The sequence below is a fragment of the Ziziphus jujuba genome, chromosome 3 (assembly GCF_031755915.1).
Source record: "Ziziphus jujuba cultivar Dongzao chromosome 3, ASM3175591v1".
Lineage (NCBI taxonomy): Eukaryota > Viridiplantae > Streptophyta > Magnoliopsida > Rosales > Rhamnaceae > Ziziphus > Ziziphus jujuba.
The window spans coordinates 31,647,839-31,719,927 of NC_083381.1; the positions used below are offsets into that span (position 1 = coordinate 31,647,839).

At 32.6% G+C, this 72,089-nt stretch overlaps 3 protein-coding genes across 3 annotated transcripts; all 3 read right to left on the minus strand.

Annotated features, from left to right (window-relative positions):
* Positions 1–18,176: 18,176 nt before the first annotated feature.
* On the minus strand, positions 18,177–20,220 carry LOC112492264 (probable LRR receptor-like serine/threonine-protein kinase At3g47570). The gene is made up of 2 exons (XM_048476993.2): positions 19,071–20,220; positions 18,177–18,568 (listed from the first exon to the last, which is right to left on the minus strand). The coding sequence occupies exons 1-2, from the start codon at positions 20,218–20,220 to the stop codon at positions 18,177–18,179; spliced, it is 1,542 nt and encodes a 513-aa protein (XP_048332950.2).
* A 437-nt stretch (positions 20,221–20,657) lies between these two features.
* LOC112492265 (receptor kinase-like protein Xa21) lies at positions 20,658–40,652 on the minus strand. Its single transcript, XM_048476994.2, has 3 exons — positions 40,244–40,652; positions 21,296–21,535; positions 20,658–21,244 (listed from the first exon to the last, which is right to left on the minus strand). The coding sequence occupies exons 1-3, from the start codon at positions 40,650–40,652 to the stop codon at positions 20,658–20,660; spliced, it is 1,236 nt and encodes a 411-aa protein (XP_048332951.2).
* Positions 40,653–40,688: 36 nt separating this feature from the next.
* LOC125423298 (probable LRR receptor-like serine/threonine-protein kinase At3g47570) lies at positions 40,689–41,537 on the minus strand. Its single transcript, XM_048476995.2, has one exon. It carries the CDS (start codon positions 41,535–41,537, stop codon positions 40,689–40,691), a length of 849 nt encoding a protein of 282 aa, XP_048332952.2.
* Between the last annotated feature and the right edge of the window lie 30,552 nt (positions 41,538–72,089).

Sequence of the window (72,089 nt, forward strand, 5' to 3'; positions counted from 1 at the left end):
TGAGGAAGCCATTTACACCGGTTGGTGTTTTGTGAGTTTTGAATCGATTTTTGTTGAGGGATTGATGAAACCTGGCTCTAATACCAACTTGAAAGAATGAGGGCAAGGTTAATCAAAAGAAAACAAGGTATGAAGGATTGAAATTGATTTGGAGTGAAGGTGTATCTCGGCTTTGATGTAATAAGCTGCTGAAAAATTTGTAACAAGGCCGATTTTAGTGTTCTCTTGTTTTCAAATGGAAACTAAGGTATATTTCTCCAAAATTCAATATATTCATTCGTGTAACTGTAATACATATTTATAGCATACAAAATAGGTGTGAAAGCACACCATGACCGATTTTAAGGACCAATACAAACAAGTCCTTCATGGTGAAGCAAAACAACATGTGTAAAGTAACTTTGTCACATGCATCATGGTTGGTTGACAAGTGTTGCTGCCTCATTAGTTGCTTCATGGTGAAGTAGTCCTCATGCATGATTACGCATGTCCTTCCATGCATTGGTTGAGAGAAAGGCCGAATGGTGAAGCTCCATGTCACCAAGTAGCTTCCATGTCACCATCCTTGTCACCAAGGTGCTTTCCATGTCATCTAGGTGCTTGGTTTTTCTTAAACCCTAATTTGGCTAGTATACTTTAAACAACATATTTTGGTGTATTTGTGCACCAACTTATCTAGCCTAGATTACACAATTTGCTAGATTAAACTACAAACCAAATATGAAACAAACTAGGTTAATGATTTCGGCCAAGGCATTTTAGCTTTTACCTTGCCTTGGTCTCGGTTTTGCATGTTTCATGGCTAACACTTGCCATGATTCTCTAACATTACCAGCAACACAATCTTACTCCGACAGAATATAGTTAAGCCATGATGCAAGAGATAGAAGAATTGGATGAAGTAAGATTGCCTACATTGGATTATCTCCAAGTACAGAAGAAAGCCATGGCAAGAGCGTATAACAAGAGAGTTCGATTCAAAGACTTCGGCGAAGGGGAGTTAGTGTGGAAAGCAATCCTACCAATTGGTTACAAAGATCCAAAATATGGCAGATGGTCTCCTACCTGGGAAGGACCATTCTCTATCACCAAAATATTAGGGAAGGGAGCGTATCAACGTCAGGACATTAATGGGACAAAGCATTCTAACCCAATCAATGGCTGCTTCTTAAATAAATTTTACCTAACTAGTTGAAGCCCATGAAGCATCAAAGTCAAAAGAGACGAGTTAGGTCAACGGAGATATTCAGTGCATGGTAATTGGGACTTATGGAATTTTACAAAGTTGCAGATCAAGACTAAGGAGCTAATTAAATATTGCTTTGCAATCTTTACATTCCACTACAAAATTACAAAGCAAGAGGGGCAATGTTTGGACCATTATTTAATTTGGACATTTTTAATATTTTTTATCCAAATATTATTTTAATTTTTGGATAAAAAAATGGTTAGATATTGGAAAAGAATGCATTGTCCCACATGGTTTAGAAGTGAAAAGTTTTGAAAAATCACAAATATAAAAGCAAAGTGAAAAGTCCCACATCGAAAATACAACAAGCATATGAAGAAGCTTCTTGCTTATATATTGAAGCTTCATTTGCTCATTGAAGGCTCTCTCCACACCTCTCTCTACATACAACTATAAGACACTAGACTATCTAGTTTATTCTTTTTTTTAGAATTTACTTTCAATTAGTCTATTGTTATTAGCTGTTCTTAGTTGAAATTTTATTTTTTAAAAATCCTTTAATCATTGAGGCAATTGGACCTTGTAGATTATTTTTGTTCTCCAATAATTAACACAATCGTCTAAGGAGTTTAGTTCAATTGGCACACATTTTCTTTTATTTTTTTTGAACTGTCACAAGTTTAAAGTGGTTCGTCCGTATATTTAGGAGACGACAGGTTGTTAGGAAGTTTCCAATATTATTCCAACAGAAGTACAATAAGAACAAAGATTTACTTTCTTTTTTTATATTTTCTAATGATTTTTATCAATTGGCTAGAAGCATTGTTGAAGAAGCTTGGACTAAGCTATTAGAAATTTATATATAACCAGCTGTGTCATGGACTTGAATTCAATGCTACTATTATGATTATTATTATTATGTCTATAATATCATTTAATCATATAGATTGACTGTGTTCCCACATCTTTTTTTTTAATAACCTGAACACTATTGGGTGGACATTATAATTTTCAAATTGAAGAAAATTTTGAGAGTAAAATATTTTTACTCTATGTTTGTTGTAAATGATGTAGAATTCACAAAGATAAATGTGGAAAACATAAAGATCAATATCTACTTACCATTATGATATAGCCTAAATATTTCTATATTCTACATAAAATAGAAGATGAAGTCAGTTTTCATTTCTATATATGTAGATCTTGAAATTGTTGAAATACCATTTATTCCAAAAGATTAAGCTAATGGAAGGTGGGCTTTTATTATCTTTATATTTTTCTTTAATACTCCTCCTTAAATATAGGCCCACTTCTCTGAGTCTTTACATTTATTTTTCCTTTTTTTTTTTAAGATGGATTTGTTGAGTTTTGAATCAAGGACCTCTGGATCTCTGGCTCTGATACCATGTTGAAATACCACTTATTTCAAAAGCTTAATCTAATGGAAGGTGGGCTTTCGTTATATTTATATTTTTCTCTAACAGAAATTCCTTTAAAAAAAGTGAAATACAAGATAAATTGAAATTTTTAGATATACCAAACTAAAACTAAATTCATATTTGACTAGTGCACTAAAAACGCATTTTAAGTTTTAAAAACAAAATATTTTTAGTTCATTTCTATTTTCTTAAACCATATTACAGTTTTTAAATAAATGACCAAACATATTAGGGTCAGACAAGACGAATAAGTTAACCAATTTTTTGCATTGCCATAGTCATCAATGTGTGTAACCATGCATTCGTCCAAAATAACATATAACATTGCTTGGCTTCAAATAGCAATGAACAATTGGCTATGGGCGTTTTAACCAAAAAAAATAAAAATAAAAAATACAATGGGCTATGAACATGCCGTATGGTGAAGATACTCCAATCCAATGGCACAATAATTATAATATCCATCCACTTTACAGCATCGAAGCGGTTTTGCTTGTTTTGATCTAATTTTGATCTAAGCCAATGCAGAAACGTGTGACAAAGGATAGCTTAATCTGATCCAAGCCCAATATGCCAAAGACTAATTTACCACTTAACTTTAAAAATTGAAAACGAGTGGGTGTTTCTATATGAGTAATGCCAGAGAAAATTGAAAACAAGTGGGTGGTTTTTTTTTTTAATGAGTAATACAAGAAGCACTAATTAGTCTATTAATATATTTATAATATATACACCATTATTTGATTGGTTAATATATTAATTTAATTTAAAAATGAATAAGTAAATTCTTAAAAGAGATGAGTCTTATTACAATCAATTAAATAATAATATATATATATATACTTAATAAATATGTTAGTAAATTACTTGGTGCTTGTAATATGTTCTTTTTTTATTCTTTTTACTTGGAACTAATGGTAAAGAGATCACTTGACTAAGAGAGATTGACTGAAATGTTAAGAGTAACAAGAACTTATAGGACATGTTTGATGATTTTGATGCATTAATCCATATTTTCTTTGATGTGTTCAACTTTGACGGAAATTATGAACAGATCTTCTAGAAGAAACACTGAAGTCTCGTGTGGAATCAATTTGTGGGACACTTAAAAGGATCTGGATTTTCTCCTAACTTAATCGATCCACCAATTTCTCTGGATGTTCTACTTCATAAAGTGCCCCACAAACTAAAGTTGTTTTTCTTTATTTTTTTTAACTTTTTTTTTTTTGGGGGGGGGGGGGGGGGGTATAAAACCAGCTTAGAGTATTTGATTGTTAATCACGACCATATAAATTTATCCTTGAAAGGCAAAGCAAGATTCAATTTGCTTATGAAAGTTATGACTAGGGGTGGGCAAAATCTAATGTAACCCATTTAACCTGTCCAATTCAATTTATTTTAATGGTTTAGATTAAAAATCAATTGAATTGGATTGGATTCAAAATATTATAAATTGTATAGATTTGATTGGTTATGGATTGGAAATATAAATCCAATCCAGTCCAATCTAATCCAAATAATATATTATATAATTAAAAAATTATATATTTTTTATTTTTTTCATTTTTATATATTAATTTTAATTTTTTTTTTCATTTTTATATTTTAATTTTTAACTTTTTTTCCATTTTATATATTAATTTTTAATATATATTTTTTTACATCTTCAAATCCGAAATCGAATTGTAAATTGTAACCCTAATTTGGGAGTGATATGATGATATTAATGCTTATTACTTGATAAGTGCATAATGTGTATCATTTGCTACCTTTTCTTCTTTATTTTCCATTTTAGATTATGTTGTTTTATTCTAATTGTATTTTATGTTTGGATAATTATAATTTATTATTTATATTTTATATTTGGAATTTTTTTTTTGTATTATATATTTATAAATTAGTAAGTTTCAAACCGATTAACCAATCCAAACCAAATCAATCATAAATAGTTTGATTTGGTTTGGATTTAATGCTTTAATGGTTTGGTTTGGATTCTATATTAGGTAAACTGATAAATATGGATTGAATTGTATTTCAGTTCAAAATCGAACCAATCCAATCCATGTCCACCCCTAGTTATGACATTTTGATTTTGCAGAAATACATATGTAGCCTTGTGCTATACATATAAAGAAAGTGCACTTTAGTAATCGGTATTTTGATTCAGTTTGCACAAAAGGTCTTTAAATTTAAAATATTTCACATTAAATTTTCAATTTTGTTTCACATTGATTCAATTTTCAAATTGATTTTCAAATTTATATGCTAAGATATGCTATAATACTATTGAACAAAAGAACTGCATTCGTAAATCCACTTACACTATTTTGTGCTCATTTACCAACTTTGTACCACTCAACTTCAGAATTGAAAATTTTCCGTGTTCTTTTTATTCTTTTTGCTTGAAATTACTTGTAAACAGATGAGTTGACTAAGGAAATTTGACTTATTCGACATGTTTGATGATTTTAATGTATTAATCTTATGATTATTATGGTGTTTTCGGTGAAGTTCAACTTTGACACAATTGATGAGACAGATCTTGTAGAAGAAACTATGAAGTCTCGTGTGGAATCAATTTTTGGGACACTTAAAAGGATCAGGACCTTCTCCTTCTCCCAGTCTAAACGATCCTCTAATTTCTTTGGACTTGTATTCTACTTCATAAATGATGCCAAACCAGCCTATTTTTTTTTATTTTTTTTTTTGGGTATTAAACAAGCTAAAGTAGTTCAATGTTAATCAAGACTATATAGTTCTTTGAGACAGTCTAAATAACAATGACCACTATTGATAACTCTTAAAACTTGGTGTTAAAATTCCTCATCTTTATTTTATCCTATATATATATATATATTTGAGTATTTGTATTCTGATCACTTTACATATTGGGTCTTTGAATTTAAAACCTTCAATATTAAGTTTTTAATTTACAGTGTATTTCATATTTGTCTAATTTTTAAAAATTGATCAGTTTCCTCCTTCATCAATTCTTTGACATTATTTTGGGGAGACAGGACGATCCATTCACAATGCTTGGAATCCACAGAGGAAATTTTATGCATGACTCTTAACTTCTACATTAGCCTCTCCGGCTCTTAAGGAAAGGGACTTCACTTGACTTGACTTGTTGGTTGACCATGAAAGTTACTTTGAATTATCTTTATGATACAACGAATTAATTGTTTCAATATTATACTCGAAGATGAAAATTATTTAATAGCATTCAACATGTATTATTCATCATTTGATATCCAGAAGAAAAGAAATAAAAATAATAATTTAGGGTCACCTCAAAGACATTTTTAAATTTTTTTCTTTTTGTTTATGTTATTTTTTAGGAATAAATGCATTTTATTACCTTCTAAAATGATTGAATTTCGTTTTAGAATCTCTAAATTAATTTCCTCACATTGAAACCTTCTATTTTCAAAATCTTTATAAATTGATCTAGTTCAACGAAACCTGTTAAATTGGAGACATGTGTAGCGCATGTGACCCTCATATCTGATTTTTCAATTTGTTTTTGATATTTGCACACTTAAAATATTTTTTAAGAAAATTAGGAACCCAAAAAAATAATATCGAATGTTTAAAAAAAATCCAAAAATCTAAAAAAAAATTAGATGGTAAAAAAATTTCAAGGGCACAATAAAAAAAATCAAATGTTCAAAAAAAAAAATCCCAAGGCCTGAAAAAAAATTCCAGATGGTTAACTAAAATTTTGAGAGCGTGAAAAAAAAAATCTAATATAAAAAAAAAATTGGAGAGCACCAAAAAAATACTAAATATTTAACAAAATCTAAGAGTTTGAAAAAAATTAGATGTTAAAAAAATTTTAAGAATACAATAAAAATACCAGATAGTTAAAAAAAAAATTTGATAGTCTCAAAAAAATACCAAATGTTAAAAAAAATATGAAAACATAAAAATTACTAGATGGTAAAAAAATTCGAAAACATGATGAAATATTAGAAATATTAGATGCTCAAATAAAGTCAAGAGCATGATAGAAATATTAGATGTTCAAATAATTTCAAAAGCCAAAAAATACCAGATCGTTAAAAAAAATCCGAGTACTCAAAAAGTATACCAAATATTCAAAAAAAATCCCAAGAGCCCAAAAAAAATAACAAATGTTAATAAAAAGAAAATCTAAAAGTCCAAAAAAATCATATGGTACAAAAAATTCTAAAACCCTAAAAAATGCCAGATGTTCCCAAAAAAAAAAAAAAATTGAAAGCCCAAAAAAATTCCAAAAGTCTGATGAAAGTATTAAGATGTTCAAAAAAAAAATTTGAAAGCCCAAAAAATTTCCAAAAGTCTGATGAAAGTATCAAATGTCCAAATGAATTAGATATTAAAAAAGTCTTAAAGGCCAAAAAAAAATTAGATGGTAAAAAAATTTGAAAAACACAATAAAAATACCATATAATAAAAAAAAATTTGAAAGCTTAAAAAAATACTAAATCATTAAAAAAATTTCAAGTGCCCAACAAAATAACAGATAGCACAAAAAAGTTCCAAGCTCTTAAAATAATTTTTTACTATATGATATTTTGTCGGGCATTTGGAATTTTTTCAACCATTGATATTTTTTTGAGCTCTTGAAATTTCTTTAAACATTTTAATTTTTTTCAAGCTCTCATAACATTTTTACCATCTAATATTTTTTTAGGCATTCAAAATTTTTTAACTATTTGATAATTTTTTTTTTAATAGCTCTGATAGTTTTTTTGAACAACTGGTATTGTTTTTGGGCTCTCTAATTTTTTTGGACATCTAGTAATTTTTTTGGGCTCTTAGAATAATTTTTTTTTTTTAGCATCTAGTATTTGTTTTGGGTCTTAGAAATTTCTTTAACCATATGATATTTTTTTTGAGCTTTTGCAATTTTTTTGAATATCTAGTATTTTTTATCATGCCCCTAGAATTTTTTTTTTACCATCTTGTTTTTATTGGATTCTTAAATTTTTTTTTTTTGAACATCTGGTATTTTCTTTGGATATTCAATTTTTTTTGAATTTTTTAAATAGGAAAATATCAAAAATTAATTAAAAAATTATATTTGAGGGTCATATTCATTGTGCATGTCCCCAGATTAACTGTTTCCATCAAATTTAACCGAATTAGACCAATTTGTAAAGATTTAATAGAACATACCAATATGAGAAAATTGATTTCAAAAACCCAAAACAAAATTCAGTGATTTTAGAAGGTACTAAAATTCATTTATCCCCTTTTTTTTTTTTTATTTCAATAATGACAGGATCTATCTCGGAAGCCCTCCCAGGTGGTCTCGCCTAGCGAAATGCCACTAGACAATCCCTAGAGGATATCCAATGGAACTTCACTTAAAACGTGAACATTCAAACACAAATATTATCAATAATACCTCAATATATATATATATATATATAAAATAAATCTACAACAGCACAAAAGTCCATAACCGACCTATCGTACCACAGACAATAACTACACATGTATATAATGTGATCTCTACTAAGTCCAATATCTAGATCAGAGCATTCTAAGAGTGTTGACAAAGTTTAGAAGTACAAATAAATAATAAATGAGTCTAGAAAGATAAAGGTCAAATAAAGAAATGATAAATACTGCTAGTGTCATGGAAAGAATGAAGTGACAAGCGGAGCACAAGGTAAATTGCTACTAACTGCCTGGACCTAGGGGAATGAATTTAAAACAAATAAAATATAAGATAAAGATGTCTCAGTGAGTCGCATAGTATAATAGAAAAAATAATTTTCGTAAAACTTTCTCTCAAGACATCTTGTTCCACACATTTGAAAAGTTCCCCGTTTAAAATCGTTTCATAAACCCAAACTTGTAACCCAATTTAATCTCATAAAAATCAATGCTCAAACGTATAAAATGAAAGATCAATATATTACTACAAAATATCTTAATCAAGATATAAATATTGAGCATAAAATATTATAAACACAGTTTCACGCAATAAATATGAAAGTGCAATAATAACCACAACATTTGAAAACCAACAATATACTCAAACGTATACAATGTACTATATGATATACTAACTTATAGACCATGGGATACACCCACCTCACAATCCTCAATATACAAAACGTATTGTGGAAATAATAAATCGTCGAGACATACTCAATCTCACGGCCCGTGGCAATAATAAATCACCAGATAAACCCAACCTCAGGTTCCATGACAATAATAAACCGTCCGGATAAACTCAACCTCACGGTACCCTGGCAAACCACTCGCACTATGATATAATACTGTCCGAGACACTGGTACTATATGGTACATCAATTAAAAATAACCAATACAGTATCCTTAAAACAATCTTGTAAGATCATATATACTTTTTCCAAACAATATTGTATCATAAATCATAACTTAATATTTAAATTCAACCGCTTATTTAAATATTTTAAAATTTTCAAAATATCATTTCAAGCTAAAACCAGAAATACCACAGTGAAATATATGCACCACAAACCAATTTTAAGCACATAAAATTATCAAGTATTTGAACATGCTTAAAATCAAATGATTTTCAATTTGCATTCTCAAACCAAATAATTTCAAAAATGATTTAAAACCTCAATTCAACTACCAATATATTTAAATACCACAAGCTCATTTATGAACTCATTAGAATTGAAAACCATTTAAAATATTGTCAAACATCACATAAAATGATGACACGTATATGTGAAAACTGATATTTATATATGCACAAAACAAACATTTCAATCAAAAGATATATACGTAAAATATTTAAACCACATATATACAATACTATATCCCAAAACATTTTAAAATGATATAACCACTCACAGTACTGAAGATATTCACTCCTGCTCTCTTGCAGGATCACCTCCAAACTTAACTCGAGTGCCTGTAATATAATAACATAATTCTCAGCCTCCAATAACTAAACCAAATACATTGATGTGTACCAAATGTCTTAAAATTATTTATATAACTATCAAATTACATAAATTGGACACCCATCGGTCTAATTATACATCGTACCCTTAGTATTCGGTATCCAAAATTGGGGCTTTTCACCCAAAGGCTAATCTTTCAAAATTGAACATTCTAATGGGTCCTAATAATATTTAATTTCACTAATCCAACTCCAATTTTAACCAATTTGACCAATTTTGTCCAAACACAGTCCTAATTTATTCAGTATATAACTAATTGACTCAAAAATGGAAAAAAATATCAAATGACATCCAACATTCACAAACTTTATATCTACAAAAAGCCCAAGAGATAAGAAACACAATGATGTGCTCACCTCGGTCCAAAAGTTCCTCCGGTGACTAGAAAACTTGATGGAAAGTCTCAGCTGAACTCCCCATTGTTGTATCTCTAAAACGATGAAGAATCTTGGAAAATGAACCATGGAAATGAGTTCAAAGGGTCCAAAAATGGTAGAATATACGTATGGATTGGCCTAGAATGGCCGAAAAACTCAAAAAACCTATGACCAACTACGTCAGCCGCTGTGAGTTCTGCTGGCTCGATTTCGGTGCGTCCGGCAGCCTTTCGCCCTGAAATTTCACAGCCGAGCTTGCTGCCATGTGGGCTTCCTCCTAGGGCTCATGTATATAGTGGATGGCAGGATTGGGCAAAAACGGCGATGACCCGGTTGAACGGTAAATGGGTTCAAAACCACCCGGTTCGAACCCACAAGTCTGGGGAGAAATTTCTCAGGGTTTGGGGGGTAAAATGGATATTTTGGAATTTCTTACCTGTTTGGCATGGTTCCCAAGGCTTATATAAAGCCTTGGACCACCAACAAACAAAAACTTGGGACTGGTCTGGACATTGATATAAAACCGATGCTTAAAATTTCTTAGAAGCATAACTTTTTATCAGTAACTCAGAATTTGGCGTGCCGCCAGTCTATGAACTCTTATCGACGAGCTCTATATAATGATACCTCAGTCAAACAAAAAATATTGACCATTAAAATAGTCAACCTAGAACCCACGTATAGTCCACTTGGTCAAACATTGTCAAACCTATACAATAGGGTACTTTGGTATGGGTTGTTACAACCTACCCTCAAAGAAATTTCGTCCACGAAATTCATAGCTTAGTTATTGAAAGAGGTGAGGATACTAACACTGCATTTGATCCTCTAGCTCTCAAGTCACCTCCTTGACTAGATTATTTCTCCAAAGAACCTTCACTAAGGGTATGGTCTCGTTGCGAAGCTTTTTCTCTTCCCTACTTAAAATTTGCATTGACTGCTTCTCATAAGACAAGTCGTCCCTCACCTCAATGTCTGGTGTCTACAACACATGCGATGGGTTTGAGATATACTGGTGGAGCATGGAGATGTGGAACACATTATGGACTCGAGCAAGCTCCTCTAGCAAGTCTAACTTGTAAGCCATTGGACCTATCCTCTCAACTATCTCATACGGTCCAATGTAGCGAGGATTTAGCTTCCCCCACTATCCAAAGCATACAATGCCCTTCTAGGGAGAGAGTTTCAGGAACACCTAATCACCAACCTCGAACTCTAGATCCTTCTTATGCACGTTCACATAACTCTTTTGTTTATCTTGTGTTGCTTTCAACCTGGCACGTATAATATTAACCTTGTCCACTGTTACTTGTACAATCTTGGAACCTAAAAGTTTTTTTCACCCATCTCATTCTAACATAATGGTGTTTGACATTGTTTCCTATACAATGCCTTGTAAGGTGACATCTCAATGCTCGAGTGATAACTATTGTTGTAGGTGAATTCTGCCAAAGGTGGATACTCATTCCAATTTCTCTTGAACTGTAGTACACAAGATCTCAACATATCCTCCAAGGTTTAAATAGTCCTCTCAGATTGTCTATCAGTCTGAGGGTGAAAAACAGTACTCAAATTTAACTTGACACCTAGTTTATTCATTAATCTTCGCCAAAACCTTGAAGTGAACCTTGGATCTCTATCAGATACAATCGATACTGGCACCCAATGCAAGCTCACTATATGATCCATAAAGAGTTCCGCTTACTTCTGAGGCGAAAACCTCTCACAAATGGGTAAGAAATGTGTGGACTTGGTGAGTCGATCCACTCTCACCCAAATATCATTATATCTCTGAACTATGAAAGGAAGCTTGAATATAAAACCCATTGTAATGCATTCCCATTTCCATTTTGGGATGGGTAAGGACTATAGAATTTTTATCTCTTTACCTTCACTTGTTGGCAAATGAAATACTTGGATACATATTTCAGCGACTTCTCTTTTCATCCCTACCCACCAATAATACTCTTTTAGGGTACGGTACTTCTTGATACTACCATGGTACATAGCATAGGTAGAATTATGGGTTTCTTCCAATATTTGCCTTTTTAGCTCTTCATTAGCTGGAAAATAGTGCCTAGGATCAACCACTAAGGCTCTATTGCCTCTAATAGTTAAATCTGACTTTTCCTCCTTGTTTTACTTTTCTTCTCATGCTCATCAAGTAAGGGTCTTCAAATTGAGCTTCAAACACACAATCCATAAGTATCGATCGTAGTTAGAAGCCAGCAAAAAGTGCTCCTAAAGTATACATCCACAAATTAACATCCAACTCTCATAACTCAACCATCAAAGGAAGCTGTACTATCTGCACATAAACCAATTAGCCTGTAGACTTCCTATTCAATGCATCATCCACCACATTTGCATTGCTTGAATTATAATCACTAATGCAATCATCATCTTTGAGCTACTCTATCCATCTCCTTTGCCTTAAGTTCAACTCCTTTTGAGTGAACAAATCCTTAAAGCTCTTATGATCGGTAAGGATTTAACAAGTAGCTCCATACAAGTAACGCCTCTAAGTCTTCAATACAAAGATCACTGCAGCAAGCTCTAAATTATAAGTCAGATAATTCAGCTCATGCTTCTTCAACTATTTAAAAGCAAAAGTAACAACTCATAATTTCCTAAAAGAAAAAATCCATCGATAAAATTAAAAAGAAAGTTTGGAACTTAAATCTAATTTCCTCAAATCAATACTAGTGTCACAAAGTTAAAACTGAGATTGCTTTTTTGCCTTCGATTACACTCCTAATACTTGCAATTATAAGATCCATGTTCCTCATTTATTAATGACTTTTATTAACCTCAACAAATATCTTTCTTTTAACCAAATTCATCAAAGTTATAAAACAAAAATTTTCATACTTATTCTAATGGAGAGCCTTATAATTCTTATAAAGCCTAACAAATCCTCAAGATAGTCAACACCAAGAAATATAAAACCAAAAGATCAAGTCTGAGTCCTCTCATCATCTTAAATATCATTTTTGATGAACCTTGAAATTCTAATATCATAACTAAGTACTAAAAACTAGTTACTAGATCCTTAAATCATAAGGAAACATTCATCACTTTCTTATATTCTAGCTATGCCCCAAAAAAATCATATTCCTTAGGAAATTAAGTTATCATCAAGAACATCAATCACCTTAAATCCATAAAACATGGTTGGCATAAAACCCTCAATCGCCAAGAAAACAAAATATCAAAACCAAGATTTAAAATCATCACCCAAAAGCAGATGCCACAAAACCAACTTATAAAATTTATAGCTTAGTTCTCGACAAGTTGTCCCACACAAGATTACCAAAATGCATCAACCAAACTTGGTCTATACCAAATTCTAATATAAGATCTTAATTTCCATGCAACGAAGATACCTACTCTTAAACATCTGACGAGGTCAAAAGAATCCTCCTGTGGATGTGGAAATTTTCAAGTAACACCCCAAAGGAACTGGAGTCATCCCGACTTGTGCAACATACTCATGTAAAACAAAAGAGCGTGTGATCCTTGAGCGAATAAAATATGTCCGTCACTACTAAGCATAGATAATGTATCTGTCACAACATCGGGATGATTTGTGCCTCTTAACTTATCATACCATATACCTTGCCTCTAGTAAATAGTAGTCCTCTTTGACCTCTGCCTCTAGCTGTTGGATGAAGACCGTTGTCCAGTGTTGGTAAACCCTCCTCAAGTCTGGCTTGTTTATTTATCATGTACTTTATATCTATCAGTCAGCTGAAATTGTGCTCCCAACCTTAAAGCTCTAGCATGACCATGTCCTTGATAGGGTCAATCCTTTTTAAAGTGTTTCGACTGCTTGTAATGAAAGCATAATCCATCCCACTGGCACTGTCTATCATGAAACTTGCCACATAAGCTACATCGGATTGTAGATCTCTGAAAATGGCTGCTATCATTGTTCACTGTCCACTGTCCTTAACCCTGAGTGGGTGTCTTAACTTTAATCTGTTAATCTTAATAAAGGTTGGAGGAAAAACTTGGTTTGAAATGTAGTCTAGAACTATGTCCAAGTGTGATATCTCCTAATTCTTTCAAATGTCCACCACTTCTTTGTGCTTCCCTCTAGCATAAAGCTAGCTAATGAGATCTTGTCGTCATCTAAACATTGCATAGGATCCGTGGAGCCATCATAACCCACTGCTCCAAGTTTATAAGCCTAATTAATAGAATAAATAGTAAACCCACTCTTCTCGAGTGATCGAGCCAGGTTCTCAACAAGATGCTTCTTATAAGTGGACATAGCTGTACTTCCAACGTAGCATGCTTGCAACCACGTCTACCTCCTCGCGACATCAAAAAAAGGTTTTGTATGATAGAATTGATCAAAATATAATGAACACCAACAAAAAGGTACGTATGGAATGCATAACCCCAAGAAATTTAGAACTTAAAGCTCTTATACCAAGCTGATAGGGCCTACCCCGGAAACCCTCCAAGGATCTCCTAGGTGGTCCTGCCTAGTGTTATCAATAGTACCTCAATATATTGATATAAAATAAATCCACAATAGCACAAAAGTCCATAACCAGCCTATTGTACCACAGACCACAACTACACATGTATATAATATGATCTTTACTGAGTCTAATATCTAGATAAAAGCATTCTAAGAGTGTTGACAAAGTTTAGAAGTACAAATAAATAATAAATGAATCCATAAAGATAAAATAAAGAAAGGATAAATACTGCAGCTATCGTGGAAAGAACGAAGTGACAAGCTGTGCGCAAGGTAGACTGCTACTAACAGCCTGGATATAGGGGAATGAATTTGAAACAAATAAACTGTGAGATAAAGATATCTCAATGAGTGGTATAGTATAATAGAAAAATAATAATTTATTTCCGTAAAACTTTCTCTTAAGATCTTTTATTCCACTAGTTTGAAAAGTTCCCCATTTAAAGTCGTTTCATAAAACCCAAACTTGTATCCCAATTTAATCTCATAAAAACCGATGCTCAAAGTTATAAAATGAGCGATCAATGTAATATTAAAAAATACCTTAATCAAGATATAAATATTGAGCATAAAATCTTATAAACACAATTTCATGAAATAAATATGAAAGTCCAGTAATAACCACAATATTTAAAAACCAACAATATACCCAAATGTATATAATGAACCATACGATATACCAATTTGTAGAACGTAGGATACACCCACTTCATGACTCTCAATATATGAAACATGTCATCGAAATAATAAACCATCAGGATGTACCCAACCTCACGGCCTGTGGCAATAATAAACTGTTGGGTGAAACCAAACTCACGGCATCGTGGTAATAATAAACTGTCGGATAAACCCGACCTCATGGTCCGTGTCAATGATAAACTTTCGGGATGAACCCAACCTCATGGTACCATGGCAAACCACGCGAGCTATACTATAATACTGATCCGAGACACTGGTACTATATTGTACATCAATTAAAAATAACCAATACAGTATCCTTAAAATAATCTTGTAAGATTATATATACTTTTCCAAACAATACTATATTATAAATCATAATTTAATATTTAAATTCAACTGCTTATTTAAATATTTCAAAATTTTCAAAACATTATTTCAGGCTAAAACCAGAAATACCACAGTGAAATATATTAACCATAAACCAATTTTAAGCTCATAAAATTATAAAGTATTTGAACATGCTTAAAATCATATGATTTTGAATATGCTTTCTCAAACTAAATAATTTCGAAAATGATTTAAAACCTCAATTCAATCACCAAGATATTTAAATACCACAAGTTCATTTATGAACTCATTAGAATTGAAAACCACTTAAAATATTGTCAAAAGTCATAAAATGATAACACTTATATGTGAAAACTGATATTTATATATGCATAAAACAAACATGTCAATCAAAAGATATATATGTAAAATATTTAAATCACATATATATTATACTATATACCCAAAATATTTTAAAATGATATAACCACTCACAGCACTGTAGATGCTCGCTCCTGGTCCTCTGCAAGATACCCTTCAGGCTCAACTCGAGTGCTTGTAATATAATAACATAAGTCTTAGGCTCTAACAACTAAACGAAAGACATTGGTATGTACCAAATGTCTTTAAATTATTTATATAACTACCAAATTACATAAATTGGACACCAATCGGTCCAATTATACAGCGAACCCTTAGGACCTGGTACCTAAAATTGGGGCTTTTCATCCAATGGCTAATCTTTCAAAATTGAACCTTCTAATGGGTCCTAATAATATCTAATTTCACTAATCCAACTCCAATTTTAACCAATTTGACCAATTTTGTCCAAACATAATCCCAATTTATCTGGTATTTAACTAATCGACTCAAAAATGGAAAAAAATATCAAATGACATCCAAAATTCACAAACTTTATATCTACAGAAAGCCCAAGAGATAGGAACACAATGGTGTGCTCATCTCGGTCCAAAAGTTCCTCCGGTGCCTGGAAAACTTAATGGAAGTCTCAGCTGAACTCTCTGTTGTCGTATCTCTCATACAGCCAAGAATCTTGTAAAATGGACCATGAAAATGAGTTTAGAGTGTCCAAAAATGATAGGATAGGTGTATGGGTCGACCTAGAATGGCCGAAAAACACGAAAAACCTGTGACCAACCTTGTCAGCCACAGTGAGCTTCGCTGGCCGATCTGGGAGCGTCCTGCAGCCTTTTGCCATGAAATTTCAGGGCCGAGCTCGCGGCCGTGTGGGCTTCCTCCTAGGGTGGCTCGTGTATATAGTGGATGGTCAGATTGGGCAAAAATGACGATGACCCAGTTGGACGGTAAACAGGTTCAAAACGATCCTGTTTGGACCCACGGATCTGGAGGGAAATTTCTCGGGGTTTGGGGAACAAAACGGGTATTTTGGAATTTCTCTCCTGTTTAGCATGCTTCTCAAGGATTATATAGAGCCTTGGACCACTAACAGATAAAAACTTGGGACTGGTCTGGACACTGATATAAAATTGATGCTTAAAATTTCTTAGAGCCATAACTTTTTTCCATAACTCAGAATTTGGTGTGCCGCCAGTCTATGAACTCATATCGACAAGCTCTATATAATGGTACCTCAGTCAAGCCAAAAATATTGACCATTAAAATAGTCAACCTAGTATCCACATATAGTCCACTTAGTCAAACCTAGTCAAATTTATACAACATGGTACTTTGGTATGGGTTGTTACAAATAATCTTTGTTTTCATTTTCTCTTTGTTGTGCATTATCTATTTATATTCTTTTTGAAAAGTGTTCAATATACCCAAATATTATTTGTAAAAAATATTTGTCAAATATATTGTACATAGAACTGCCCCTTTGTTTTTTTTGAAATCCTTTATCTCTTGTTTAGGGATGCTCAATCCAACCTTTCCGACCAAGCCAACTAATTTTAGATAGAGTCGAGAATTTGGCCAACAGATTAGATTCTGTGAGTCAAATGGTTGGTATAATTTTCATTTATTTGATCCGGCCTGACTGCCTTTATATATATTTTCAACTCTTGCACCGAAAGGTTGACCATCAATCTTTCTCCAAGTCCGAGAAGACAGAAGTTCTCCAAATTCAGAATTGATATTGTCTTGTGAGAATTATTTTTTCAATTTGTCTTAGGATATATAATATGTAAAAATGTGGATAATAAAAATGGGATACAAAGTGGCTAATCTATTTGGTTTTACATGCTAATTTTTTAATTTAAAAAAAAAAAACTGAAAATCTAACATAGAAAGATGAAACTTACAAGGTTAATCCGTTGTTAAATTACTAAACCAGCCAACTTGTTCTCGTGCGTTTACAGCTAATTGCATGTCTGGCTAAATGGGTTACTTTTCTAACTTATATTATTTTAATATTTCTCAGCCAAATATAACCTATTTTGGAAAATAATATGGTGCTTCACTGGTTAAGTTTGCAAATTCATTGGTTCTTTAAATCTCCATATAATAATAATAATAATAATAATAATAATATGTACATCAAATTCAATTACTGAAATTGCATGAATATGCCAGTCCATTAAAACGCATAGGAACACAACATAGTTTTTCAAGTAAACCTTAAAAGATACAAGCAAACTTTTTTTTTTAATTTTTTGGTTTATAAATTTATTTCTAGTAATATATTATCAAACTTAAAACACCATGATACTTGTCAATCAATAAACTACTGTTGTCTTAAAGCCTTCTTCGATGTTGCATCAAATTGTATTTCACTTTTTTAAGTTTAACCACAACATCAGACATATTAAGCCTCTCTTCTGGTAAATCACTTGAACACTGCATTGCTAATTCCATAATAGCTGAGAAACATTGAGTTAAAGAATCCATAGTTGTCATAATAGCATTTTCAGCTCCTGTGCAAAGACCAATATCCATAATCTCCATAACTCGATCAGGATAAGAGGAAATGATCCATTTCCGCAAATTCAATCCTTCAACAAACATTTTATCTCTCGGACATTTTCTTGTAAATGTTTCCATCAACAAAATACCATAGCTATAAATGTCACCCTTCAAGATACTCTTCCTTGTAATCCGAATTCTGTTGGATGAACATTCGAATTGAACTTTAGATTTAACATTTTTATAGACTGAAAAATTTTCACTCCATATGTTTCCTTGAAAATGAAGTTCAGTTTGAAAAGGCCAGTGAAGTAGTGAAACTAATATGGACAATTTATGAAGAATCTACATACCATACTATTATAGTATAAATATTTCCAAATATTAAAATATATGTTGAGAATGAAGATCCTTTTGCAATCTTATGTAGAATTTTATATCCCTTGGGAACAAATATAAAATAAGAGAGATATTAAAAGTTTTAGATTTTACCCCAAAAAAAAAAAAAAAAAAAAAAAAAAAAACCAAAAGTTACATATTTGGCACCACTAAAATACTATTGTTCAGTTCTAAAAACAAATGATTATTAGTTTATTTTAATTTCTTTTATAAAATCATATTAAAGGTTCTTACATACATGATCAAATATCAAACAAAATTCTAAAACAATTTCCTTTCCCTTCTATTCACTAGAATAAAGACAATAGCATGAATGGATGAACTTACCAGGTGCAATGTAACCCATTGAGCCAAGAGTTGCCGTTTGGGTCTTAGATTTGTATTTTCCCAGAATTTTTGCAATGCCAAAGTCAGCAACATGTGCAACCATGTCTTCATCCAAAAGAACATTGCCGGGCTTCAATTCGCAATGAACAATGGGCTCTGTATATCCATGGTGAAGATACTCCATTCCCAATGCCACATCAATCATTATATCCATCCGCTGAACAATATCCAAACAGTTTTGCCCCTGATTGTACAACCAATTTTCAAGGCTACCATTGGGAATGTATTGTAGAACCAAAGCTCTAAAGTCAAGGTTGGAGCAACAAGTTATAATCTTCACAAGGTTTCTGTGTCTCACGTTCTTTAGGACTTGACATTTTGTGTCAAAAGATGTTACTGGTCCTTCAACTTCTAAATTGAAGAACTTGACAGCTACAATCTCACTATCTGACATGATTCCTTTGTATACGGAACGAAAGCTTCCACTTCCCCACAAGTTTGCTTCACCAAAATTATTAGTTGCATTGAGTATATCATAGTATGAGATATATTTGTGACCCAACTTTATAGATAAATCAATTAAAGAGACTGGCAACTTGTTGCTTTTCCTCCAGTATCTGATATACAAAATTAGTAGCAAAGCCATAAGTATCAATGCAGCAATTGAACGAAGAACATATTTAAGCCATGCCAGTGCCTTTTTTGATTTTGAAGGAGTTGTGACTGGGCAAGGTGGGAGCTTTACTTTTGAATAATTGCCACATAAATCAAGATTTCCCATGAAAGATTGGAATATGAAGTTTGCATAAGCTCCAACTTTAACAGGAACCAGGCCACTTAACATATTGAAAGATAGATTCAAGAAGTTGAGATACCGAAGCTTCTCCATAGACTTGGGTATGATGCCAGATAAATTGTTAGATGAAAGATCTAAGGATTTCAGGCTACCTAAGTCGCCAATACTGGCAGGACTGTTATCTTGGAATGCATTGTTTGACAAGTCCAATTGCTCTAACATCTTCAGATTGGATACCGTTTCTGGAGTAGTTGCTGATAATTGATTCTTGGATAGATCCAAAATCACCAGGTTCACCAACTTTCCAATCTCAGGAGGAAGATAGCCAGAGAGGGAATTAACGGATAAATTCATTAACCAAGTATTTCAGTTATTGTGGTAAGATTCCCAAAACAGGAAGGTATGGGATCAGATAGCTTATTTTACCAAGTATAATTCACCTAGAGATGGTAATTGACATACCTCATTTGGAAGATTCTTCTATTTTGTTACCATAGAGATACAACTGCTGTAACTTGAGTAAATTTCCCATGGAAGAAGGAATTTCTCCAATCAGATTATTCCTTCTAATTCAAGAATAATAAGCCACTCAAGTTACCAATTTGATACTGAAGGCTACCTTGAATTTGACTCCTGCAGAAGAAAAGACTTCGAGAGAAGTGGATAAATTACCAATAGATTCTGGTAGTGCTCCATTTAGAGGATTATACCCAATGCCCAGAGCTTGCAGCCGGCGACACTGTGTCAAAGAAGTGAGGAAGTGAAGTTCTCTTGATGGACCGTTGGTCAGTTCATTTTCTTGCAAATTTATCAAATGTCATCAGCACCGGTCCACTAAAGAAATTGGTCGCTAATTCCAAGATTATGAGCATTGAAGCATTGGAGATGGAATCTGGAATTCTACCACTTAACCGATTAAGACTCGAATATACTTCTCTAAGCATAGGAAGTTGAAAACCAGTGATCTTTGGAACATTTACAGTTAATGAATGGTTGAAAATGGTCGGAGGTAAGCTACCAGAGAGATTATTAGACTGAAGGTCTAGTACTGTTAAATTAGAAAGCTGGCCCAACTCTGATGAAATCTCACCTGACAGATTATTGTTTTTTAAATCAAGTAATTCCAAGTGAGAAAGATTACTCAGGCATCTCGGTATGCTTCCCGCAAATCCATTGTGATCCAGTACCACTTCTCTGAGTTTTTTACAAAGGCACAAGTCTGAAATATGTCCCCTTAGCAGATTCTTAGAAACATAAATTCTTTCAATAGAAGAATTGAGGCTGCAAAAGGTTGGAGGTAATCTACCAGAAAGCTTATTATACTGAAGGTTTAGCATTCTTAAATTAGAAAGCTTGCCTAACTCTGATGAAATCTCACCTGACAGATTATTTTCTTACAAATCAAGTATTTCCAAGAGAGAATGATTACCGAGGCATTTCGGTATGGTTCCTGCAAATCCAACTTTACCAAGTCCCAATTGTTTGAGATTTCTACAAAGGCACAAGCTTGCTCGAATATGACCCCGAATTGGATTATCCGGAAGATAAAAGGCTTCTAAATTTGGAAGCCTATGGCACATATCCGTTGGAATACTTCCAAAAATACCATTGGACGTCAGAGCAACATATCTAAGACTAGAAATGTTGAAAACAGAGGAAGGAATTGTACCTGACAGGTTGTTATACACCAGGTACAGTATCTCCATATTGGTTAGCTTTCCAATGCCTTGTGGGATATTCCCATGAAAGCGATTTGGGCCAAAGTATATGGCTTGAAGCATGTGGCATTGTGAAATGCTTGGTGGGATGGTCCTTTCAAGTTGGTTCTATCGCAAATCAATCAATCTCAAACGATGCAACTGGCCTATGGTTTCCGGCAGTGGACCATAAAAACAGTTGTTATAGAGGTTGAGATGGCGTATGAATGATAGGTTTCCAATATGTGGTGAGATAGTGCCTTTAAGTTTCTTGAACTGAAGATTCAAGCCAGTCACACGTTGATGGCGCAGGCTGCAAGAAACACCAACCCAATTGCAAAAATTAGTGTTGGTGTTCCAGCTACTAAGTATTGAGCTATTGGAAGGCAACTCAATCTGGGATTTGAAGGCTAGCAGAGCTAACATGTCAGTGTTAGTTCTGTTGGTTGTCCAAGATGGTGTTGATGATGATAATGCATATTGACATGTCAAGAAGTTATGCATGATCATCAGCAGTTTTATTGGCACTACTGTAGGATCAAAGATTTCCTTTTTTTTTTTTTTTTTTTTTTTTGAAGGGTTGGCCAAAATGAAGTGTGTATAATCAATCAGGAAGCCTCGCAGGTATTTATATACCTTTCCATGGCACATAATTGTAATTTAGGACATGTTCAATGTAATTGTTTACATAACTTCGTGAATAATTAACGACATAAATGAAGCTCTATTGTCTCAAATCAATTACTTATTTCATGCTCCAAATACTGTATCCAAATAAATATTAATCATTGCATTTATATTTTTATATATAACCCATTTGGAAAAAAATCATTCAAAATTTCGTGCACGTCAAGGTGGACTAATTTTGTGAGTTGTATTAAACATGGAAAATGGACCAGTTACTTTTGTCTTCTGATTACTTTTACAATATACTTTCTTGCAAAAAGATAAAATAAAATAATTAAAATGTAATAATAAAACTAGGGACACCGAATTGTTTTCAACTTCTAACCCCTCCAATTATATATGGATTGCTTTCTCTTGTCTTCCTGAATCCTACCAATGAAGGTCACTTTTCCCTTTTCCCCTTTCCTTTCATAATGCACCCTTCCATCCTACCTAACAAAGCCTTAATATTGCCTTAATATTGCGTGTTACTTAAAACCAGATATTTACATTTGACTCTCTGAGGCCTAAACGAGAATGGCTCCATTATATTTCTTTATCTAAACTAATATTGATTCCGTGCAATGCTATTAAATCAAACTAATTAATTATATTATTTTTTATGAGTAAAGATTAAAGATCATTGATTGTTTGTTATTAATTTTACAATTTTCATCGATTTTGTTTGGTAGTTTTGTAAAAACCAAACAATTTGGACATCTCTTTTAATGGGTACGGGAGTATCAAACTAAATTCAATTAAACAAATCAAGAAAATATAATAATAAAATAATAAAAATTACACAAAATAAATCTGATAAAAATAAGACAATTGTACTAATTTGCAGAGAACAAACAAATTAAACATTCTTAAATGCCTTGTAGCAAAAAAGACTTTAACTATAAATTTAGTTAACTAAGTAAGACAATAAAAAATATCAATAAATTTTTTAGAGAATAAAAAAAATATTATAACAAAAATTGAATTGAAAGAGTAAACATTATTTAATAGTTGTATGTCTAATTGATTAGAAGTTGAAAGATCACTTACTTCATTGCCTATTTATAGGTAAAGACTTTTAAAATTTTATAAGAATAAAAACATTGTTCTGAATGTAAATTTTTTCCTATTCCTAAAATTAAGTCATTGTTCCAAATTAAGATTGTTTCCTTCATTATCTGAATCAATTTGAAAAATAACCATATATAGTCACCACCATTCTTAATCTAAATATTATGAACCTAGCCTTGTTTATGCCCTCGTTCATTCAAGGAAAAAATTATTATTTCTAAAATAAATAATTAGCCTTCTTCAAGCTTCATTTGCTCCCAAAAATAATTATTATTTTAAAAAGATATTATTTGCCTTATTCAGATTCATTTATTACCCCCCAAAGAATAAAATATCTTTATTCAAACTCCTTTAATTCCACAATTTATTTTCAAATTTATTATTACTATTTAAAAATCATAATTTACGTGTTTAGGAAAAAAAAAGTAATTTAGGTACTTTGGACCAACATGCCTTAATAATTCACTATTTTTACATTAATTTTTTTCCATATTTAAAAATCCAAATGAAATTAAATACAGCCTAATTACCATTTTAAGATTAACCGTACATAAATGTTTATGAAGTAATTGAAAGTTTTTGAATTTATTAATTGGAGAGTGTTTGTCCCTAATTTATTATCCTGATTTTTGCTTGGTTAAGAAGATCGTTTTTAAACTTCTAGGATTAATAACATTCATTTTGTGGGCGAAAATTTTTAAATTTTAAATTTTAACATCTCAATATCATAATTAATATTTTAATATGATCTTGAATTGCTTATATTCAATATAGATAATTAATTTCATAATTTGTGGAAATTAAAAATTTATATAGGTCAATATTTTAAAATTTTAAATTTTAAAATTTCAAATTAATGATTAATTGACTTGTGCGTGTGTAATGTCAATATCATGTATAAGGTAGTTTGTTTGGTAAATTATATGATACATCTGTTATAGGATGATATTTGTGTAGTTTTTCATAATTTTTTAATATTTTATTCTCTTATATGTAAAGTGTTTTTTCATAGTTTATTATCGTATTTTTCATTTAGTTAAAAAAATAAAATTTTAAAAGTAATAAGATATCTACATAAATGGTAATTGATTAATATTTAGGAAGTAATTGAATATAACATTACATAAATAAACCTAAATAAATAAAATAATATTATTTTTTATGCTTTTAGAGGGAAATCAAATAAATTTAATGATGACATATATAGAAAATTTTTTTTTACTATTATCTTACTTTTATATATAATATAGATATAGATAGATATGGATATATATTCTAAAGTAATTTATTAAATTATCTTACAAAATACATATGCAATCACAGTAGTCAAAGTAAAGACCCTATAAAGATTGAAAGATTTAACTCTCCTCTTGGAAACTTGCACTAATAGCTCCTTGGTAGTAGGCTTTCATTCCTTTATTCTTGCTTGGCTTTTGGCCTTGATTATTGGTATTAATTTCTTGATCTTTTTCCTTAACATTATTGTGTAAATCAACGCAACAAACTATAATATTGACTCTCATAATCAGTTGCAACCAGCGTTTTAGGTAGTGGACCATGTAAACTATTATTATATATGAAGGTTTAGTTTGCCAAGGAAGGTATACAAGTTTTCAATATGTGGGAGGATGGTGCCTTGAAGTTGCATGAAAGAAACATTCAAAACAGTGACCTGTTGGTGGTGGAAACTACAGTAAATACCAAATATGTAACACCTGCCCTGAAATATGCCGGAAAATTTTCAAGTTAATCAAAGTTGATTGGGTTTGATCGTCGTTGACCAACAAGGGTCAAACTTTGACTTTTTGACTCAGCAAGAATTCTAGGTTGACCGAGGCACCATCGTGAAGTACGCACCGACCCAAGTTCATAGACTAGTAGGATGATGAAAATGGAGTTACGGTTTGAAAGTTATGGGCAAAACAAGTTGAGGTCCAAATTGTCCGAGAGCTCTAGAGTTGACTTTTTATTGTTGTAGAAATGAGCTTTGACTCATGTACGGTTGTGAAGTACTCATTGATACGAGTCCATAGACTAGCGACACACCTAATTTGGACATTTTTGTGACAAGTTATGAATCTGTAAAGTTTTCTAGTACAATATTATTTTATTATTATTTTATTTTACATTATTTTATTAATTTCTTTTCCTTTTCTTTTTCCTTTATTTTTTATTTCTTTTTCTTTTCTTTGGGCACATGAAGAAAAAGGGGGAAAAGGGAATACTATTCATCATCCCCTCTCTCTCCCTCCTTCTCCCTTTCGGGCCTTCCGGTTTCTGTTTTCTCCGGCCATCGAAATGAGGCACGCGCCAGCCAGTGTGACAGCCCATGGCTGGGCGACTTCGGCGGCCACGTTTCTGGCCAAATGGCCGGCGGACACGCTGAGATCGGTGCCCCAAAGCCGCCGGCTGGCGATTCTCCAGTTGGCCATTTTCCGGTGGTTCTTGGCCGTGAGACCAGTCCTTCCCCTTATATTTCAATCCCTTTAATCCAAAAATAACCTCCATTTGCCCAAACTTCGAGCCGTTTGTGAGATAGAAGAGGAGGAAGTTTGGCTGACACCTTTCGTCCACTTTCCGACCACCTTCAGTTGAGTTAAGTCCAACGGAGATCAGTAACGTATTTCTCATCCCCTTAGATTTCTGTTGATACCCTATTTGCGAATTTTGATTACCATTTGTGTTAGCTCCCTCGAATACCAGGTGTTAGTTATCCGAATAAAATATTAATTTATTTGACCCTGTATTATATTATTATTTTAGGAGCACATGTGAATTATGGACTTGATCCTATAGATGATCTTGGTATAATTGCGTGCTCGAGGTGAGTGACCCACCTTCAAAACTATTTTGGGGACTATTAAAAATATATATTTTGTATTATTTGAAATTATGGAAAATAAATATGTTGACATTGAAAGGAATTGATGCCAAATTATGATTAATTAATATATGTAATGTCACCGAATTATATTTTGGGATTGTGAAAATATATATATATATATATATATATATATGGTGCTAATTAAATTTATGAAAAATGTGCTATATATGTTTAATATTTAAGAAATTGTTATTTGAGCTTACGATGATGGTTTATGTTGACTTAGTGCATGTATTGCATCAAAAATTATATTTTGGGTTTTTAAATAAATTATGTTTTAAAATGTTAGTAAATTTATTTTTGAATTTATGATGCCAAAAGTTTATTGATTTAAGCATATATTGCATGGAAATCATATATTGGTTTTAAAGAAGTTATGGATTTAAATTATGATTAATTATTGTTAAATTTATATTATGGAATTTATTGCATATAATAAATGTACTTATGTGGATTTAAGCAAATATGAAATTTATGTGATTTTGATATAAATTGATTTTAAAATTTTGAGAAAAATAATTGTATTAAAGTATTGAGTTCAAAATCCGTATTTATACGTTTGATTATTTATGGATCAGGTTTTCATAGTGTTGAAAATTGTTACATTTAAATAAATGGATTTGAAATTGATGGATTTTAAAGTGATGGATTTATGATGAGGATTAAAGAAAAATTTGGGATTGTGAATTTGAAAAATTGTATAACTCCCACGGTGAATTTAGGAAAAACTTGGTATTTTAATAAATTTAGTAATTGATTTTAAACACACTCATACAATACTGGTGTTCTGTACTGCATATGTGGATGGACGCACAAGTTGTAATGTCTCCCATGAGTTGCCATTGGACCGAGGGCAAGCAAGTTTTATATAGTTCACATGAGCCATCCCCCTCCATGGCCAGATGACAGTTTAAGTAGTGGCGCTGTCGGGATGCCGAAGCGACCATATGCAAGTTTCTCCGTTTAACTCCCCGCCAGATGGTGCTCGGGATGTTGGGTATCATAGAGCATCACTGGGATATAGTGTGGTGCGTCCAGTTATTTTCTTGATACGAATTTCAAATCAAGATGCTTTAAATCGTATTTAAAATTAAACTTATTTAATTTTGTTTTATTGCTTATTTCAAACTAATATTTTCTAAAATGTATTTATTGATGTTTTTATCAATTATTTTAAATTGGTGTTTTAGAATTTTATTTTTTACCATGTTGATATTATTTATTTAAATTTTAAGATTTCAACATGAATTTTATTGTATTCTTTTATCTATTTTAAATTGAGGTTTAAAATCTATTAAAATGTGTTTTTGATTATTTCATTGATTTAAATAATAAATTTTATAATTTATATATTGAGTTTATTTTTGTTTTATGCCAAATTTCTTTAATACAAGTTTATTTATGATTTTATTTATTTTATCTAGTGATGTCTTGTTCTAATTTTAATTATTAGATTTTTAAAATGTTTTCAATGTATATATTGAGTTTTAAATTAATATTTGTATTTATGTGCATTCTAAATTATTGCATTCCATTTAATTTAATATTTCCTTGATTATTTTTAATGTAAATGTATTATGATTTTGCTTATTTTATTTATGACATTTTGTGTACAATTTAGTAATTGTTATTAAAATTATTCTTGTTTCTTATTATACATTCTAGATCTTTAATTAATGTATTTTATTTATAATTTATTTAATTAGTTATTCCTTGATTTTTAGGGTACAATTATTGGGTTTTGTGAAAATGTTTTATAAGGGGAACTTTTCCAACTGAGTGAACTGTGAGGGTTTTGAGAGAAAGCAATATTTTTCAACTACTTATTATTTATTTGATTATTTATTATTAATTAATCAAATTCATTTTATCGTTATATTATTATTATTATTATTATGATTGTGTCGTAGTTAGGGTCACTCACTGAGATGATTAGCATCGCATGTTTTTAAATTCAATTCCCCTAGATCCAGGTTAGAAGACGCTGATTGTCCGGAGGCGAGTTCAATGTCTTGTTCGTTGCTGAAAGTTCAAGGAGCCTTACTTACTTTTCTTCACTATCTTGTATTGTTTCTTTTATCCTTTGTTGTATTAAATTTCATATTTAATTGTATCTCGATAAAACTCTGTATACTATCTTGGACATTTATTTATTAATTATGCATTGATTTCCTATTATTCATTTGAAGTGCTGCAAATTTGTGGAATTAAATTGTAGTAAGATGGGAGGACTAAGGTGGTATATATAGAAGTGTGTTTTCAGTGTAGGAAGTTTGTAGTAAGTCCAGCCCTTTAAGAGAAGTTCTGCCGGATTTTCCATTGGAGGGTCCGGTAGGGTTTCCCTGGGATCAGGGCTTGTCTAGGGTTCCAATGAGGAATTTTGGATGGATCCTGACAGTTGGTATTAGAGCTCTAGATTCTAGAATTCCTAAAGGACTGTGCATTGTTGTGCGTCCTATCCGCATCCTTTGCTTTGTTTTAACCATCTTGGAGCGTTATTTCTCTTGTGTCGAAATGAAATTGTTGTCTGAATTTAAGTAACTATAATCTTTGAAGGTGCCAATTGGAATCGTTTATCCTTAGGGGGAATCTATATGGCCTAGTCAAATGGTCAAATGACTATCTCTTCCTTACCAAAGATCAGGTGAGGGAAGCAAACCTGATTAAGTTTAATCATTTGGACTCTTAAGTAATCCTAGTTGCGAATTGGGTAGCCACAAATCTTATATTTGTGGATGGCTACCATGAGGAAGAACGTTTAGGCGATTCGACCTCCCTGAAGTGTTGCTTCATGGAGGAGTTAGGAGGTCCTTACCGAGGTTAATTTTTACCCTAGTGGCGAAGGAGCTATTGAAGAGTGGCTGTTAAGGGTATCTAGCCTGTGTGGTTGATTCCCGAGTGGATGGTGAGTGTTGGAAGATGTGCTTATAGTGGGAATCGTTTGAAGATGTTTCCAAAGAAGTTACCTGAGTTACAACCGCAAAAAGAGATTGATTTCGCCATCAAGCTGGCTATGGAAATCGACCTAATTATTTACCGCCATATTGTGTGGCTCTATCAAAGTTAAGGGAGTTAAAGGATCAACTGCAAGAATTGATGAATAAGGGATTTGCTCGACCAAGCATATCATTTTACAGGAGCCTGTTTCATTCATGGAGAAAAAGGATGATAATCTAAGTTGTGTATCATCTACCGATGACTTAACAAGGTGAGCACCCGTAATTGATATCTGTTGCCTAGTGTGGATGTGTATCGATCAACCCCAAGGTGTTAAGGTATTTTTAAAATCGACTTAAGGTCCAAGTATTGTCAATCAAAAATTTAAAAGTCAGATATCATTAAGTTTGAAAGGGAGATCCTAAAGGAAGCATGTGATTCGATGTATGCGGTACACCTCGAAAGTGTGAGGATGTATCGAACACTCACTAAGTAATATTGGTGGTTTGGCATGATAAAGGAAGTTGCAGAATTCGAACCAAGTTGCTTAAGTTTAAGTTGCCAACAAGTGAAAACGGGAAGCAGAAATGTTCAAGGTAGCTTCAACCCTTGTCTATCCCCGTGTGTGGAAGTGGGAGCGACTCAACATGGATTCTGTATACAAGCTTTTCCCCACAGCGAAAGGGTATAATGAAATTTGGATAATCATCAACCAACTTAGTCAGAGTACTTCCTATCTATGCGAGAGTGGTTCTCACCAGAGTAAGTTGGCTGAGCTGTTCGTAAAACATATTATGAGCCTACATGAAGTGTTGATGACCATTACGTCTAATTGAGATTAATGCTTATTTCAAGACTATGGTGAAGGTTAACAAATACAATGGAGCGAGGCTCGACTGTTGCATTGCCTTCCACCACAAGCCAATGGACAAGCAGAGTGCAAAAGTTCGTACTTCGGAAGATATATTAAGACCATGCATTACGCAATGTTGGAAGAAGCTAGGATGAGCAATTATCGTCAATAGAAGTCGTTATAATATTAGTTACCAAGGGAGCATTGAAATGCCTTCGTATAGGGCTCTATATGAAAGGCAGTGTTGGACCCTACTAGGTTGGAGTGAAGTGGGTGAGGAGAAGCACCATACGACGACCAAAGTGATTGAATTCGAATACTTACATATGACTATGGACCAGGTGAAGGTTATCCGAGAAAGTTTGAAGGCTACTTAGGATCGACAAAGGAGTTACGTCGATGTGCGTGGAAAGGATCTTGCATTCGAAAACAGAGATTTGATTTCCTTAAAGTTATCTCCATGGAAGAGAGTAGTATGCTTTGGTTGATGAGAGAAGCAAAGTTCTCGTTACCTTGGTCACTAAGAGGTCATCGGAAGAATTGGGTTATGGCATACAAGTTAGCATTTTCGAAAGAGTTAACACTAGTACGCAATGTATTTCATGTATCGTTGCTACAAAAGGACATTGAAGATCTGTCGCACATGTTTTAGACTTCCGACATCGAATTGAGAAAAAACCCATTATACGCGGGGCAACCAATACAGATCCTAGGTCACGAGGAATGCATATTTGTCAATAAGGCTATTTCTCGAGCAACGTCTAGTGGCAGATTCACCTAGTCGAAAAAGCGATGTGGGAGCTTGAGCAGTAGATTTGCAACCACTATTCTTATACATTTCAACGACATAGGAAATTTCGAGGATGAAATTTTTATAAGGGGGGAAGTTTGTAACACCCCGCCGCGAAATATGCCGGAAATTTCTCAAGTTAATCAAAGTTGATTGGGTTTGATCATCGATGACCAAGAAGGGTCAAACTTTGAATTTTTGACTCGGCAAGAATTCTAGGTAGACCGAGGCACCGTCGCGAAGTACGCATCGACCCGAGTTTGTAGACTAGTAGCACGATGAAAATGGAGTTACGGTTTGAAAGTTATAGGCAAAAAAAGTTGAAGTCCAAATTGTCTGAGGGTACTGGAGTTGAGTTTTTACTGTTGTAGAAATGAACTTTGACTCATGTACGGTTGTGAAGTACTCGTTGATACGAGTCCACAAACTAGCGGCACGCCTGATTTGGACATTTCGGTGAAAAGTTATGGATCTGCAAAGTTTTCTAGTACATCATTATTTTATTATTATTTTATTTTACATTATTTTATTAATTTCTTTTCCTTTTCTTTTTTGTTTTTCTTTTTCCTTTATTTTTCTTTCTTTTTCTTTTCTTTGGGCACGTGAAGAAAAAGGGGGAAAAGGGAATACTATTCATCATCCCCTCCCTCTCCCTCTCTCTCTCTTCCCTCTCTCTCCTTCTCCTTCTCGGGCCTTCCCGTTATTGTTTTCTCTGGCCATCGAAATGAGGCACGTGCCGGCCAGTGTGACAGCCCATGGCTGGGCGACTTCAGTGGCCAAGTTTCTAGCCAAATGACCAGCGGATGTGCCGGGATAGGTGCCCCAAAGTTGCCGGCTGGCGGTTCTACAATCAGCCATTTTTCGGCGGTTCTTGGCCATGAGACCAGTCCTCCCCCGTAGATTTCAACCCCCTGAATCCAAAAATAACCTACATTTGCCCAATTTCCGAGCCGTTTGTGAGATAGAAGAGGAGGAAGTTCGGCCCACACCTTTCGTCCACTTTCCGACCACCTCCGGTTGAGTTGAGTCCAACTGAGATGGGTAATGTATTCCTCGTCCCCTTAGCTTTTCGTTGATACTTTATTTGCGAATTTTGGTTACTGTTTGTGTTAGCTCCCCCGGGTACCGGGTATTATTACCCAAATAAGATATTAATTTATTTGACCCTGTGTTGTATTATTATTCTAGGAGCACGTGTGAATTATGGAATTGATCCTATAGAGGATCTTGGTATAATTGCGTGCTCAAGGTGAGTGAGCCACCTTCAAAACTATTTTGGGGACTATTAAGAATATATATATTTTGTGTTATTTGAAATTATGGAAAATAAATATGTTGATATTGAGAGGAATTGATATTTAAAATTTATAATGCCAAATTATGATTAATTAATATATGTAATGTCACCGAATTATATTTTGGGATTGTGAAAATATATATATATATATATATATATGTATATATTTGTATAGATATATATATATATATATGGTGCTAATTGAATTTATGAAAAATGTGCTATGTATGTTTAATATTTAAGAAATTGTTATTTGAGCTTACGATGATGGTTTATGTTGACTTAGTGCATCTATTGCATCAAAAATTATATTTTAGATTTTTAAATAAGTTATGTTTTAAATTGTTATTAAATTTATTTTTGAATTTATGATGCCAAAAGTTTATTGATTTAAGCATATATTGCGTGGAAATCATATATTTGATTTTAAAGAAGTTATGGATTTAAATTATGATTGATTATTGTTAAATTTATATGATGGAATTTATTGCCTATAATAAATGTACTTATATGGATTTAAGCAAATATAAAATTTATGTGATTTTGATATAAATTGATTTTAAGATTTTGAGAAAAATAATTGTATTAAAGTATTGAGTTCAAAATCCATATTCATACGTTTGATTATTTATGGATCAGGTTTTCATAGTGGTGAAAATTGTTATATTTAAATGGATGGATTTGAAATTGATGGATTTTAAAGTGATGGATTTATGATGAGGATTAAAGAAAAATGTGGGATTGTAAATTTGAAAAATTGTACAATTCCCACGGTGAATTTTGCAAAAACTTAGTATTTTAATCAATTTAGTAATTGATTTTAGACTTAGTCATACAGTACTGGTATTCTGTACTATATATGTGGATGAGCACGCAAGTTGTAATATCTCCCATTAGTTGCTATCGGACCAAGAGCAGGCAAGTTTTATATAGTGCACATAAGCCACCCCCCTCCATGGCCAGCATGAGGGTTTAAGCAGTAGCGCTGTCGGGACGACGAAGCAACCATATGCAAGTTTCTCTCTTTAACCCCCCGTCAGATGATGCTCGGGACGCTGGGTATCATAGGGCATCACTGGTACATAGTGTGGTGCGTCAAGTTATTTTTTCGATACGAATTTCAAACCAAGATTCTTTAAAATCGTATTTAAAATTAAACGTATTTAATTTTGTTTTATTGCTTATTTCAAACTAATATTTTCCAAAATGTATTTATTCATATTTTTATCAATTATTTTAAATTGGTGTTTTAGAATTTTATTTTTTACCATGTCGATATTATTTATTTAAATTTTGAGATTTTAACATGAATTTTATTGTATTCTTTTATTTATTTTAAATTGAGGTTTAAAATCTATTAAAATGTTTCTTTGATTATTTCATTGATTTAAATAATAAATTTTATAATTTATATATTGAGTTTATTTTTGTTTTATGCTAAATTTCTTTAATACAAGTTTATTTATGATGTTATTTATTTTATCTAGTGATGTCTTGTTCTAATTTTAACTATTAGATTTTTAAAATGTTTTCAATGTATATATTGAGTTTTAAATTAATATTTGTATTTATGTGCATTCTAAATTATTGCATTCCATTTAATTTAATATTTTCTTGATTATTTTTAATGTAAATTTATTATGATTTTGCTTATTTTATTTATGACATTTTGTGTACAATTTAATAATTGTTATTAAAAATATTCTTGTTTCTTATTATACATTCTAGATTTTTAATTTAATGTATTTTATTTATAATTTATTTAATTAATTATTCCTTGATTTTTGGGGTATAAATATTGGGTTTTGTGAAAATGTTTTAAAAGAGGAACGTTTCCAGCTGAGTGAACTGTGAGGGTTCTGAGAGAAAGCAATATTTCAACTACTTATTATTTATTTGATTATTTATTATTAATTAATTAAGTTCATTTTATTGTTATATTATTATTATTATTATGATTGTGTCGTAGTTAGGATCACTTACTGAGATGATTAACATCTCATGATTTTAAATTTCATTCCCCTAAATCCAGGTTAGGTGGCATTGATCGTCCGGAGGCGAGTTCATGTCTTGTTCATTGCTGAAAGTTCAAGGAGCCTTACTTACTTTTCTTCACTATGTTGTATTGCTTCTTTTATCCTTTGTTGTATTAAATTTCATATTTAATTGTATCTCGATAAAGCTCTGTATACTGTCTTGGAGATTTATTTATTGATTATGCATTGATTTCCTATTATTCATTTGAAGTGCTGCAAATTTATGGAATTAAATTGTAGTAAGGTGGGAGGAATAAGGTGGTGTATATAGAAGTATGTTTTCAGTGCTGGAAGTTTGTAGTAAGTCCAACCCCTTAGGGGAGGTTCTGCAGGATTTTCCATTGGACGGTTCGGTAGGGTTTCCCTGGGATCAGGGCTTGTCTAGGGTTCCGATGAGGAATTTTGGATGGGTCCTGACAAAATAATTGTGAAGTCCAGCCGCACCACTGCACCGACAGTGTGGACTCAGCCGCATTGTTACAGCTCACCATTGGTGACAATGGTTGCTGTTGTTGCCGGTGTAAAATTTGCTCAACAATTGTGGGCAATGGCAAAGGTCGATGCTGAATGTCATGATTGAAAAAGGTGGACATGCACCAACATTGTGAGCTTATAAATAGGCTTCATCTCATTGCATTTGGGCAGGCCAAGCAATCTCAATCTAATCCCAAGAGAGGAGTGTTGAGAGCATTGTAAAGACTCCAGAGAGAGCTTAAGAGAAGAGTTGAAACTCCAGGAGAGTTTGATAGTAAACAAAGTAAACAAAGAGATTCCACGTGAGAATCCAAGAGAGAAAAGTTTATGATTTGTATTCTATTTCCAGGAGAGTAATAGAATTCTTTTTATTTTTCTTCTCATATTCCTTCTCTAAAGCGGTCAGAGAACCACAACAACAATTGTCGGTGTTCCGGCTGCTAACTACTGAGTTATTCCAAGGCAAGCCAATTTGAGATTTGAAAGCCAGTAGTGCTAAACATATCTGCATTATTGGTTTGGTTATGGATTACCATGACACGTATATATATATATATATATGCATTACAAGCAGTTTAATAATAAGCATAGGAGAATAGCATGACCTCCCATAATTCCCTAATTTTATCTTTTGGATGGTTGGAATGGAACATGCGGTGCCTTTTCAATGTGCGTCTATCATTAGGTAAGAGAAGATTCAAATCAACTTGTCCATTTACTTAAAGAGTTGGGGCAGCCAGGGTAGAAGTTGAAAGTCCTGCATAAAGTCTCCTCAATGGACACCAAACAGTCCATTCACGATCATTAAAGTCCATTACTAGGGAGACTTTGTGCATGACCACCCCAAATCTCGAGTACATGGATGACTTGGCCTTTTTTTTTTTTTTAACTTGACTTTTGAAACAATCCCACATAGCATGAAAATATGATTTTGGAACAATTTATGTTTGGAAGCCCACAAGTTTATTTTGTTCTTTGAAAAGTCCTAAAGTGATGTACACACCATGTACTATATTAGATTTTTTTGTTTAAATAATCTCTAATTTTTGCATTGCATAATTCTTAGAGGTGATTGCTAAGAGAGGGAAAAAAAATTTACAGTTCTCAAGCGTTAGCAATTTAGTGCACAAGTAGTTTAATCACAATCTTTTACTAAACTTTTAGCACAAAGGACAACTAATTATAAAGCTAGTAATTCGATTTTCTTTGGTTTGTACTTTTTTTTTACTGTCTATTAGTTTTTGTAACACCCTAAACCAAAGTGTATTGGAAATTTTCTCACTTTGGTCAAATTTAATTGAAGTTGATCAAGATTGACCAAGTAGGCTCTATAGTTGACTTTTTACTGCAAAAAGAATTTTGCTTTGACCAAGGCACCATGGAGAAGTATACATCGACTCGATATCGTAGACCAGTAGTACGCCAAAGCTAAAGCTGCAATTAAAAAGTTGTGATAAAAATGAATTAGGGTCTGGACTGATCAAGCAAGCCAAGTTTCACCTTTTATTTTTATGAGTTTTGGTTTCGACTTGTATACCATTGTATGGTACTCGTTGGTATGAGTTCTTGGACTAGTGACACACTTAATTGAACTTATGGCTAAAAAGTTACAAACCTATAAGGTTTTACTTATTTTTCCATTATTGATTTTACTGGGTATTTTTTTAACAAATATGTAAAACGTGCAATTTTTAACCCCACCGACACACACAATGTGTCACCCTCCTAGCCAATCCCATGAATGTATAGTGACATTTTTTTAGGCCACCAGGGAGGAGAGAGAGAGAGAGGGAGATAGGGGAGAAAGAGGAGAGAGAGAGAGAGAGAGAGAGAGAGAAAGAGAGAGAGAGAATAGAGATTTGATTGCCAACAAGCTGCATGCTCCACCCCATCATGAAGGCCGCCTCAAACCGAGCTGGCCACCCAAACATCTTGGTGAATTCATCAGCAACGCATTAGGATTGGACCATTTTCAACAGTGGTGGCCATTGGCTTTGTCAACCAATTTCTCTCTCTCCAACCACCATCTTGCCTCACTGCTGCACCATTGTGTTACCCATCAAAAAATCAACCTCCTCCTAAATTTTCCTAGCTGGTGGACATCTAGATGGGTCAGTGCTGGAGACTTTTTCCGACGACGATGGTGGCTCATCGATTTTTCCAATTCTAGCAAGTTTTTGATTGATCCACCGCCTTTTTCCACCAAGTTTAACCTTTTTGAACCCGAATGTGAGGTTCAATTAGCTCAATTTAAGCTAGTTTAGGAGTTAAACAAGCATTAAATTGACTGGGTATTCCCAGCAAGATCCTGACCATCTCGGGTCAAATCTTCGACAGGTAAGACTCGCTTCGTAATTCCTACACTTTTAGGCTTCGTTTTGATATATAAATTGTTAGTTTTAGTCAAGGTTTATGTTAATCCTCCGAGTAAATTGTGTGTAAAATATCCGATAAAAATATTATTTTAATGTGTATTGTATTTTCAATGATATTTTAGGCACCCTGTTAACTAAAAGATCGATCCTATGGAGGATCTGGAGTAAGTGAGTGGTACATTTTTCAATATATATTTGGGAATTAAATTTATGTTAATTATGTTGTTTCAATGCTGCAAAATTATTTGTTGTAAAAATTAATTAAAGAAAAATTATTATTATTATTATTATTATTTTATTGTGTGTGGAATAATAATGTTTTACAATTATTTTGTAAGAACGTAAATTTGGATTTGAATAATAAATTGTCTCAATAGAAAATATATATATATATATGTATATGTTTTTGTGGAAAGTATAATAATAAATATAGATACATATATATATATATATATATATAATAATCTCATATAATAATTAAATATAGATACATATATATACATAATAAACCTAATACTATTTCCCTAAAAATAATATAAAAATCTTTCTTAATAATTATATTTTTAATTTTCTACATCCAATACTCTTAGGCAAATTAATTTTTATTTTTTCGATATCCATAAATCCATATATGTATTAAACATGTCATATTTAAGTAAATAAATATTATTTCAATATTTTTTATTTTTAATTAATAAAGAAAATTAATAGTATAACATTAAATAAGTTTGATATTTAGTAATAAAAAAGTATTAGTTAAAATTTTATTAATAGTAAATTTAATATATTAAAGTTAAAATTTAAATGGGTCATAATCATGTAGGGTTCGGGTTAAACAGGTAAAGTCGAAATTGACAAGTTTAATTAAAAGGTTTAATTTCAGATTAAACAAGTCAACCTGAAACTAACATGTTTATTAATCGTGTTAAACAAATTGATCCAAATTTGATCCGAACCCATTTATAATAACCCAAAGCCGTTAACTTCTTATCATATTCGAGTCCTGACACTGTGTTATGACCTAAATTGTCACCCCTAGATTTAGTGTATCAAGTAGATACCGCGTAGATATTTTAAAAAATATCTTTAAGATATATTTTATTTATTTAAATTATGGTTTTAAATTTTTAATAATTATTTTTTTAATTATTAAATTGTTTAAATATAATATTTAATATTTAATATTTTATTTTATTTTTACCATAACTTTTTTGTAATTAATTTTAAACAAATATTTTTGGAACGTTTACTTAACTAATGTTTTGTTCCATTTTAATCTTATCTAAATTTTATTTTATTTCAATGTATCTTAAATTATATTTAATTTCATATTTATTTTTATTTTTATTATTATTTTATTTCTTTTTCCCACATCACTATTTAAATTTTTGAAAAATATAAAAATCATGGGTTTCTGTGAAAAATGATTTTCTACAAAAGGAAACCTTTCAAATGGAGTGAAGTGAAGGTTTTGAGAGGAAACTAAATTTCTAAATAACTTCTTATAAATCTCAATTTTAAAGTCTTAACTTTTTTATTGTCTATCTATTTATTTATTTACTTATTTATTTATTCTATTTTATTTTATTTATTTAATTATTTATTTGTGTTTGTCTAATAATATTTTCAGTACTTAGATAGGTACCATTCATTAAAATGAGTAGCACCTCATTAGTTTTTTTTGTTTTAAATCTTTTTCCCTAGATCTAGGTGACTAGTGGATTTAATCGTCCGGAATGTGAGCTCGTTAGTTGTTTTATTTTATTTTTTTTCATTGCTTCAACTGACGCAAAACATCTCTTTTTTCTTATCTTTGTATTGTTATTACCACTCTTGCATCTATGTCATTTTTGTTTATTAAAATATATTCTAAGAATGCTATGGTACTAAATTGTGAATATGGAACTCCTTTAATTGTTGTTTATTTATTAATTATTATATTGTGCCTTTTCCCTTTCTTTTTTAGTGTTGCAATTTTGTGAAAAAATTATGTAGTAAGGTGGAAAGAATAAGACAGTTGTATTTTTTGGAATATATTTTCTATGCAAGAATTTCTAGGATAAATCAAATCCTTAGGGGAGATGCTGCAAATTTTTTATAGAACTTCTTGTGGGATTTTACCTAATCAAGGCTAGCCTAAGGTTCTGATAGAGGTCCTTTATGGGTCCTGATAACTTTGGTAACAGAGCTCTAAATTCTTGTATTCTTAAGGGATTATGCATAGCTGTGCATTTCCTCTATTAGTTATCCTTCTATTTTGACATTGTTGAAGTATCATTTTTGAATCTCTATTTTGTTTCTTTAGAATCTACCACGATGCTCAAGTGGGGTAGATGCAATTCTCGAAAGGGCTTAGCTGAAAGTTCTTGAAGTAGGTTAACCTTCAGAAATCTTATCATGCAATTGATCCAAGCATTGGGAAATGCAAACGTTATTGGGTACACCGTAGATTAGGCACAATGCTTGGGAGCCATGAAATTTGGTGGAGCTGAAGGTCCAATGGTGGCCATAGCTTGGGTGATAGATATGGAAAAAATTAGGCATTAGAATTTTAAACAAAAGAAAATTTTGGGAATGTATAAATTTTAAACTACATCAATTGTAAACGGAGTTGAATTCACATGGATCAATAATAGCAATAAGAGCATCTCATATGGTGAATGTTGCTCTATATACGATGGATCAATAATAGCAATAAAAGCATCTCATACGGTGAATGTTGCTCTATATGTTGTATAAAAATAACATGGTTTAAATCTAGATAAAATAAGTGTACGGTTAATTCTGAAATTGTTCTTCAATGATAATGTGCATAAAAGTTATTTATTACTGTTAATCAATTATATATTTTCTTATTATTTTTTAAATTAACTTTTTGAAGAAAATTTTGCTTTTTAGGAAATTTACAATGTATAACAGAACTTTTTGACGTAGGCAGTCACCTTGATAATATCTAAGCCATATCAGCTTTGTATTTATTCTTGATATCACTATTGAAGAGTAATTTCTTTAAAGTACTGTTTATATTGCTTATGTTGCATTTTTCAATCAACATCTCCATTGAAGATGCTCTAAAGATGAACATTATATGGTGAATCCACCTATAAATCTAAATATCGCATAGAGATTCCCAATAGGAAATCATATGTTTGAGAACTGAAGGAAAAAAAAAAAGCTTAATAATTTTTTTACATCTATATTTTTGAAATCTTAATATCTATTTAGAAAAATAAAATATATGTAAAATAAACTGAAAGTTTTAGAGGAAATCAAAATAGAATAAATAAATGAACTTACAAGGTGCAATGTAACCAGTTGTGCCAAGAGTTGTCGTTCGAGTCATAGATTTGTATTTTGCCAAAAATTTTGCAATGCCAAAGTCACCAACATGTGCAACCATGTCTTCATCCAAAAGGAAATTACAAGGTGCAATGTAACCAGTTATGCCAAGAGTTGTCGTTCGAGTCATAGATTTGTATTTTGCCAAAATTTTTGCAATGCCAAAGTCACCAACATGTGCAACCATGTCTTCATACAAAAGGACATTGCTCGGCTTCAAATCACAATGAACAATGAGTTCTGAATATCCATGGTGAAGATACTCCATTCCTGATGCCACATCAATCATTAGATCCATGCGAGTAAGAATATCCAAACAGTTGTGCCTCTGATTGTACAACCACTTTTCAAGGCTACCATTTGGCATGTATTGGAGAACCAAAGCTCTGAAATCAAGGTTGGATCATGAACTTATGATCTTCACAAGGTTTTTGCGCCTCATGTTCCTCAGCACTTGACATTCTCTGTCAAAAGATTTTATTGCTCCCTCAACTTCCAAATCGAAGACTTTAACAGCAACAATCTCTCCATCTGACATGGTTCCTTTGTACACAGAACCAAAGCTTCCACTTCCTAGCAAGTTTACTTCGATTAGAATATCAATTGCTCTAAGGAGCTCATAGTATGAAATGTGTTTGTGGCCCAAATTTATTGATAAATCAATCTCAGAGGATGGTTGATTTTTGCTGTTTCTCCTTTTGATAGACAGAATTATCAATAATGCCACAAGTATCACAGCAGCAATTGGAGAAATAATATATTTGAGCATGAACATTGCCTTTCTTGATTTTGAAGGAGTTGTGTTTGGGCAAGGTGGGAGCTTGAGCTTTGAGTTGCCGCATAAATCAGGGTTTCCCATGAAAGACTGGAGGGTGAAGTTTGCAAAAGCTTTATTGACAGGAACTGGGCCATTTAACATATTGAAAGACAGATTTAAGTAGGTAAGATAATGAAACTTCTCCAAAAACTGGGGTATGATGCCAGATAAATTGTTGGATGAGAGATCTAATGATTCAAGGCTCGCTAAGTCCCCAATACTCGTAGGAATGTTGCCTTGGAATGCATTGTTTGAAAGATTCAATTGCTGCAACATCTTCAGATTGGATAACATTTGTGGAACACTTGCTGATAATTGATTATAGGATAGATCCAACATTTGCAGGTTCACCAACTTTCCAATCTTAAGAGGAAGATGGCCAGCGAGGGAGTTAACCAAGAAATTCATAAACCAAACATTACTAAGGCTCCACATGGTTTGTTGTATAGAGGTAAACGCATTAGAAGATAAAGAGATTTGGGTAATTTGGGTAAGATTCCCAATACATGAAGGAACGGTACCAAATAGCTCATTTCGACCTAAGTCCAAATTACCTAAAGATATTAGTCGACAGACCTCATGTGGAAGATTTCCTTTTATTTTGTTGTCATGGAGATAAAACTGCTGTAACTTCCTCAATTTCCTATTTTAGAAGGAAATGCTCCACTTAGGTTGTTGAATTCCAAACGAAGCTTTAATAACCCACTCAAGTTAAAACTTTGATATGGAAGTCTACCTTGAAGTTGAGATCCTCGTAGATCGATATTTTCGAGAGAATTGGAGAGATTTCCAATAGATTCTGGGAGTGATGCATTCAAAGGATTATTATTTATATCCAAATATCTCAGCTGGTGGCACTGTGTCAAAGAAGTGAGGAAGTGAAGCTCTCTTTAGGTTGGATTGTTGGTCAGTTGATTGATACCTATATTGAGAATATTTAGATACCGAAGGTTGCCTAACGTCATGGGCACAGGTCCACTGAAGGAATTATTAGATAATTCCAAGATTGTGAGCATTGAAGCATTAGAGGTAAAATCTGGAATTCTACCATTGAGTTGATTGGAACGAAAATAGATTCCACTAAACTTAGGAAAGCAAGAGCCGGGGAGCTCTGGATAGTTCCCGACAGATTGTTTTCTGAGAGATCGAGAAATTCTAATTTGGAAAGATTACCCAAAGAAATAGGAATTGTGCCAGTCAACTGGTTTATTGGAATACTAAGATACTCAATTTCAGAAAAGCAACCGATGTGTGTGGGTATGCTTCCTATCAATCCATTTTCACGTAGCTCGAGTTCCTTGAGATTTCTACAAAGGCACAAGCTAGCTGGAATATGACCACCAAGTGGATTAACAGAAAGATAAAGTATTTCTAGTTTTGGAAGCATACGATACATATCATTTGGAATACCTCGAGAAATACCATTGTATGAGAGAGCAATAACTTTTAAGTTGAGATATTGAAGACAGAGTAAGGAATGGTACCTCCCAAGTTGTTGTACTGTAGAATAAGTTTCTCCAAATTGCTTAAGCTTTGTCCATTAATGGTTGATGGTATGCTCCCTTAAAGTTGATTATCTCTCAAGTTCAGCTTTCTCAAACGACGCAACTTTCCGATCGTTTCAGGTATTGGACCTCGAAAGCTGTTGCTACCGAGTTTTAAAGTGCGCAGGAAGGACAAGTTTCCAATATGAGGTGAGATAGTGCCATGGATATTCATATATGACATATTCAAGGCACTCACACGTTGGTAGAGAAGACTGCAAGAGACGCCAACCCAATTGCAGAAACTGGTGTTGCTGGGATTCCAGCTACTAAGTATTGGGCCATTTGAAGGCAACTGGATTTTGGATTTTATGGCTAGTAATGCAAACATATCTGCGTTGTTGTTTGTTTTAGAAGAAGAAGAAAAAGGTGATGATGACGATAATGCACATTGGAATATGAAAATATGCTTCATAAGGAGTTTAAGAAGTAGAATAAGAACAGAGATTTCCATTCTTGATATGTTTCTACTCTCCGAGGATTTTTATCAATCAACTCAGTTGAAAGTAGTTTTGAAGAAGGACTAGGCTTTAAGAAATTTATAACCAGTGTCGTAGACTCAAAGTCATTACTATTATTATTATAATCATAATCATGGCTATAACTTGAATGTAAACCTCAATAACATAATACAATTTCTAAACAGCTATGCATTAAAAAAAAAAAAAAATCATTTACACTTTTTCTTTGGGATCATTTTACCAGGCAGGCAGATTCTGAGTCACCCAACTTTACAAAAGGAAAAAAGCATTCGGTGATTTTTTTATTCTTTTTGCTTGGAATTAATATTACTAGTTACCGACCGTAGGCCAATTATTTAGCAAAGATCCAGAGATGACTTGACTTGACTCTTGATCTTTGAATTTGGAATTATTTTATGATAAAGTGACATAAGTGTTTTGAAAAATAAGTTCATTATATCGTAAATCATTCATCTTTTTCTTTTTTTTAATTTGTTTCTTTGTTTTTTCATATTCGGTAGCTAGCTCGGTAGATGATGAGAATTAACTTGAACAAATTAATTATGCAATTTAAATATCTAAGGCTTAGTTTGGCATTGTTATAGTTTTTAAGAAAATCAAATTTAGCTGTCTTGCACAAAAAACCAGCCCTAAAAATAAGTGGTTCAATGTTTGGTAAATAACAGTTCAAAATTAGAATTTATGTTTTAGTAAGTAACAATATTTAATTGATATTCCAATAATAATGAGTAACATGTACATGATTTATTAAATCTCTAAACTTGTAGTATCATATTTTTATTATTGTATGTAACATATATTACAAAATATTAAATAATTTTCTTTTTCATCACAACTATAGTAAATGTTTATAAAAAAAACACTATTTTAAAAAATTTGATAATAACATAGTTCAATATAATACAAACAGATCCAGGATAAAAATGATATGAGGATGAAATTGGTTTTTTATTTATGGATAATTAGAGAAGCAAAATTCAGAATTTCGAAAACCAGTCTTTTGCTGCTTCTCAAAAACAGCTACCAAAGATTATAGATTCTTGTATAATTAGAATTTTTGAATCTTACCAAACACAGAGTAGTTTTAGATTCTTTGATAATCAATTTTGAAGTTTTAAAATCAATCCCAACTGGAGCCTAAGAAGTAACAAAACGATATTTTGAATACTGGAAGAATTGAGTCGTATTAACAAGTGAGCTTAAATACAATACATGAGATATATCGTGTTTACACTTCAACCATAAAAGGTTAAGCAATACATGAAATATAACTCCTATACATATCACTAATCTTATTTGCATTATACTAATAACCCAATTATTCAAATATTTAAGATAAAGATAAATTCTTTTTGCAATTTCAAACTAACTGCCTTTCAAAACAAAATTATCAAAATGCCCTTTATTTATCACACTTCTCCTTTCTTTCAATCAGGATTAGGAAACGTAAACACCAACAATGTTCCAGGAAATTTTCATAATTTCTCTGAGATTGGGGGAGAAGAAAGGGATTTAGGTTAATTTACTGTTTTAACCTTTTAATGCAATAATTTCTAGCCCTTGATAAGGGCAAATATGTCAATTCAAACATACCTAAGTGAGGATTATTTGTTGAGGCTGATTGTGTCTTTCAAATTAAAATTTATTGTTAAGATATTTTTTTGTTCGGATATATTTGTTAAAAAAACAAACATTTCATCTTATAGTTTTATATCAACGCTTATTACTTTTAATAAATACTTATGCCCCTATTATAATAATAATAATAGAAACAATAATGAATGATATTGATAATAATGAGTAATAATAATAATTAAATAAAATAATAATAACAACCATGTTAGCAACAACCATAATAATAATAATAATAGCAATAATGAATAAATAGATAATAAAAACATCAATACTCACAATGACAACATTAATAACAATAACAGTAATTACAACAATTAATAATAGCGACTATAATAATGATTGACCATATCAAAGATAAGTAATAATAATAATAAAAATAATGACAATAAAAATAATAATAATGAAAATACTTGTAAACGAAATCATGATAAATAATAACAACAAGAATAATATTAATAATATTAATGACAATAAAAGCAATTAAGTATAATGTTGGAAAATCAGATTATGAATAGATAAAATAATATAAGGTAAAACAATATTCTAAAATTCAAAACATATTATGAAATATACACTCGTATCGGGGTATGAACGGTACCCTCTAACATGCTGAGCGGTCCATTATTCCAGCTATCGCGGACATCCTGTTACCAATATAGTCTAGGATGGTTGCCTAGATTGGCCATCCAGTCTTTTGGACTCGTAAGCAACATAGTTACGAGGCTAGCTCTTCATGGACTATATCGGATTGTTGTCCCTGCACGGTACGATACATACAAACATAATATAATATAATATACATACATATATATATATATATATAAAGATACTTGAGTTTATTTTTGTTTTATGCCAAATTTCTTTAATACAAGTTTATTTATGATTTTATTTTATTTTATCTTATGATATCTTATTCTAAATTTAATAATTGGTTTTTAAAGCGTTTCCAATGTAAACTTTGAGTTCTAAATTATTATTGTATTTTATGAGCATTTTAATTTATTGCATTTAATTTATTTATTTAATTAAATATTTGTTGATTTTTTGGGGTATAATATGGTTGGTTTTCTGAAAATGTTTTAAAAATGGGACTTTTCCAATTGAGTGGAATGGTGAGGATTTTGAGAGAAAAGTAAATTTTACTTGTTAACAACTATATATTTATTTATTTATTATTAATTAATCAAGTTAATTATGTTATTATTATTATTATTATTATTATTATTACTATTATTGTATAGTAGTATATAGTAGACTAGGTCACTTACTGAGATAATTAGCATCTCATGTATTGGTTTTCCTAGACACAGTTTAGTAGATGTTGATCATCTGGGGCAAGCTCGACGTGTTGGTTTGTTGCCTAATTCCAAGGAGTTCTCCTTTCTTTTCCTTCCATCTTGTATTATTTCTTTCCAATTTTTCTTGTATTAATTTTATATTTATATTCAGATGCATCTTATAATGCTCTGTATACTGCATTGAACATGTATTTATATAATATTGCATTGATTCCCTGTTTATCATTTTGAAGTGCTGTAAACTTGTGGAGTAAATTGTAGTAAGGTGTAAGGAATAAGAGGATATTGTTAGAAGTATAGTTTCTGTACAGAAAATTTTGTTGTAAGTTCAATCCTTAGGGGAGATGCTGCCAGATTTTCCATTGGAGAGTCCGGTAGGTTTCACTGAGATCAAGATTTGTCTAGGATTCCGGTGAGAGATCTTGGATGGATCCTGACAGTAATAATAATAATAATAATAAATTATAGTAACAATAAAAATTATAATGATAATAATAATAATAATAATAGTAATGATAATAATAATAAAAACAATAATAAAAACAATAAATAATAAAAACATCAATAATCATAGTAACAATATTAATAACAATAATAATAATTACGAAAATTAATAATAGGGATTACAATAATAATTAACAACAACATCAATGATAAATAATAGTAATAATAATAAAAATAATGACAAAAATAATAATAACAATAATCAATAATGGAAATAACAATAAAAAATAGTCATAATAAATAATAATAACAAATACAATAATAATACTAATAACAATAAAACTAACAATATCGATAATAATGATGATAATTATAATAGTAGTAATAATAATAACAATAAATAAATAAATAAATAAACAATAATAACAATAATGATAACAATATTTATAGCAACAATAATATTAATAATAAAATAATAACAATAAAGGCAATTAAAGGTAATATTAGATATCAAATCATGAATAGATAAGGTAACATAAGATAAAATAATATTTTAAAATTTATAAACATATTATGAAATATGCACACTCGTATAGGAGGTATGTATGATACCATATAACGGCTATTAACGGTACCTTGCTACCAATACAGTCTAGGGATGGTTGCCCATATTGGTCATTCGACTCCCTGGACATGTAAGCAACATGGTTACGAGGCTAAGCTATTCATAAACCGCATCAAATTGTTACCCCCGTACGGTGTGGTACGTACAAACATAATATAACATAATATACATATATATATATATACACACATATATATTTATAGGTATATATATATATATAAAAAGATTACTTGATGCACCATATGATATATCCGTGGTGTCAGACAGTACTCGTTATCTTGAGTACTACTTGATGGGGAGGTTAAAGAGAACCTGTAAATAGTTACCTTGGCATCCCAATGGCGTCAATGCTAGCAACAGTCATCTTTGCCATGGAGGGGGTGGCTGATACTCACTACATAATACTTGCCAACTCTCAGGTCCGTTGTAATACCTAGTCCCGAAGTGCATAGAACATTTCTTAAGTTGATCGAAGTTGACCGGGTTTGACTGTCATTGATCGAGAATGGTCAAATGTTGACTTTTTGACTTGGATGGAATTCTAGGTTGACTAAGTCACCGTTACAAAGTACGCGTCAACACGAGTTCGTAGACCAGTAGCACATCAAAATTAGAGCTACCGTTTGAAAGTTATGATCAAAACAAATGGAGGTCTAAACTATTCAACGGTGCCCGAGTTGACTTTTTATTCTTGTGAAATTGAGTTTTGACTCATGCATGGTTGTCAAAATACTCGTCGATACGCGTTCATAGACTAGTGGGATGTCCAAAACGGATATGTGGTTTACAAGTTATGGATCTGCAAAGTTTTTTTTTTAAATACTGTATTATTTTAATATTATTTTATATATATATATATATTTATTTTTATTTTCTTTTTCTTTTTTTCTTCCTTTTCCCCCATATGGGAAAATGCCCCCACGGCCTTCGTCTTCCTTTCTTCTTCTTCTTCCTACTTCTTCTTCTCTCTTCATTTCTTCTTCCCATCAATCTCTCTCTCCCCCTACTGCATCTCTTCCGGCCGCCGCACGGCTACACGCGCCTGACGGCATGGTGGCCCATGGCTGGACGAGTCCGGGCGCCAAGTCACCGGCTGGTGGACACGTCGGGATCGACACCCAAAGCCAGCGGTCGGTGAGGTGGTGGTTGGCTGGTTTTTTTTACGGCCACCGGTCCCATGGTTGGTCCTTCCCTTTAGATTTTGACGCCCTGATTCCAAAAATGACCTCCATTTACCCAAATTCCAAGCCGTTTGTGAGATGCATGGAGGGGAGTGTTTGGCCGGAACTTCCCATTTATTTTCTGGCAAATCCCGACAGCTTTAAGTTCAATGGAGGTTGGTAATGTATTCCTTGTCTCATTAGCTTTCTATAAGTACCTCATTTACGAATTTTGGTTAACGTTTTAGTTAAATCCTCCAAGTACCTGTGTATAAAATATCCGATTAAAGTATTAATTTAATTAGTTTTGTGTAATATTAATATTTTAGGAGCACGTCTGAGTCAAGGAATTGATCCGGTGGGGGATCTTGATTTATGTTTGTGCTCGAGATGAGTGATCCGCCTTCAAATTTATTCGGGTGTTAAATATATATATTTTTTGTATTAATCAATTATAAATTGTGAAATTTTATGCATTGATTACTTGATAAATTTCAATGCCAAATTTGGGGTGAAGTAAAAATATGTGTGTGAAACCCATATGTTGAATCCTAAGAAATGGTGAGTAAAATTTTATTAAATTATTGTTGATGTCAATTGGAGGTTATTCATGATTATTTCAAATGTATTATATGAGTTTATGCACATGTGGATTTCTATGCGGATTTCAATGCGGTTTTATTTGTATTAAATTTGGAGGACGTGAAGAAAATATTTATTTAAATTTTATCATGCATTGAAATAATGGGGGGAAAATTATTTTATGGTATTGAAAAATATTGGATTTATATATATACCATTGGATACTAAGATGATGGGTTATTTTTTGAATTGAAGTTGTGGGTGTTATCCCTTGTTTTATAAAAATTGGGAATTGGTATACATATATATATATATATATGGTTTTTCAGATGCACCCATACAGTACCAGTGTTCTGTAGTTGTGGATGTGATTAGCGCGCTGGTGGAGTGTGATGACCACGTAGGTTTATACTCTCCCGTGGTTGCCATCAGACCGAGGGCAAGCAAGTTTGATATTGGCCATAGCCACCCCTCTCCGTGGCCGAGATTGAGTTTTTAGAATCGGCGCTGCTGGGACACTAAGGTGGCCTAGATGCCGGTTTTCTCTTTATAATCTCCCCGCCAGACGGTGCCTTGGGACGCTGGGCACTGTAGGGTAGCACTGGTATATAGTATAGTGCGTCAAGTTATTTTTCTCCCACCTGATTATCAAAGTTAAATGTTTTTCAAAATGGTAATTGAAATAAAGAGTGTATATTGTGTTAAATCTTGCTTGGTTAATTTGATTGTGCTGAATTCTTCTAATATGAAATTTGTTATTTATTTATTCATTTATTTAGATGTGATCTTATTTATGTTGTGGTAATTTACTATAAATTCAATTAATTGTTATTAATATATTCTCAAGGTAAATTTCAATTCTTAATATTTGTTGCTGTTTGCATTTATTCATTTATGATGTCCTTACTTTTTGGGTATATAAATGTTGGGTTTTGTGAAATGTTTTAAAAAGGGAACTTTTCCAACTGAGTGAGTTGTGAGAATTTTGAGAGCAAGATCATCTTCAAATAATTACTATTATTATTATTCTAGCATTATTAATATTATGGTATAGTAGATCGGATCACTCATTAAGATGATTAGCATCTCACATTTTTAAATTCGTTCCCCTAGGCCCAGGTTAGTAGACGTTGACATCCGAGGCTAGCTCGACATGTTTCCATTGCGGATAATTTAAGGAGCTTTGTCTTTCTTCATTTTTTTATTTCTTATCCTGTAATATTTTTTTCTTAGTCTATTGTCACAACTTTTATTCTTGTGTTGTAACTCAAATGCTTTATATATTGTATTGGACATTATTAAATAGTGTATTGCACGGATCCCCTGTTTATTATTTATGAGGTGCTGTAAATTGGTGGAATGAATTGTAGTAAGGTGGGAGGAATAAGGGGACATCTTTAGAAGTGTGTTTTTCGTACAATGAATTTTGTAGTAAGTCCAACCCTTAGGGGAGATGTTGCTGGATTTTCCTTGGAAGGTTCGGTAGGGTTTCCCTGGGATCAGGGCTTGTCTGGGTTCCGGTGAGGAATTTTGGACGGGTCCTGACAGTTGGTATCAGAGCTCTAGGTTCTAATATTCCTAAAGTACTGTGCATTGTTGTACGTTCCATCAGCATCTAATCTCTGGTTTTATCAGTCTCGAAGCGTTGTTTCCTTGTCTTGAAGCAAAGTTGTTGCCAGAGTTTAAATAACTCTAATCTTCGAAGGTGCTAACTAGAAGTCATCTATCCTCAATCTTCAAGGGGAATCCGTATGGCCTAGTTAGGTGGGCAAGGATTACCTCTTCCTTATCGAAGATTAGGTGAGGGAAGGAGACCTGATTAAGTTTGATCGTTTGGGTTTTAAGTGATCCTAAATGTGAATTGAGTAGTTGCGAATCTTATGTTGTGGATCGCTACCTTAAGGAAGTAGCATTTAAGCAATTTAGGCTACTAGAAGTGATGGTTCGTGGAGGAGTTTGGAGGCCTTTACCAAGGATTATTTCTACCCTCGCTGCCAAGGCACTATCAAATAGTGGTTTTCAAGAGTATCTAGCCTATGTGGTTGATGCCCGAGTAGATGGTGAGTGTTGGAAGATGTGCTCATAGTGGGAAACCTTTCGAAGATGTTTACCAACAAGTTACCTGGGTTACCACCATAGAAAAAGATCAAATCACCATCGAATTGGCTTTGGACACCGACCTATTTTCTTTATTGTCGTGCCATATGGCTCCAGCAGTGATTCAGAGAGCTATCAGAATTTTACCCCAACTTGGTTGTGGGTGAGGTTAATAAGAAAAAGATGATCCTTTGGACCTAGTAAGATGTTCAAGCATAGTTATTTTCATTTCTAGAATCTAAGATCTTGACATCTTATTTTCTTGGAGGTTTAAGGTTTTATTGGCAGTGTTTTATCGATCTAAGGTGATTGATATTCTTGGTGACAACTTAAACTCATAAGGAGTATATTTTTTTGGGCATAGTTAGAATTTAAGAAGTGTGGAATGTTTTCCTAGGGGTTGAGGATTTAATAATTAATCCATAGTATCGGTTGTGATATTCGAATTAAGATTTAAATTCTTTATTATTTGAGGTATGGATTATGGATTCTTGGAGTTTGTTGAAATTGGAAGAATTTAAAGTTTTTCATGAATGATATTTGGGATGTGAAAGGATTCGAACTTGATTTTATAGATTCCTTCTTTTGGTGATGATAATCTTAAGGATTATGGGAGGCTTCATAAGTGATTTAAGATCTTCCATTAGAATAAGTATGAGGATGTTTGTTTTATGGCTCTGATGAATTCGATTAAAAGAAAAATGCTTGTCGAGGTTAAGAAAATTGGATAATCGATGAGGAGCAAGGATCTTATAATTATAAGTACTTGGAGTGTAATCAAAGGGGAAAAGAATGATCTCTGACATTGGTATTTGGTTTGGGGAAATTAAGGTTAAGTTATAATCTTGCCTTTTGAATTGATGGATGGAGTTATCAAGGATTATGATTGCATTATCAATTACCATCTAGGCAAGACGATTGTGGTGGCTAATGCACTAAGTAGGAAGTATACAGGCTCATTGGTTTATATGCAGATAGTACACCTTCTATTGATGGTTAAGTGCGAGAGTTGGGTGCTGAATTAAGGATGGATGCTTCAGAAGCACTTTTTGCTATCTTCCGAATATGACCCATACTGGTAGATCATGTTCTAGAGACCTAGCCCCTTATTTGATGAGTATGAGAAGGAAAGTTTAACCAGGGGGGAAGTTAGGCTTCATTATTAGAGGTGATGGAGCTTTGGTGATTGGGTTTAGACTTTGTGATCCAGTAAGCAAAAAGCTGAAAGGGCAATTAGGGGGAGAAGCCATAGTTCTGCTTATGTTACGCATCCTAATAGTGCCAAGAGGTACCATACCCCTGCAAAAGAGTTATTATTGGTTAGGGTTGAAAAGAGAAGTTTAATATGTGTCCAAGTATTTCTTTTGTCAGCAAGTGAAGGCAAAGAGACATAAGCCTTCTGAACTTCTACAGCCCTTATTGATCCCAATGTAGAAATGGGAGTACGTTATAATGGATTTTTATATTCAAGCTTAGTTAAGAGACGTGATGGTATTTTGGTGATAGTGGATCGACTCATTGAGTTTGCATGTTTCTTACTTATTTGAAAGAGGGTTTCCCTTCAAAAGTTAATGGGACCCGTTATGAATCATATAGTGAGTTTGTATGGGGTACTGATATCGCTCGTAATTGAAAGAAAATCTATGCTTTACTCAATGTTTTGGAAGGGATTAATGAAGGAACTAGACAATAAGTTGAATTTGGGTAATGCCTTTCACCCCAGATTGATGGACTTTGAAAAGAATATTCAGGCCCTGAGGACACTTTGAGGTCATGTGTATTATAGTTCAAGAAAATTAGAATGAGTATCTCTGCATTCGGATGTCACCTTATGAGACAATATATAAGAAACAATGTCGTACTCCATTATGTTGGAATGTGAAGGATGAAAGGAAACTTCCCATTCATTTTCCAGCCAATCCCGATGGCTTTAAGTTCAATGGAGGTTGGTAATGTATTCCTTGTCTCATTAGCTTTCTACAGGTACCTCATTTGCGAATTTTGGTTAACGTTTTAGTTAAATCCTCTGGGTACCTGTGTGTAAAATACCCAATTAAAATATTAATTTAATCGGTTTTGTGTAATCTTGATATTTTAGGAGCACATGTGAGTCATGGAATTGATCCGGTGGGGGATCTTAATTTACATTCGTGCTCAAGGTGAGTGATCCACCTTCAAATTTATTCCGGTGTTAAATATATATATATATATATATATTTGTTTTTTTTTGTATTAATCAATTATAAATTGTGAAATTTTAGGCATTAATTAATTGATAAATTTTGATGCCAAATTTGAGGTGAAGTAAAAATATGTGTATGAAACCCACATGTTGAATCCTAAGAAATTGTGAATATAATTTTATTAAATTATTGTTGATGTCAATTGCGGGTTATTCATGATTATTTCAAATGTATTAGATGAGTTTATGCACATGTGGATTTCTATGCGGATTTCAATGCAGTTTTATTTGTATTAAATTTGGAGGATTTCAATGCTGGTTTTCTCTCTATAACCTCCCCACCGGACGGTGCCTTGGGACGCTGGGCACTGTAAGGCAGCACTGGTATATAGTATGGTGCGTCAAGTTATTTTTCTCCTACCTGATTATCAAAGTTAAATGTTTTTCAAAATGGTAATTGAAATAAAGAGTGTATATTGTGTTAAATCTTGCTTGGTTAATTTGATTGTGCTGAATTCTTCTAATATGAAATTTGTTATTTATTTATTCATTTATTTAGATGTGATCTTATTTATTTTGGGGTAATTTACTATAAATCAATTAATTGTTATTAATATATTCTCAAGGTAAATTTTAATTCTTAATATTTGTTGCTATTTGCATTTATTCATTTATGATGTCCTTACTTTTCGGGGTATATAAATGTTGGGTTTTGTGAAATGTTTTAAAAGAGGAGCTTTTCCAACTAAGTGAATTGTCAAAATTTTGAGAGCAAGATCATCTTCAAATAATTACTATTATTATTATTTTAGCATTATTAATATTATGGTATAGTAGATCGGATCACTCACTGAGATGATTAGCATCTCACGTTTTTAAATTCGTTCCCCTAGGCCCAGGTTAGTAGAAGTTGACGTCCGAGGCAAGCTCAACATCTTTCCATTGCGGATAATTCGAGGAGTTCTGTCTTTCTTCATTTTCCTATTTCCTATCCTGTAATATTTCTTTCTTTCTCTGTTGTCACAACTTTTATTCTCATGTTGTATACTGTATTGGACATTGTTAAATAGTGTATTGCACGGATCCCCTCTTTATTATTTATGAAGTGCTGTAAATTGGTGGAATGAATTGTAGTAAGGTGGAAGGAATAAGGGGACATCTTTATAAGTGCATTTTTCGTACAGGGAATTTCGTAGTAAGTCCAACCCTTAGGGGAGATGCTGTCGGATTTTCCTTGGAAGGTTTGGTAGGGATTCCCTGGGATTAGGGCTTATCTAGGATTCCAGTGAAGAATTTTGGACGGGTCCTGACATCCATGACTCCCACGGGAAAATCCTATAAACTTAAGCGCTAAAAGCAGATACAATACAAAACACCTGTACTATGCGATGCATCAAAAACCATAAAAATCTGATGCACCATACTATATACCAATAGTGCCAGGTGGTATCCAGTGTCTCAAGTACTACTTTGACGAGCAGGTTAAAGAGAGATCCTGCAAACGGTCACTTTGGCATCTCAACGTCGCTGATGCTAATAATAGTTATCTTGACCGTGGAGAGGGGCGGTTGATGCTCACTATGCAATTATACCCTTCCAACCCTTAGGTCCATGGAAACCCACAAGGCGACCATAAATACTTGTGCGCTAACAAAAACACAGTATAGAACACTAGTACTATATTGTGCATCTAAAAATTATAAAATTTTATAATATTATAAATATTAAAATTTGATAAAATACAATCGAGTTTGTACATTTTCAGTAAATTCACAAAATGTTATACTTCCTTTGAAACTATCATATAAATCCAATGATTTTGTAAAATTAATCACCTCTACAACAATTTCAATTTTGCAATTTCTCAAATACTCAAATATATTTTTAGACACTGAAAATTATTATTTTTCTTCAATCTTTAAAATTTAATTTGTGTAAAATTTTATTTGAACCACATAAAATCCACAAATAATTAAAATTCACATAAATATGTTTTAAGAAACAAAATAAATCCATTAATAAAGTTTAACCATCACTTGACAATAATTTTAAAACATAATTTCATTAAAATCCAAAATATAAATTTGATGCAACACATATACTAAATCAACATAAATTAGCATCATAAATTTAAATAACAATTTTTTCTTAAATATCAAACACATATATAATATATTTTTCAAAACTCAATTAACACAGTATATATATATATATATATTTTTACGGCCCTAAATTAGTTTCTAAAGAGGATCACCCACATAAAATTCATATATAATTTAATTTCACATAAATATTATGCAAAACAAACATAATAGTAAAATTTAATAATAATATCAATAATTAATAATCACAAATAAATTCTCCAAAACCATAAAAATAAAATTGATCTAACAAATACATTTAAATCACATATAATAGCACAATAAAATTAGTTAATAATTTTTCTTAATTTTTAACAAACATAATATCTTTTAGAATAGTGAGTAACATAGAATATACATAATAGATATACGAAAAAGTACGCGTGCGCGCACACACACACACACACACACATATATATATATATATATATATATAAATATAACAAGATTTATGGTAAATATGTTCATAATAAAAATGTATAACAATATACTTATGTATACATATATACAATTTACTGATGCTTAATTTCTCATACATATATCTTCTCACACACACACAAACACGCGCCCACACACACACACACACACAAACACACACACACACACACACACACACACATGCGAAAATGGTGCAGTCCAAAAACATGCGAAAATGCCCAACTATTGGATTTCAAGGATCCTGACGAACGGTTCAGATTACTCCTTGTCTCATGTGAGAAATTATTACGGGAAATTTTACATTCCTTTAATATTCCTGCTATTCATTTCCTGCCTCGTGCGCACAATCTTTTCACATAGATCTCACCATTTAAAATTTCCCACCTATTATCATAAATTTTTCACCAAATGTTGTAGCTCAGCGGGAGGCTCGACTTGACCATTTCAAAAATCCGTTGACCATTTCAAAAATCCCAAATCCTTCCTAATTAGCCACCATTCTGAACGCCGCACTGCCACCGTCAGTACCATACTCGGGGTTAAAGGTTAGTATTTGTGAGCCATTGGTGTTTTTTTCTTTCGTCCCCTGTATTGTCATCAATATCATTAAGGATAATCTGGTTAGATTTTAAGATAAATTTTTATATTCTAACAATGTGTATTAATGAATTTCTTTTTGTTTTCGATTTAAAGGGAAAAAAAAAAAAAGAGGAAAGAAACATGGACAGAGGAGAATAGGAAGCTCCAATTGCGGGAAGACAAGGTTTCACCCTTTTTATACGTGTTCTTGTCATACATCTTTTAATTTTGATTGCTTCCATCCCTTCCTTGTGAGCTTCATTTTTGTAAAATCTATGTTTTAAATATATGATTGAGTATTGTGAACTTCACAATATGAATTAAATTTAACAATAGATAGGGATTAAGTAAAGTTACGAACACTTAACTGCCGCAGTTGCTGTATAGAACACTAGTTGATGCTGTGGATGTATATATTTTGCTGCATCGTTAAAATGGTGATGTTAGAACATAAAAATTGATTGCAGCATAAGTAATCACTAATTGGCATTAATGATTAATAGCATGTTATATAAATCATAAGTAGTCAGTAAGTGTGATTTTGAAGTGGATTGAAATGTATTATATGGAAATTAATAATGATCATATGTTGATTTTATTATCTTAGATCGCAATATGAATGATTTACAGTATGAAGCAAATAATCATCATCTTGGAGATGTAGAAATATCCCTGCTATCATATTCGAATGCTGTTGATGATGTTTACATTCCTCAAGTGTCGGAAAACTCAAAACCAAAGGTTGGACAAGAGTTTCTATCGATAGATGAGGCACTTGAGTTTTACATTCATTATTCAAAAGAGGCAGGATTTAGTGTTCGTAGCAATTCCAGTAAAAGACGTAAAGGTACTAATGAAGTTCTAAGGAAAGAATTCGTTTGTTATAAAGAACGAGAATCTTCTAAAAAGGTGATGAGAAAAAAAAATGTTGGGAGATAACAAGAGATAATTGTAAGGCAAAACCCCTAAGCCAACGCTTTGAACATGTAAAAGCGTTGGCTTTGACTCCCTTTTATTTTAATTTTCTTTTTTCTTTTTTTCCGTCACCATTTTAATTTCCTTTAATACTTGTAAATTTTTCTAATGATTTTGAACAAAATAATTACAAACGATTTTAAAACAAAAGTTTGAAAATCATTAAAATAAATTTACAAAAAAATTCAAAAAAAAAAAAAAACCCCTAAGCCAACGCTTTGCACATGTAAAAGCGTTGGCTTTGGCCACTCTTTTTTCATTTTTAATTTTCTTTTTTCTTGTGTTTCTATCACCAGTGTAATTTCCTTTGATGCTTGTAAATTTTTCTAATGATTTTGGACAAAATAATTACAAAAGATTTTTTTAAAACAAAAGTTAGAAAATCATTAAAAAAAATTTACAAAAAAATTCAAAAAAACCCTAAGCCAACGCTTTGCACAAAATACTTATTTTCCTTCACTATTGTAATTTTCTTTGATATTTGTAAATTTTTCAAATGATTTTGGACAAAATACTTACAAAGAATTTTTAAAAAAAGTTACAAAATCATTAAAAAATAAAAAAAAATTACAAAAGAATTCAAAAAACTAAAAGAAAACCCCTACGCCAACATTTTGCATACATAAAAGTGTTGGCTTTGCCCTCGCCCCCCCTTTTTTTTTAGTTTTTTTTTTTTCTTGTTTTCTGTCATCGTTGTAATTTCCTTTGATTCTTGTAAATTTTTCTAATGATTTTGGACAAAATAATTACAAAGAATTTTAAAGCAAAAGTTAGAAAATCATTAAAGAAAAAATTTAAAAAAAATTCAAAAAATTTTTGAAAAAACCTAAGCCAACGCTTTGCACATGTAAAAGCGTTGGCTTTGGCCCTTGTTTTTTAATTTTCTTTTTTTTCTAATTTTCCATCGCTATTGTAATTTCCCTTAATGCTTGTAAATTTTTCTAATGATTTTGGACAAAATAATTACAAATGATTTTAAAACAAAAGTTAGAAAATCATTGAAAAAAATTTACAAAAAAATTCAAAAAATTAAAAAAACAAAAACCCTAAGCCAACACTTTACACGTGTAAAAACATTGGCTTTGGCCCCTTTTTTTTTTTTTTTTCCATCACCATTGTAATTTCCTTTGATGCTTGTAAATTTTAAAACAAAACTTAGAAAAAAAAATTTACAAAAAAATTCAAAAAAAAAAAAAAAACCCAAGCCAACGCTTTGCACATGTAAAAGCATTGACTTTGGCCTTGCTAAGTTTTGAGATTCATTGTGTTTGACACGAAAGAAAACAAAGAAGAAAAATAGAGAGAACTAGCAAAGAAGTTTCAGGAACTTTCGTATTCTGTTATTAACCAACTAATTGATATAGCTTTTACACCGTTACTTATACTAACACAATATAAAGGACTCTAATACAATACAACCAATCACATATTAGTTTTTGTTGCAACTGAAACATAACAGCAATCCTAGTCTGCCACATGTCTAAAACAATACAAAACAATAACATTCCCCCTCAAACTGAAGTTTGTCAATTGAAACAAACTTAAATTTGCTCAAATAACAGTATAGTTTCTTCAAACAACCATTATAACAGCCTAACTTAAAAAATTTGTAATTTTAAAACTTGAACATAGATAAGGAAACCTTGAGGTCCCTAATGCTTTTGTAAACAAATCTGCTACTTGATCTTCTGTGGGAACATATATAATCTCCATAAATTTCTCTAAGACTTTATCTCGAACAAAATGAAAGTTTAGCTCAATATGCTTTGTCCTTTGATGTAATACTAGATTACAAGCTAAGGCTGTAGCACTCAAGCTGTTTGTCCAAATGATTGGAGTTCAAAATTGTAACACCAACTTAGAGGCTAGATTTCTCAACCAGCATAATTCTGCAGTAACATGAGCAATAGATCAATACTCTGCTTCTGTACTGGATTTAGCCACAACAGCTTGCTTCTTTGAGCACCAAGAAATGAGATTTGAACCCAGAAAAATTGAATAGCCACTGGTTGACCTCCTGTCATCTCTATCACTGGCCCAATCCGAATATGAAAAGCCATGAACGCATAATTTTGATGAAGCTTGGATCTTTAAACCATGATAAAATTGTATCATTCAAATATCTTAGCAATCTTTTGCAGCTTTCCTAATGTGTTGATGTTGGTGCTTTAACAAATTGACTCAACTTGTTTACTGCAAAAGAAATGTCTGGTCGTGTTATAGTAAGGTACTGTAGAGCACCAACCATACTTCTGTAAAGCTTAGGATTGGCCAAAATATCACCATGCTTAAGAGATAATGGTTTGTTAGCCATCATAGGGGATGGATAACTCTTGTTACCTTACATTTTTATCCTTTTTAACAGGTCTCTTATGTATTTGGACTAAGTCAATAACATACTGTTATTACTTCTTACTACTTTAATTCCCAAAAAGAAACTTAGATTGCCTAAGTCCTTTAGAGAAAACTAAACATTTAAACTATCAGTGAGCTGTTGTATAGCCTCTGAACTTGGTCCAGTCACTATAAACATCATCTACATAGATAAGAACAAGAAGATATTCTTTTTGGTCTTCAAAACAAAAAAAGATGAATCAGCTACCAAATTAACAAATCCTTTTTGCAGTAACATGCCTCTCAACTTGTCAAACCAAGCTCTTGAAGCTTGTTTTAAACAATACAAGGCTTTATGCAACTTACAGATATAGAAGGGTGCTTCTTTGCTTTCATAGCCCTGAGGTTGAGATATATAGACTAACTCTAGCAAATCTCCATTTAAGAAGGCATTATTAAAATCTAACTGCTTCATTGGCCAATTAAGAGAAACAGCAAGACTCAAAACTAATCTTATTGCTGCTGGTTTAACTATAGGACTAAAAGTCTCATTAACTTCAATCCCTGGTTGTTGATGAAAGCCTTTGGCTACCAAGCGAGCTTTATATCTTTGTGTGGAGCTATTTGCATTCTTCTTTATTCAAAAAACCCACTTATGGCCAACAAAATTCATGTGTGGTGAGTATGGTACCAAAGATGATCTACCATTTTTCAGCAAAGCTTCATACTCAAGATCCATTGCTTCTTTCCACTTTGGATGTTTTAAAGCCTCTTGAACACTTGTAGGTTCTATATCAACACTATCATGAAAAACTTGACTTGGAGCAGCTACCAGACATTTAGGTTTGAAGATACCACTTTTTTATTGTGTCTGCATGGGATGGATTTAGCAGCCTTTTTGAGTTGCTCGTGTCATAGTGTCTGTGACTTGATGAAGCATCTTGTCTATTTCAGCTTCAAGTAGTAAATCCAAAGGAACAACATGAGTGTTTGAACTACTGAATATCTATACATCAAAAACATTATTAGAATTGGTAAAAGCATCTAAAGAGCTAGAAACACTTGGGAACTGCTGAGCTGATTGAGAACTTGTGGAGCTTGAAGAGACAGTAACACCATTATTTTGAGTAGTTTGAGCAGTAGGACTAGTCAAAATTGTGTCATTGTTATGAGTAGTGTAACCAGTGGGACTTAGAGAAGTAGCTTGAAGATTTTCAATAGGCACTAAATCATATTCAGATTGTCCAATAGAAACAGTAACAGGTGTTGATGTAACTGAAACATTTCTTAATAAAGCAAGAGGAGCATTAGAATAAGCAGCTACATCATTCTTTCAACTCTTCCATTTTACTGAAATGTATGGGGACATGAGTGTTTAAACTGAATTCCAAGATTTTGCAAGTAAGGTAGAAAGCTTATATATTCTCCTCCACAGTCTAAAAATAGCATTTTAGTTTTGAATTGAACATTCTTTCAGTCATAACTTGAAACTGTTTGAAAACCCCAAAAGCTTCAGATTTCAATTTCAAAGGATACACCTAAGTAAACCTTTAGAAATCATCCATAGAATGTATATAATATAGAAAACCTTCTTTTGATAATGTGGGACCTGGTCCCCAAATATCAATATAAACCAATTCAAGTGGAAACTTAGCCCCAGCATCAGATAAAGGAAAAGTACACATATGACTTTTTCCATACTGACAGGCTTCACAGAAAATTGAAGTTTTATTGATCTATAATTTTGGTTTGTACAAAGAAATCACCTTCTCTATGACAGAAGAAGATGCATGACCTAACCTCTAATGCAACACTTCCAGATGAACAATAGCTTTATTAGGAATTTGTACAACTCCACTACTACCAGCAACAGTATGATGATTACAATAAATATTGTCTTTATTAGTAATAGAAACATGTTCACTATCACATACATTGTATCAGAACCATTTACTACATGAGTGTGACTATCAATATCTAAGACCCCAGACAAAACACATAAAGAATTATTTCTGTCAGATAATAGTTGGTCACAATCTTGAGCTTCAGCTACTATATTTGCTGTTGAGATTGCATTCAGGATCCACCTTGCTGGATGATGATGTGGAATCTGTAGCTTATATAAGCCACCTTAAGAATTCCTTGGAGAATTGTGATCCCAATCTGCTTGTCCTTTATCAAACACTCAGCATCATTAAATTCAGCTACAAGATTGTTATCTGAAGTTAACTTTGAAATTCAAAGCAATTTTTTGCAATTTTTAGAACTACCAATACACCTTTGAGTCACAGAACACATTGAGGATGATATAAGGAAGTAAGCACTGTGTTACATATACCTTTGATATCAAGACCTTGGCCATTGCCAACAAGCAATTTGTTGGTGCCATTATACTCATCTTGTGAAGATAAATTATGACCACTCGAGACAACATGATTTGTTGTTCTACTGTCAAGATTGCAGTTAGGGTCCCCAACTAAGATTGGTGTGGCTGTAAAACCTAAACAAATACCAGAAATTCCATTGTTAACAACACTGTAGGAACTCTCATTAACACCATTTTGAGGAAAAGAAGATGTTCTACGAAGCATAGGCAAAGCACAACATATATTTGATGAGCCAAGACTAATAAGAGCAACACTTTTCCCTTGTTCATTCCCATAATCAATTCCTCCTTGAGTACCAAAAACAGAACCACCATAATTTCCTTATGATAAATTCCCATCCAAAAAAGAACTCATAAAATTAGAAGTCTGAGCCTGAGATGAGTGAGTAGGCACATGTCCAAAAATACCACTAGTTGGATTGAAGACTTGCTGAACCATATTGCCTTGAGATGGTCCATAGGCACTTTGAAAACCAACATTACTTGGCAAACCAGCATGATGAAAATAGAACTTCTAGAATTGTAATAGCAAACATTGGTAGTGTGCCTATTTAGCCACAAATTTGGCACCTCGGTCTAAAATTCCTTCCACCTCTGCCTCGACCATGACCTCTACCATGAAGGGTGGTGAGAGCGGGAGATGGTGGATTTTATTTGGAATCTTTGAAATGGTGAGAGATGGTGGATTTATTTGGGAATTTTGAAATGGTGAGAGATGGTGGATTTGATTTGGAAATTTTGAAACGTTGAGAGATGGTGGATTTTATTGGGAATTTTGAAACAGTTAGAAATGACGAATTTTATTGGAAATTTTGAAATTTTGAAACAGTGAAAGATGAATTTGGAAATTTTGAAATGGTGAGGTCTATGAAATAGTGGTACGAGAGGGAAAAGAAAGGTCATTTTAAAGCGGGATGGTTGCAATTTTGTCACGTGTGATAGGAAAGTATCTAAGCCATTCATTGGATAAGTTGAAATCCAGTGGCTAGGCATTTTCCCACGTTTTTGGACTACACCATTTTGGTAACAGGTCGGTCCTGACCATAGAATCTCTCTACATTTATATATGTTCATACTTATATTAACATATATATATATATATATTCATACATTTAAATATATACATACAACTTTCAACAAGCATATTTTAACAAATATAAATGTCCACACATATATATATATATTTTGATATGTATATACAAAAGCTTTCAATAAATGTATATTTATAGAAATATGTATACATGCATATATTCATACATCACCATATACATGTATATAAACACACACATATATATATATATAAAGCATGTATTTACGACATACACACATGTGCACATAAAAAAAAACACACACACACACACACATATATATATACATTTTAATTTAACTTTTCAAATTTTCACATTTGATATAACAATTTATTAAAAAATGGCAACTTTCAAATGCACCACCATAATTTACAAATAAGGTATCAATGGAAAACTAAAGAGATAAGGAACACATTACCAACCTTCGTTAGGCTCAACTCGATCGATGGTGGTTGGAAAATAGACGGAAAGTTTCGGCCAAAGTTCAACATATCATGTCTCCCAAATGGCAGGGAAGTGAGCTGAATGGACCACAAAACTGAGATCAGGAGGTCCAAAAAATGGTGGAAAGGAGGTTTGATTTGGCCGAGAGGTGGTCGGATCACCCGAAAATCGGCGTCACCATTGCCGGCAAAAAATGCCAAATTTGGGTGCATTGGTGACGATTGGATGTGATTTTCTGACCATTGACCGGACTTCTCATGGCCTTCATCCCTATTCAGCGCCTGTGGCACATCGACGGCCACAATGCTCAAATTCGGCAAGGCAATTGGGGCATGGGAGGGGAGAGGGGGGGAAGAGAGAGAAATTGTTTTCTCTCCTGCAAGCAAGGGAGAAGTAGAAAGGGGGGAGGGAAAAAGAAAAGGAAAAAGAAAAATATTTTAAAAATATTTTATTATTATCTTTATGGTGACATGTGGCACCATCGATTGGTGAAACATGGCACTATCAGTTGGTGACACATGGCATCCACTAATTGGTTCCACATGGCATCCATAGGGGCTCTACTAGCTATTCTTCTACCCAAGAAAACCAGTCCCAGAAAAATTAAACTCGATTTTACAGATCTATAACTTTTCAACTGTAAGTCCAATTTATGAGTGCTACTAGTCTACGGACTCACATCGACGAGCACGATCACATAGTATAGGAGTCAATATCAAAATCAATATAAATAAAAGTCAACTTGGAGCTCACTGATCAGTCCAGATTGCATCTTGTTTTGACCATAACTTTCTACTCATAGCTTTGATTTTGACATACTACTAGTCTATGAACTCGTGTTGATGAGCACTTTGCCATGGTATCTTAGTCAACACATAATCCCTCTCACAGTAAAAAGCCAACCAGCCCGCTTGGTCAACCTCGATCAATCCTGGTCAAACTTGGTCAAAAATTGAAATTCAAGGTATCCTTTCGGGTCAGAGTGTTATAATCTATCCCCTTTATAAAAATTTCATCCTCGAAATTTAACATATCCAACTAGGAGTGAGGCACTGTGTCAAACAAGTGAGGTAGTGAAGCTCTCTTTTGGTAGGATTGTTGGTCAATTTATTCAACTTTAAATTGAGATATTGTAGATATCAAAGACTTCCTAAAGACATGGGCACTATCCAATGAAGGAATTGCAAGATAATTCTAGGATTGTGAGCATTGAAGCATTAGATATAAAATTTGAAATCCTACCTCTAAATTGACTGCCATGAAAATACATTTCTATAAGCTTAAAAAACAAAGAGCTAGTTAGCTCCAGAACATTTCTAGACAGATTGTTTTCCAAGAGATCTATGAACTCTAATTTGGAAAGATTGCCTAAAGAAGCAGGAATTGTGCTGGTCAATTGGTTTTCATTGATAGAGAGATACTCAACTTCATATAAGCATCCAAGTTTTGTAGGTATGCTTCCTGATAGTCCATTTCCACCTGGCTTGAGTTGTTTAAGATTTCTACAATGGCACGAGCTTGTTGGAATTTGACCACCAAGTGGATTACTTGATAGATAAACAACTTCTAGTTGTGGAAGCATACGACAAAAATCATTTGGAATACCTTCAGAAATAAAATTGAATGAGATAACAACAACTTGTAAAGTAGTAATATTGAAGACATAGGAGGGAATGGTACCTACCAACTGGTTATGTTGTAGGACTAGTACCTCCTAGCTTGTTAGTGTGTGTGAAATGGTTGATGGGATGCTCCCTTCGAGTTGGTTATCTCTCAAGTTAAGCACTCTCAAATGCCATAATTGTCCCATTGTTTTTGGTATTGGGCCATGAAAACTATTGCTTCCAAGGTTTAAATTGCAAAGGAAGGACAAGAGACTCTAACCCAATTGTAGAAATTGGCCATTGTGTTGGGATTCCAGCTACTAAGTATCGAAGTATTTGAAGGCAACTAAATTTTGGATTTTACGTTCAGCTGTACTAACCTATCTATATTGTTATTTATTTTAGAAGAAGAAGAAAGAGAAAGAGAAGGAGAAGGAGAAGAAGAAGCATAATGGGATACAAGAATATGCATCATTAAGAGTAGTTTAAATGGTGGAATAAGAACATGGATTTCCATTCTTTATTTATATTTCTTAAGGATTTTATCAATCAGCTTCAACTAAGTATTGAACAAAATAAGACTCTGATGCATGAAATTTATAACTAGACATTATTATTGTTAATGCTATTAATCACACAATCATGATCATAATATCATATACTCATGACTTGAAACGTAAACACCAAAAACCTTCCATAAAAGTTTGATATAAAAAAAAAAAAAAACATATCACATGTTTTTGGTATCATTAAGTAGACTTTGCACCACTCAATTTTTGAAAAGGAAAAACTTTCAGTTTTTTTTTTTTTTAACTCATTTTGTGTGGAATTAGTCTTGCTAGTTTCTCTTTTACATAACTTAGCCAAATTGTCAACTCTAAAATGGATAAAACTTTTGGTGTTTTTTTATTCGTTTTGCCCGAAATTGATCTTTACTAGTTCCTCTCTTACATACCTTAGCCCAATTGTCAACTTTAAAATGGAAAAAAAAAAATTGTTGTCAGGACCCGTCCAGAATTCCTCCCTGGAACCCTAGACAAGCCCTGATCCCAGGGAAATACCACCGAACCTTCCAACGGAAAACCCGGCAGCACCTCCCCTAAGGGTAGGACTAACCAAAAATTTCCTGCACTGAAAACACACTTCTATATTCATCCCCTTGTTCCTCCCACATTACTACAATTTGTATCCACAAATTTACAGCACTTCAAAGAATAACAGCAACTCAGTGCATAAATAATAACTACACGTCCAATACAGTATACAGAGCATTATACCAGTAAATATGAAATTAATACCATGACAGATAAGAAGCAATACAAGATAGAGAGGAAAAAGGGAAGAAATACTTTTTGGACTTCCGGCAACGAACTGAGACGTCGGGCTCGCCCCGGACGATCAACGTCTCCCAACCTGGACCTAGGGGAACGGAATTTAAAAACGTGAGATGCTAATCATCTCAGTGAGTGACCCTATCTACTGAACACCTTTAATATTGAGAATATAACAAATAAAGGGATTTAATTAATACCAACAATTAAATAAATAAATAATAAACATTTGAAGGTAATACTTTCTCTCAAAACCCTCATTATTCACTCCGTTGGAAATGTTCCCCTTTTAAAACATTTTCACAAAACCCGATATTCGTACTTCCCGAAAACCAAGGGATCAAATAATTTAATAAACAACAAATAAATAAATACCCCAAATATAAATAAAATATAATAAATTATAATAAATAATTTTTGTACTTTTTGGGGTTTGAAATTTCTATCCAAAAAAATTTGTACTTGACGCACCACACCATATACCAGTGATGCCCTCCGATACCCAGCGTCCCGAGCACCGACTGGCGGGGAGATTAAAGAGAGAAACTTACAAACGGCACTTTGGCATCCTGACAGTACCGCTGCTGAAACCGTCATCCGGACCAAGGAAGGGGGAGGCTGTGGCCAATATCAAACTTGCCTGCCCACGGTCCAATGGCAACTCACGAGAGACATAATACTTGCGCGCTAAACCACATATACATACACCAGAACACCAATACTTGCGCGTCTAAAATAATTATTAAATCAACCGTACCATTCTTTCCAAAATTTACCGTGGGAAATATACCAAATTTTCACACTTACCATCCCACATATTTTCATTTAACAGACCGGTACGAAAACATCGATAACCAATAAAACCATAATTTTTCTCGTAATACGAGGTTCAACAAATAAAATACCGTGGGCATAATTATAAAATTAAACCACCAATTTAACAAATATTTTCATAAAATATTTAAACCAATTATGCCCAAAAATACCATTTAAAACCACATACAAATTATTACTGAAAATATCTTGCTCATGCATAATAATTAAAATTAAACCACAATAAAATAATAATTAAATTGCACCACATGAGCATAATTCAAATACCAATTAAATACAATTAATTACCCCAAAATATTTTTTAAGGTGGGTCACTCACCTGGAGCATGCAATTAACCTAAGATCCACCACGGGATCAATTCCATGACTCACCCGTCCTCCTAGAACACAATTCACACATAGTCAAATAAATTAATATTTTATTCGGGTAAATAATACCCGGTACCCGGGGGGTCAAACACAAACGTTAACCAAAATGGTTGAATAATATACCGAATCAAATAAATTAATATTTTATTCGGGTAAATAATACCCGGTACCCGGGGGGTCAAACACAAACGTTAACCAAAATGGTTGAATAATATACCGAATCAAAGCTCGTGGAACGAGGATCACATTACCGGTCTCCATCGACCCCAATTCCGCCGGTGGTGGCCGGAATTTGGCCGAAAAGCTTCGGCTGAAATTAAACTTGAGGGATCTCTCAAACGGTGGGGATTTTGGGTAATCTAACTAGGGAAATGGACTCAGAGGGGTCGAAAATGGTGGAATAGAGGTATGGGTCGAGCTGGGTTGGCCGGAAACGGCGAGAATCGCTGGAAAATTTCAAGTCGCCGCCGCAGACTTCACCGGCCCGATCTGGGCGCGTCCGACGGCGACTGGCCAGGAAAATTGAAGGTTGGGGTCGCGAGGAGCTGGGCTTCACCGGTGGCTGACGCGTGTGGCCGTCCGGCAACTGAAATCCGGCCAAAAGGTCGGTCAAAGAGAGCGGGGGAGAGAGAGAGAGAGAGAATTCCTTGCTGGTTTATTGACGGGCTCGGGGAAGAAGGAGAAGGGAAGAAAAGGAAAAGAAAAGAGAAGAAGGTGTTTTCCCACGTGGGGAAAAGAAAAAAAGAAAAAAAAAAGAAAAAGAAATAAAAGAAATAAATTAAAAATTAATTAAATAATATTAAAAATAATATTATTATATAAAACAATAATAATAAAATAATTTGGTTTTAAACATGGTTGACATGTGGCATCTCAACATGGTGACACATGGTCACATTTATTAAGTCACACGTGGCACATCGTTACACGTCCAAAAATAATATTAAAATAATACTGTATTTGAAAAAAAAAAACTCTACAGGTCCATAACTTTCAAACCACATGTCCAAATCGGACGTGCCGCTAGTCTATGGACTCGTATCAACTAGTACTTCACAACCATGCATGAGTCAAAGCTCAACTTTGCATGAATAAAAAGTCAAATCCGGCACCCCTTGGACAGTTTGGACCTCAACTTGTTTTGCTCATATCGAGACGGGGTGTTACATTTGTGTTCCTTTTCCTTTTTTAAAAAATTAATTTTGCTTGGAATTAAAGTTACTAGTTCCTCTCTTACATACCTTAGCCTGATTAAGTAAGGCTACAGGGCTAGATTTAACTTTGTCATGGAATTAGGAATTATTTTATGATAAAGTGAAATAGCTATTTCTAGATTACAGTCATCAAAATTATAGAAATTGTTATTTCTATGATCTAATAATGATGCAAATGTTTGTTAAGTGAGAAAAGAAACTATACACCTTGAAAAAAGAAAACCAAGTTGTATTTGTATGTAAACTTGATTCCATCAAAATGTATGAGAGATTGTCAAAAGGCATGGATTACTTTCCCTAGAGAGAAGCATAAACTAAAATTAGACTTAAATCCATTCCTCTCTCCTCCTCAAGCTAATAAGGGACATAAATGTCTCCTGCTTTGTTTCTAATGTGTCAAAGATAACAAAGAAATTGCAAATGGATGGAGGATTGACTGCACTTCAAGTCATCCATGGAAGGCTGGTAGTACTAGAAATTGATATGTTGTTTTCACTTTTCATCCATCCAGTGATTAGGTTAAGAGAAATGAAGACGTACTACCACTGTATGACCTATCAGGCTTCGATCATGTTAGAACAATAAACCAAATTTAATATTCACTTTCTTTAGGATATATAATGAATATGTCTGGCAAACATAAGAGCATTTTAAATGTAGTTCACATACTAAGGAAAAGGTGAATGCTTATATATCTATGTTTCTTTTGTCTGTTGTCTAAGGTGACAGAAAATATAAATAAAAGGTTTTATAATTTGTTCTGGGGTTTTACTTTCAGTCTTAAAAATAGCAAGTAATGACTGTGTCTTTATAAATCTTTTTTTTAAAGAAAAAAAAAACAAACAACTGGTATCAAAGAATATCGAAAATACAAACAATTCGGCTTCTCTTATTCCCTTTCAATGAAGAAGATTGTGATTATCAAAGCCATCAGATAAAGGTACTGCTAAAATCATTTAAGTTATGGAGTGTTGTTGAAGATGGATATGAAGAGCCAGAAGATGAAGAAAGCCTAACTATAGCACAAAGCACTTTGTTGAAAGAAAAAAGAGAGAAAGATAGCAAGGCCCTCTATGAAATTTATCAAACCATTGAAAAAGCTATATTTAAAAGGATTGCAAAAGCAAAAACTTCCAAGCAAGCTTGGGTGATGATCCAGTCAGCATATAAAGAAGAAAAAGTGAAAAAGGTACATCTGCAAACTTTGAAAGTAGAATTTGAAAAACTAGAAATGAAGGAGAGCGAAAGTATTTAAAATTATTTTAATAAGGTTACTTCTATTGTGAATCAAATGGCTTCTAATGGAGAGATTTTAAAAGATTAAAAAGTTGTTGAGAAGGTTCTTCACAGTTTTCCAAAAAAATTTGATTTTGTTATTGTTGAAGTAGAAGAAATAAAGGATTTATCTACTATTTCAATAGAGGAGTTATTTGAAATTTTGAAGCCTTATGAATTTCAAGTAAATAAAAGAACTCTTTGTTCATCTAGCCAAACTTCAGTGATCAAGCTTTTAAATCACAAGTTACAAATACAGAAGGGCAAAATTTCTGAGGAGTTAATTTTAAGGATGTGATAGAGGAGACAATAATAATGGAAGAGGTTCTAAATTTCATGGAAGAGGGGGAGAGAGTCCAATCAAAGAAGATCCTTTAGTAGAAAAGACAAATCAGTCAGAGAACACACCACAATGAAGAAAAGGTGCCAAGTTCAGAGGATAAAGAGGAAGAGGCTTTAATTTGTATGGACGTGGCTATTTTGGATGCTGTTATTGTTACAAGCTTGAACATAAAGCAAGTGAACGTTTGAATAATCCAGCTAATAAAAAAAAGAATGTTAGGTTCATTCATGATAAGGAGGAAGTTAACTCTGAAACTTTGCTTCTTGCTTGCCATGGTGATGTAAATAATGTTTGGTATTTAAATAGTGGAGCAAGTAAGCATATGACTAGCAATAAACATTTGCTTTCATCATTAGAAGAATTTGAATAGGGTCAAGTGACAATTGGAGATGCAAAATCCTATAAAATACAAGGTATGAGAGAAATTATTTTTAAAACTAAATCTAGAGCTTTGGAGAAGATGTTAGCAATTTACTATATTCCTATATTACAATGTAATTTGCTAAGCACTGGTCAACTTTTGAAAAAGGGATATGATATTAACTTTCATGATAATATGTGCATTCTAAGGAGGAAAAGTCAGCTTGTTGCTAAAATTCTAGCCGCTCCAAATAATTTATTTCCTAAAAATCTCTAGTATTGATTGTTTTAGATGTGTTGTAGGAGAAACTTTAAAAAATATGGCATGATAGATTCGGGCATTTAAATATTGGAAGTCTAAGTTTTCTAACAAAGAAAAAGATGGTTAAAGGCCTACCTGAAACTGATCAGACGACTAGAATTTGTGAAGCTTTCCAACTTGGAAAATAGCATCTTGATTCTTTTCCATTAAAATCCTTTCAACAAGCTAGAAGACCTCTTGAGCTTATCCATTCAGATTTATATGGTCCAATGTTAGAACCATCTATGGGAGGTAACAGGTTCTTCATTTCCTTTATTGATGATTTTTCAAAAAAAGTTTTCACATTCTTTCTTAAGGCAAAATCAGAAGCATTTCAAGCTTTCAAGGATTTTAAAGCTCAAGTTGAAAAGTTTTCAGGTTATCAGATTAAAACTTTAAGAACTAATCATGGTGGATAATATTTTTCAAATAAATTTGAATTATTTTGTAAAAAGACTAGTACAAAACATGAGCTAACATTCCACTATTCACCATAGCCAAATGGTGTTTGTCAAAGAAAAAATAGAACAATCATGGAAATGTCAAGGTGTATGCTTAAAAGAAAAAAGTTGCCTCTAGATTTTTGGACAAAAACTGTGTACTATGCTACCTATTAAATTAACAAGACAGCAACAAAAGCTTTTCAAAATTGCATTCCTCATGAAGCCTGTTACTAATTGAAACTAAGTGTTCATCATTTGAGAATTTTTAGGAGTCTTACATACACACATATACCTGATGCTATGAGAAACAAGTTGGATGACAAGGTTCAAAAATGTATTTTTCTGCGATACCGTGAAAGAGCCAGAGATTATAAGTTGTGTAATCCATATAAAAAGAAGACTGTATTAAGTAAATACATAAAATTTGATGAAACATTATCTTTCTATGACTTTGAAGCGGATCATTCACTTAAGACACC

What these genes read in the sequence shown, in the direction of transcription:
- LOC112492264 (XM_048476993.2), bottom strand. Translation starts at nt 20,220, where the DNA reads ATGAATTTATCCGTTAATTCCCTCTCTGGCTATCTTCCTCCTGAGATT. An exon ending in AATGGGTTACATTGCACCTG is followed by an intron (nt 18,569 to 19,070) that starts GTAAGTTCATCC and finishes TTAAATCTAAAG; the next exon opens with TTCAATTCGAATGTTCATCC.
- LOC112492265 (XM_048476994.2), bottom strand. Translation starts at nt 40,652, where the DNA reads ATGCCAAATGGTAGCCTTGAAAAGTGGTTGTACAATCAGAGGCACAAC. An exon ending in AACTGGTTACATTGCACCTT is followed by an intron (nt 21,536 to 40,243) that starts GTAAGTTCATTT and finishes ACAACCTGTCAG; the next exon opens with GTACAATTCCTTCCTCTGTT. An exon ending in AACCATACCGAAATGCCTCG is followed by an intron (nt 21,245 to 21,295) that starts GTAATCATTCTC and finishes ATAATCTGTCAG; the next exon opens with GTGAGATTTCATCAGAGTTA.
- LOC125423298 (XM_048476995.2), bottom strand. Translation starts at nt 41,537, where the DNA reads ATGTGGAGCCTTAGTAATGTTTGGTTTATGAATTTCTTGGTTAACTCC.